Source organism: Triturus cristatus, chromosome 4_1 (genome assembly GCF_964204655.1).
Source record: "Triturus cristatus chromosome 4_1, aTriCri1.1, whole genome shotgun sequence".
Lineage (NCBI taxonomy): Eukaryota > Metazoa > Chordata > Amphibia > Caudata > Salamandridae > Triturus > Triturus cristatus.
Window position 1 is genome coordinate 434,513,426 of NC_140585.1, and position 72,089 is coordinate 434,585,514.

Below are 72,089 nucleotides of genomic sequence, written 5' to 3' on the forward strand. Positions count from 1 at the left end.
GAATACCCTATTCTGTTTTTTTAGACAAGGGTAGAGTAGCTACTCCTTGTGTAGAAGACTGATTAATTAATCTGTCCTGCGTTGTACATCCATCTGTAAAAGAAAACACAAAGAAACACATATCCAACTTATACAAATCGGTTTGCATCAAGGAGTTTCCAAAATGGCGTGTTTCAAAATCGTGTTTGGAATTCAGAGCCACACCTATATGTGCCAGGTGGTCATAGAGGCATAATAGTGTGCAGCTATATCCACATGTGTGTCACTCAGAAACTTGTATCTGTGTACAGTTAATCGGCGTGTCAGATATATTGTGCGGTGGCGATTATGCTCGCATTCTATCTGGAACCAGTCGCCAAAAAAGTGGATGCTATCAATGAAAGGAAACTCTCGTCAAATCTTCCCACACGTACATCATTCATACCGTATCTGTGATTCAACACAGCATTAAAAACATGCGTGACTGTTAACACCTATGAGTAATTGTGAAGGTGTCTCTCATTCCTGCATACTCGCTTACCCGGACTTCGAATGGTAGTTGTTTCTCAGGGGATGGAGGGCTAATGGAGTAGCTCTGTAGTCAAACCCTGACGTGAAACCCAGGGGAAATATGGAGTGGTTGAGAATGATCAGGTTCAGGGCATTCAAGACCAAACATATTAACAGGTGATTACTTCTCAGGAGGGGGACCAAATGCTACGCTGATAGTTCTAATGTGACAGACTTACATAGTGTGTGTACTTGGTCCGTGGAGTATCGAGGGTGAACTTAGTACCCAATGTAGTGGTATGGGTGACCAACTAACTTATGAGATTTTTCTATTTGTCATTATCCTCCACTTGTGGATTTTGGTCTCCACGAAAACCTTTAGTTTCGTGTATTAAAAAACTACTACACTTCGTTTAAGGTCCACCATCATCCCATGGTGCAATGCCCATATCTATATAATATACCCATGTGATGTCTCTTGCGACATTTCTGTCACTCAGTGTAAAAATATCCTTTTAAAAAACTTAGGAACACTGAATACTTGATGAATCAAGACTAAGGAATAGCGCTGTCTACGCATTTTATAGGGTGTTATCACAACGAGTGGATAGATGAACTACATCCCCCATCAGCCACTACATTGGGTACTAAGTTCACCCTCGATACTCCACGGACCAAGTACACACACTATGTAATCCTGGGTCCATTAGTAACTGTACATCAATCGAGAATATGAGCCCCCAACTATGAATACCACATTACTGTGGGCTTTTGCAATAAGGTCGCTAATATGTATTTACGGATCAAAATCTATATCCGTTTACTTCGGCGTTGCCACGGGTTACGCTCTGTCCCATTGGCCGACACCATGGGTCACAGGTTGCGGCTGTCCTATCGCGAGAGGGAGACGTCACACGTCACATGCTTGCACTGACCTATCCACACGTCCCTTTTAACAATACGGAAGTATAAACTTCCCGATCACCATAACACGGCGCGAAACGCCGGGGATCGGGTCCAAGTAGGTGGTGAAGCGGAGCAGGACTCTTGACGAAGTAAGTCTGTCACATTAGAACTATCAGCGTAGCATTTGGTCCCCCTCCTGAGAAGTAATCACCTGTTAATATGTTTGGTCTTGAATGCCCTGAACCTGATCATTCTCAACCACTCCATATTTCCCCTGGGTTTCACGTCAGGGTTTGACTACAGAGCTACTCCATTAGCCCTCCATCCCCTGAGAAACAACTACCATTCGAAGTCCGGGTAAGCGAGTATGCAGGAATGAGAGACACCTTCACAATTACTCATAGGTGTTAACAGTCACGCATGTTTTTAATGCTGTGTTGAATCACAGATACGGTATGAATGATGTACGTGTGGGAAGATTTGACGAGAGTTTCCTTTCATTGATAGCATCCACTTTTTTGGCGACTGGTTCCAGATAGAATGCGAGCATAATCGCCACCGCACAATATATCTGACACGCCGATTAACTGTACACAGATACAAGTTTCTGAGTGACACACATGTGGATATAGCTGCACACTATTATGCCTCTATGACCACCTGGCACATATAGGTGTGGCTCTGAATTCCAAACACGATTTTGAAACACGCCATTTTGGAAACTCCTTGATGCAAACCGATTTGTATAAGTTGGATATGTGTTTCTTTGTGTTTTCTTTTACAGATGGATGTACAACGCAGGACAGATTAATTAATCAGTCTTCTACACAAGGAGTAGCTACTCTACCCTTGTCTAAAAAAACAGAATAGGGTATTCCCCCATCTGAATCCCAGGGTGGCCTCATTTGCCCTGAAGAAAGTCCTGGACCTTTATGGCCGCTGTGGACTGAAACATGTTGGCACTAGGGTCATAGGACCATAATACTCCTATATATACCCCTACTCTTATTATTTTTAATCAACCCAGACAGACCCAAAAATAAAGGGAAACTGGGGATCTGCCTGAGGTTTTTTATCTTATAGCCTCCCTGGTCTGCAACTTCTTCAAAGCGCTCCCAACACTGTGGTCGAGCCCACCCCGACTTTTAGGCGTCGGGGTGACCCGATGATGAAGCATGACACCACTAGGGTGTGTGAGGGTACCTTAATTAAAAGGAATTGCTTCCTTGCTCACCAAGTGGTGAAGTTATAAGTTCCCCTGTTCATCATAACATTCCATCTAGACGTAACATTAATGACCATTGTATGGTTAGTTGGTTCAATGAAACAACACCATTTTTTAACAAGATCAATAAGTGGCTTCGCTTCATTGATGACATTTTTCTTATTTGGAGTGGAAATACAGAGGAATAAGACAGCTTTCATGACTGGCTTAATGACCGTACACCAGATTTGAATTTTACTAAAAGTGTGAGCAACAAACAAATTAGTTTTTTGGATGTATGGATCTTGGATACAGAGGGGTCTTTGGAAGTGAGTCTATATACTAAGCCAACGGACAGAAATACCTTGTTAGAATTTACATCAGGGCACCCAAGAAGTCTGAAAGAAAACCTGCCCTATGGGCAGTTTCTAAGAATAAGACGCAATTGTTCTAACAAAGATGACTATTTCGAGAATGCAAATAAACTACAAGAAAAATTATGTGCGAGAGGATACCCTAAAAAGTTAGTACGAGCTGCTTTAAAAAGAGCCTGGTTTACACCTAGGGAAAACTTACTGATCCCTAAAAGACATGAAAGAACTGAACGTATGACATGTGTATTAACTTTTAACCCCAAAGCCAACAAAGTTAAAAAGATAATCTTGCAAAATTGGAGGCTAATTGAACAGTTTAACATACCTAAACCCTTGTTTGCCTTTAAGAAAGGTAAAAACCTCCGGCAGCATTTGGTGAGAGCAATGCGGGAGCCAATGCAGAAAAAAGATACAAGATCTCTACTTGGCTTACCCGCTGTAATAGGGCATTTTCGGTGTAATAATTGTGTGGCATGTGCAGGCACAAGCGATGCCAAAGTAGTGTTGATCAACAACAAGGAACATGTGATGCAAGCCTTTTCAAACTGCAATACAAAAAATGTCGTATACGCTGTGACCTGTCCATGTGGGAAAATGTACATTGGGCAGACTACCCAGATGGTAAAACTGCGAATTCTGCAACATAAATCACGCATTAGGGGCCCGATTCACAGAACTAACTTAAGACAAAATCCTAAACTTACTATTATTTTGGTATTCACAGAAGGCACTTACTCATTTTGGTATTCACAGAAGGCACTTACTCATTTCGGTATTCACAGAAGTTAGGAGTCCTAAAGTTAGGATTTTGTCTTAAGTTATTTCTGTGAATCGGGCCCTTCATGTAGAACACAGGGAGCTCCCTTGGTGCAGCAGTATGTTGAAGCAGGCCACAATGAAAACGACATAGAGTGGACAGTTCTTGCTGTAATTAAGGCAAACAACAAGGGCGAAGTAGAAATGAAACTTAATCGCATAGAAGCCCGTCTCATTGAAAGGTATCATACCGCGAGTGAGGGCCTAAACCAGAGGGATGAACTATGGGCATAGTAAGGCGTACGTTGAGACAGTACTGATTATGAACTATACTTGGTTCAGATTGTTAGGTAGCTTGAAATAATTGTGTGCATTGATGAGTATAGATAGAACATCTGGTGATTAGTTCCATCATACCAAATAAGAATGTACAGCCGGTGTTTTGAGCATGCAGTGCTTTGGAATTACTTGAGGGTATGCGTACGGCTGTGGAGTCCATGGTAGTTCTATACAACTCGTACCCCTCCTGTTGGATTTTTGATTTGACCTTTCTTTCCAGTATTAATATGCTTCTGGTAAACTACGTTCACACGTCTCGTGTGTAGAAGAAATATTGACACGTATCAGTCGTACCTCCATTCTTTTAATAAAGACGGTACATAGCGCTGGAGAAGATATATTTTTGGACCTCATCCAGGGAACAATTCTGTTTGGTACTATATATATAGATCTTGAGCCAGGGTCTCTCGTTTAACTTAAACTACTGACATGTTGGAAGCTTTGGTTTTGCATGTAGGAGCAATTTAGAAGTTGTTATAAGTAACTGAGGACTTATGCGTATTTTAGTACATGCAGGCTATGAGTCCCCGTATATATCAGTTGAGTTGAGTAATTTTGACCAGCACTCTGAGATCCATAGACCCGATATAGATTAAATAGGCAACTAGACCGCACTTTAACTACCGGATTACATATAAGTAGTGCCCATAGGTGGGTCCCGTAATAACAGCACAGAGAATAGTCCGCTTTCTTTGTCGTTTTGGTTTATGTAAATTACCCACGCATTGACGCACACGAACGCGTATATGGCGGAAGAGTATTCGACCATTCTTGCGGTCTTCCGATGCGAGGCAGCAGCAGCGGAGCGTGAAGAGGAATACATCCGTAGAAATCACAAAAGAAATTATGTAAGTGTAGAGCGAGTATGGCGAAAAAGATCGAATGCTGTTAGTAACCAGGCACTTTAACGAGATCACGAAGTCAGGCGTTTTTCATTAACTGGCAGTTTGGAAGGCAGGTGTGTGTGTGTGGGGTGACGATTCCTCTAGCCTAGAGTAAGATTAGCGTAGCTATTTGAGTTCTTGTAGTTGGGACGATCATTCCCCCTTATGGAGAGTTGTGTTTGTCTTTTAGTGGACGAAACTGACGGAACAAACTGGATGAGAAATAATAGATGTCCGGTTGCATTCCAAGTATGGCTATCAGCGATTTCTACGCTCGGAGGTAATAGAAGAGCATCGCATTTGTGTGATTCATTATGAGTGATATATGGATGTGTAATACTCTTACATATTGGTCATTCATTTCTGTTCCTCTTATATTTTATTTATATGCACCATTACAGGTGCTGAATTGAATATCTGGCCTGGAGTTCCCTATATAACGAAAAATTAAATACAGGTATAGGGTAGGCACACTCTGCTTGGGTGAGTGGATTCACTCCATGTTTATCCCCAGCATGTTTCCACATTTGCCTAGAGGTGAGGGCTGTATTAGACCACGCTCCCCTTTTTGAAACACCATTTGTGGTTCTTGATTCGGTTGCGGGGTTTGTTGTTTCACACAGTCACAGTCTTGAGTCCTTCCGAGCACTGCATGGGCAAATTAGGGTTAGTTGTATTGAATAGGTTTGATGGTGATTTTTATTATTATTATTTTTTTGTAGATAGTTTGTAACCCCCGTCCTGAGGAAGCCAGATAATTGAAGGCTGAAACGCGAACGCATTGACACATTGATTCATGAGGAGTCCACAGATTGGGTTGATTTAGAAATTAATGATTTTGGCGCTTATACAAAAGATTAAGAGTAGTACCTCTGACGCCAAGAGGACGACCTCTGAATGTATTACTGCAAAAAGTAGTATACATTGTTTGGAGCAAGAGTTAGGGGAATGTATATGTTGTGTATATAAGATGTGTATATATGTTGGATGAAGTTGTATATAGAGGTGTTTTGTGAATTTTGTCTTTTGTATGTTAAATGTATAAAATTTGTATATATATTGTGTTTCTTACACGGATGTCTATTGAGAGATTCGATTCTGAAAAATTACTTTAAAAATTGTTGATATAAGAAAATATTATTTACCGAGAAAATTTATTGTTTCTTGTGTATAAATAAATAAGAGATTGATCCCCTAAGCCTTCCCCTTCTTTGCTATATATAGGACTGTTACCATTAGGCACAGGGTCAAGACTGATTTGCATATGGCCAGGTCTAAACTGGGGTGGCATGGTGAGTAAAAGAATGATGGATTTAACCCAGATCTCTTGACTGGGGGTGAATGTTTTGATTTGTTCTGCATTCCGTCCATCATTTGTGTTTATTTTGCTTTCTTGCCCTAAGTGCGCCAGGTATGCCCAGACGTGGGTCCTGGGCTCACGGTGCCACTGGAATCAAGCTATCCTGGCTGAAGAGGGGTGAAACCCAGAAACCGGTTTTTAGGATGCTTGTTTTCGGTCCAGGGAGAACCTGGCTTGGCAGTCTGGGCTGGACTGTTCCCATGAGGCACAGGGTCAAGACTGATTTGCATATGGCCAGGTCTAAACTGGGGTGGCATGGTGGGTAAAAGAATGATGGATTTGACCCAGATCTCTTGACTGGGGGTGAATGTATTGATTTGTTCTGCATTCCGTCCATCAAGTGTGTGTTTTGCTTTAAGGTAAAGCAACACGATATTTTGGTAAACAATATTTTGTTTACCTCGATATTGTGTCAGTGATCCCTTTTTAAGGCATTGTAACTAGAAGTAACGTTTTGTATTGCATTGCGCTGTGTGAGTGCCCACACAATTCTTTAATAAATATACCCCCTCCGTGTGCAAATAATTATTTAATTTTTTCTTGACTTTAATAACATTATCGAACACTTCAGTTTCCCTATAATGGTCAAGACTTGGGTTCTCCTTCTAGTAAATACCAGTCCGCTCTTTTTCCTCTAAACATTAGAAAGTGTTGACCTTGAATAAACTAATTAAGATGTTCATTCTTAAAATATGTATGTTTGTTTTCATTTCAAAACATAATAGTATGTCCTTGTGAAACAGACAATTAATCTATTATAAATTGTAAAAATGAGATGACATGTTTATAAGAAGGATATTGTTTGTTTTTGGATGAATTCAAGGTTAAAAAATTATGCCATTTTTTTCTTAAAAGATTGTTTTAGCTCTGTTTTCTTTTGCTACATTTTGGCTAATTTATGAACTGCCGAAAGTCACCTTTCGAAGCCATTGGCTAATCAAGATTGAGACCCCAATTTAGCCTGAAAGTTGATTATTGGTGTGGTTACTAGTGTAAATGTTAAGGTAAAACTGCAAAACCATTTACTTCTAAAACACAACCGACACAAAAAGAAGCTTCCTGTTGTATGACTATTTTCAATACAACTTGCCTTTTTTTCTCACGCTCTTGTTTGTTTGTTCCACTTCAATGCCCATGATTGTATAATTTTGTTTAATTTTTGTTTCAGCTTTATTGCTTAAATGTGCTATGGTGTTTCCATTAATTCAATTCATGTTATAATAGAAAGACGTTTTCATGGTAGAAAGCCTCAATTTATTATTTCTTCTCACTCCCTTCGTGTATTATTAACACTCTAGGACAAAAATAACTTTACAGCTACCGGGACAGGCATTCTTGGAAAGTCTGATTCCATAGAGTGTGTTAACCTAGTCATACAATATGGTTCCTTTCGCCATCTGCACCGAGATACGTGTATTTTGTCACATGGTTAGTTTTGATGTGCACTAGTAGAATTTATTATTGTGTAGCATTCCCATTAGGCTCCATCCCACATATGGCATACATTCAAGTCCTTGCTTAAGGTTTCCACAGGTATGCTAGTACTTAATGGTCTGCTTGGAGCAATATACATATATAATATACATAGATAAAAATTCGAAGCTTGTGTGTGGTGGAATGGGCTTCAGTACATATGGTACCAGTTAGGCTCGGTGTGTGTGTGGTTATGGGGATGTGAGGACGGGGCGCGTGGGAGAGTTGGGTATGCTGGATGGATTTAACAGCTTGTTTCAGTTTGTTTGACTACATTTACTTCGGTAACCAAGGTCCCCAAATTGAGCTGGAAATGATTTACCTGCCCCATGAAAGGCTGTGTAATAGAAATGCCTTTTAGCTTATAAAAAAAAATGACATATTGAAGGTGAATGGGCTAAAAGCAGCAGTATCGCTAACAAGAAAAAAACACACACAAAACTACTTTGTTCAGCCTTCCAAAGGCAACTTTAGGAGCAGACATATAGGTTAAGAAGGCGGCCAAGCAGTTTATAATGTAGAGAGACTGCACTGACTTATTGTGTCTTTTCTCTTAAAAACACGCTGCCCTAAACTTGAGACTTCTTTTGGAGACAAAATAATGACGCAACTCTCCAGAGATAAAGGTGATGTGCTGCAGACCACACTTGCACATCGATACCTGGAGGGTCAAACATGCTATCAGCTCTCCCCCGCACCCCTCCCCTCCCCCCCCCCCCCCAATTCAACACGGAGTAATACATTGTGCCTCTTGACTGGAACAATATATATTCGGGCCTGACAGTGCACTGGTGAGCCCTTTCAAAGTTGGATGACAGAAGCTGCATTGGCCCCAAGGACTACGGTATATTTCTGATTTTTTTATTAGTTTACGATTTTTATATTTTTTTGAGAGAATGAGGCCACTTCATGAATCGATATACGTTAAAATAACAGGCTCGTGAGTAATTGTTCCCCTAAATGTTGTTGCACACACACAATATCAGTGTTAAAACTGGGCCTTAACTTAAACACAGTTGTCGTTTAAAAAGAAAGGTAATATCTGGGCCCGGGGAAGATGTTCAACAAGTTATATGCATAGTGATAGCTTGCACAAAACGGTATAATGTGATAGGTGGTATGCATGAAAAACGGAACATCTTTAGAGGCCCCCGGACAAAGCAGTGCACTGGGCCCTGCCTACACAACCACTCAAAGGAATAAGAATGTTTAATGGAAAATGTGTGTTAAATTCTGGTCTGCATGGGGTCCTATGATCTTGGGATCCCCAGGCAACTGCCCAGCGTGCCCATGCGTTAAGACGGCACAGGGATGGAACGGAAGAGGGAAAGTGAAGAGTACTCAATTTCGCACTCGTTTGGATTTTAAGAGGCCCAAGTTAGTCATATTGTAGTTCCTGTTGCACTGGTAATGGGTGGGAGCTGTTCTGACAGCCATCAAAACATATTTTCCCCTTTCCCTCAGAGATTGCCAAGGACATGGTAGTAAAAGGCTTAGGCAGTAACAGGGTGCCCTAAAGGTCTATTGTTTACTTTCCCTTCATGCCATAAGTCTCTTTTGGGTCTTTAGATCCCTTTAGAACTCGGAGTTATATATGCCTCCTGCATCAGGGTTTGATGACTCTATTATAGCATAACAGCCCTTTGCTGAAGGCTATACACATTGTTAAAGGCGCTGAACCTGAGCCACAGGCTGAAGGCTCAGGCGCGTGCTTACAGGAGGGAGAGGGTCTTTAACAAATGCTATACCCAAGACAGAAGGGCTCAAAGCTATCTGAACATTCCACTCACTAAGGGTAGAACATTCTAAATTAAAACGCGAGAAAAAGAAAGAAAAACATTGACATTTTGGAGCAAGTGGACTATATCCACCATTATTGGCTATGATTTTGGCCAAACTCCCACTTTAACCAAACTCTAAATCAGGCCCTAAATTTGCATGGCAAACCTGCTTCCTGATTGATTACTGCCAACCCAAAATTACATCTGGTGAAATTTCCACCGTGAAAATTCACACAAATGATCACTTTGTAGTTTCTAGATCCGAGGTTCTAACCGTAAACTTTGAACAATTATACATGCTGTTCTCTTCAACTGATTTGAACAATTCGCATTTAACATTTTTTAAACAATTAGCAATTCTTTTTCTATATTGGTTTAAGAATTGTACTATGTTGAGAAGTGCTTGAATTTTTCGCCTCCCTGTCCTGGCCGAGCATGTCTGGGGTCATAATAGACTAATGTCAAACGTTTTGTAAGTGAGCTCAGCAGAATCTTTGTGATGTGCAAATGTGGTAGTTGACGGCTCCCTGGCCTCATCAAGTCAGAAATGGCCCATCCTGCCACCCCCATGGTCCTTTATCTTATTGTCTGGGAGCATTATTCAAAGACCAACTGGCAGCTACACCTACTTGTGTGACCCAGGAAATAGGCTTCAGACAACAAATGATTAGGACAAGAAAAGGCCAGCTTTCTAAAAGTGGTATTTTCAGAATTGTGACTTAAAATCCAACTTTACCATTGAAGACGGGTTTAAATTGCAATTCTTTAAATAACAAATTCAACATTCATGCTCGCAATTGAAAGTTACCACTTATTAAATGCAATGAGTTTAGTCCATTTTATCCCATTGGGAGAGGCAGGCCTGGTTGTGGTGAAAAGTTAATTTAAGAGTTTTTCACTACCAGGACATATAAAAGTTAAAAGTACATGTTCAACTTTTTAAATACACTGCACCCTGCCCTATGTGCTGTTTAAGACCTACCCTAGGGGTGGGGTAACTTATAATTATTAAAAATAAAGTTTTGGGGATATTTGGTGGAGTGGAGTAGAGAAAAGTCCGAAAAGCACTGGCTATTTCAAGATAGAGCTCTAGCAGGGCAGGCATTATGGAAGATACCATTTTTAAGGAGGGCGGATAGGCCGCAGAGTCTTTGGCGGTCTCCTGTGACAAATTTGATTATGGAATCATGGGATAGAGTAGCTAATAAAATAGGCCTCACAACATTCCCTTCCCTGATGACTCCAATATTAGATAATAGGGAATTTACCGCGGGATTTGATGGGTAGGCATTCACGGTATGGCACGAAACACCTTGTAAAGCAGTAGGACATTTATTCAATCAAGATGGGATCATACCTTTTGCACAGCTGAGACTTGATTATGCACTGCCCGAGACGGAGCGCTTTTGCTACACGCAGATGACGCATTGGGTACTCCAACCAGACGTTCAGCCATACGTTAGCTGGAAATGACCAGGCTATGAAAAATGGCTGATTACTGAAAGAGATGACAAGAAGTTGATCTCTGAGCTTTACAACATGATACGCCCAAAACCTCCCACATCACCCACCGCTGGACAAGCACGATGGGCAAAAGAATTGGGGCGGGTGTTGTCGGAAAAAGAAAGGATTACATCTATTATAGAGCTAAGCACAACGTAAGAAACACAGCCAGCAAGGAAACAGCTATTAAACTTGCCATGTATTGGTACCTTACCCCGGTACGCCTTAACAAAGGGAACCCGGATCGTAGCCCCACTTGTTGGCGTGGATGTGGAGAGGAGGGCACCTTATTACATATTTTATGGGATTGTCCCCATTTTGCGTCTTATTGGCCAAAGGCACAAGACGAAGTAGACCTAAGATTTGAAACACAGATCCTACGATTACCACCCTATATTATCCTGGGACTGCCTAATGCCCTAATGTTCCCACTGAAGTCAAGAAAAGGGACGCAGATGGGATTGACCTTAGGGGCTGCGCTATAGAATATTCTAACTCACTGGGGGACACAGATTATACCCACATTTCATGGCTGGCTCGATAGAATATGGTACATTATGGGGATGGAACGCATCCATGCATCCCTTGCGAACTCCGAAGACACATTCACAGAGGTGTCGAAACCACTCATCGAATTGTTATCAGGGAAATTCTACTAAATTACATGCCCAAAGTACCTCCGACTCCTTAGGATCACAACTTCCAGAGAAAACCCAGAGACAGACCCAGTCAAAGAGATTAAGTAAATTCCGTAAGAGCTCACTACATACTTGATGCAGTTAGATGAGTACCAGTGCGGGGAGGGAAGGGGAGGTGAGGGATACGATTTGATTGTTAAGTTTCGTTACACTCTCTCTCTGACTCAGCGGTTTAACTATGTAGATGATGTGTGCTACATTGCTGTTAGTTGCAGACGGAAATTGCTTGTACATATGGTTTCAGTTATGGAACAATGCCCAGGGTCAGATGCTGTAGGTTACAATAGCTGGCATTGTTAATTAACAGTAGACAGAGTTGAGCCTTAAAGAGAGGGTGGCGGTAGGGTTTTTTTGGTTTGATGTCTTCGGGTTATTGTTTTTTGGGGTTGGTCATCTATCTTTGCCAGCTCTCTTGACAGGGCGTATAGCAGTAACTACAGAATGATTTCCAATTTTGTATGTTCTATGATTCTTTGAAAAGCAATAAAAACATAAAAAGAAAGGTTTAATCCTGGTAACATGTTTATTTTGCCAGGTTGAAATGGCAGTTTAAAACTGTACACACGAGCTGCAATGGCAGGCCTGAGACATGTTTAAAGGGCTACTTAAGGGGGTGGCACAATGAGTGCTGCAGGTCCATTAGTGTTTGTCAAAACGGGGAGTGATCCTGTCATGAACCTAGAGGGCTGAAATCAATTATTTGTTATGAAAATGATGGTACCCCCACACCATTAATCTTTGGTGGTGTTTCACGTAAAGAAACGCTATCCATTCATATCTATTATTGTCACTAATGACATCTTTACATTTATACCTTTTATCCTTGAGCGTAGAGGTACCACATGTCTATTGTTCAAATCGTGCACCCAGCATATACCACAGAGTAGAGAGACATGTAATTTACAAGTTATGTTTATTGACTGATGTCATTCTTGCAAACTTCAAACATCACCACTCAGTAACACAGAAAAAATGGAACCAAATGAGTATTATTTCATGTGTGTATCTATTCATTCCTCTTTCCTCCTTTGTTTAGTTTGCTCCCTCTCATGATGGTGTGTTTTTCCTTGCATCCCTGGGTTCTGGACTTTTGCTTTCATGTGTACATTGTTGTGTATAGTTGTTGTCACTTTTTGTATGGACTCAATAAAGAACTTACAAAGACACTACTCGGCTACGTCTACTTCATCACCTCTACGCATCGAACTTCAATATAACATTTTGGCGAAGAGGATGGGATAACACAGGATCTCTTGTGGTCCTGGGTTCCACGAGAGAATGTACATGCTTAAAGTGACACAACCGTAGGTGGGACACATGGGAGCAAGATATTACTACACATATATTCACAAAATGCAAAGTTATTGACAAGACATTTAACATTTATCTATGTTTCCCACATCTAATCGTAGGGTGTTTATATTTGTGAAGGAAAATGTCCTATAGTGTGAGCCTGTGATGGTTATATATTTTAGATATTTGGGGCCATATTTTAGCCCTCAATATACACATTCCAAAAGGTAGTAAAAGGCCATTTTGTGGTCGGAGATCTTTCCACAGGTCATAGAGATCCTAACACACTCTTTACCTATTGTGAGATGTTCCTCTTTATTTCTGTAGAAGGAAGACTCCTGGCCACTCAGTTTTGTTTTCCGACAAGTTTTGACCTTCTTGTGGGGCCAATGCAAAAAGAACAATTGATGGACAGAATGCAGAACAATGTCATACATTCACCCCAGTACAGAGATCTGGGCCTAAATCCATCTTTTTTTGCTCACTAGGCCATTCCAGTTTGGACCCAGCCGTAAGCAAATCAGTCTTGACCCTGCACTCAATGGGAATAGTTCAGACCGAACTGCCAGGCCAGATCCTCCCTGGACTGGAAACAAGCATCCTAGGATTGGTTTCAGGCTGTCAGCCCTCATCAGCCAGGATAGCTTGACTCCAGTGGCATGGAGAGCACAGGACCCACGTCTGGGCAAACCCATCCCACTCGGGGTGACAAATGCAAAAAGAACAATTGATGGACTGAATGCAGAACAATGTCATAGATTCACCCCAGTATAGAGATCTGGGCCTAAATCCATCGATTTTTTGCTCACTAGGCCATTCCAGTTTGGACCCAGCCGTAAGCAAATCAGTTTTGACCCTGCACTCAATGGGAATAGTTCAGACCGAACTGCCAGGCCAGGTCCTCCCTGGACTGGAAACAAGCATCCTAGGATTGGTTTCAGGCTTTCAGCCCTCATCAGTCAGGATAGCTTGACTCCAGTGGCATGGAGAGCACAGGACCCACGTCTGGGCAAACCCATCTCACTCGGGGTGACAAATGCAGAAAGAACAATTGATGGACAGAATGCAGAACAATGTCATAGATTCACCCCAATACAGAGATCTAAGCCTAAATCCAATGTTGTTTTGCTCACCATGCTATTCCAGTTTGGACCCAGCCATATGCAAATCAGTCTTGACCCTGCACCTAATTGGAAGAGTCCATCCCGAACTGCCAGGCCAGGTCCTCCCTGGACTGGAAACAAGCATCCTAGGACCGGATTCTGGCTTTTACCCCTCATCAGCCAGGATAGCTTGACTCCAGTGGCATGGAGAGCAAAGGACCCACGTCTGGGCATACCCGTCCAACTCGGGGTGACAAATTCAAAAAGAACAATTGATGGACAGAATGCAGAACAATGTGATACATTCACCCCAGTACAGAGATCCGGGCCTAAATCCATCTTTTTTTGCTCACCATGCCATTCCAGTTTAGACCCAGCCATATGCAAATCAGTCTTGACCCTGCACCCAAAGGGAACAGTCCAGCCCGAACTGCCAGGCCAGGTCCTCCCTGGACTGGAAACAAGCATCCTAGGACCGGTTTTGGGCTTTCAGCACTCATCAGCCAGGATATCTTGACTCCAGTGGCATGGAGAGCACGGGACCCACGTCTGGGCATACCCGGCTCACTCGGGGTGACAAATGCAAAAAGAACAATTCATGGACAGAATTTAGAACATTAACATACATTAACCCCAGTACAGAGATCTGGGCCTATATCCATCGTTTTTTTGCTTACCGTGCTATTCCAGTTTGGACCCAGCTATATGCAAGTCAGTCTTGACCCTGCACCCAATGGTTACAGTCCAGGCCGAACTGCCAGGCCAGGTCCTCCCTGGACTGGAAACAAGCATCCTAGGACCGGTTTCGGGCTCGCAGCCCTCATCAGCCAGGATAGCTTAACTCCAGTGGCATGGAGAGCATGGGACCAACATCTGGGCATACCCGTCCACTCGGGGTGACAAATGCAAACAGAACAATTGATGGACAGAATGCAGAACAATGTCATACATTCAGCCCAGTACAGAGATCTGGGCCGAAATCCATTGTTTATTTGCTCACCATGCCATTCCAGTTTGGATCCAGCCATATGCACGGTCCATGGTGGCGAAGTGAGCTAAAGAATGATGATGGATTTAACCCAGATTTGTGACTGGGGTTGAGTGTCTGAAAAGTTTCAGTGCTCCGTCCATCATCTCCAAGTGTTTTCTTTGTTCGCTCAAAGTTGGCAGTGAAGGCCCAGACGTGGGTCCCTTGCTCACTTTGCCACTGGATTCAAGCTAGCCTGGCTGATGATGGGTGTTACCCAGAAACCGCTCCCAAGATGCTTGTTTCCGGTTCAGGAAAGACCTGGCATGGCAGTTCGGGCTGGACTGTTCCCATGAGACACAGGGTCAAAACTGATTTGCATATAGCTGAGTCTGAACTGAGGTGGCGAAGTGAGATAAAGAATGATGATGGATTCAACCCAGATCAGTGACTGTCGGTGAGTGTCTGAAAAGTTTCAGCGCTCCGTCCATCATCTCCTTGTGCTTGCTTTGTTCGCTCTAAGTTGGCAGGGTATACCCAGACGTGGGTCCCTTGATCACTTTGCCACTGGATTCAAGCTAGCCTGGCTGATGAAGGGTATTACCCAGAAACCGGTCCCAGGATGCTTGTTTCCGGTTCATGGGAAGACCTGGCTTGGCAGTTTGGGCTGGACTGTTCCCATGAGGCACAGGGTCAAGTCTGATTTGTATATAGCTGGATCTGAACTGAGGTGACGAAGTGAGCTAAAGAATGATGATGGATTCAACCCAGATCTGTGACTCGGGGTGAGTGTCTGAAAAGTTTCCGCGCTCTGTCCATCATCTCCTTGTGTTTGCTTTGTTCGCTTCATGTGGGGCTAAGCAAAATGTTTTGAAGGCAAAAGGAGTCCCAGTGTTGGTCAGTGGGTGCAGGTGAAGTCTTTGTGGTCCTGAAGCTTCAGAGAAGGAGGCAAGCACACACAAGCACTTAGAGATTCTTCTTCAAGCAGGTTCACAGTAGAGTTCCAGTATTTGTCTTCTCCTTGGCAGAAGCAGCAAATGCAGTCCAACCCAGCAAAGCACACACAGCAAAGGGGCAGTACTCCTCCTTACAGCTCCCCAGCTCTTCTCCTTGGCAGAGGTTCCTCTTGAGTCCAGAAGTGATCTAATTCTCTGGGGTTTAAGGTCCAATACTTATACCCCATTTTCGCTTTGTTCTCTTTGTGGCAAGGTTCTCAGAGTCCAGTCCAAACCAGCTCTGTTCTCTCTGCAGAGGGGGCACAGCCTTTTCAGGTGCTAGTGAAGCTCCTCCCACTACTTTAAATGCAGTCCAGGTCTATTCAGACAAAATATGAGTCACCCAAGAAAGGCAGGATACACCTCAACCCCCCTTTGGGACTGTCTAGAGTGAATGTCACTTCAAACCCAGACAGTGAATACACAAACAGGCAGAGGCAAACAAAATGGTTAAACAAGAAAATGCCTACTTTCTAAAAGTGGCATTTTCAAACACACAATTTAAAAACTATCTTTACTAAAAGATGTTTTATTAAATTCTGAGTTCAGGGAGGAGCCTAAACTCCATTTTTCGATCTTTTCCCAATGAAGAGTTACACTTGTAAGAAGTTACAGTGCAGCTCCCATGAGACAGACAGCCTTTCAATAGTGAAAAACTAAATACACAGTATTTCAGTGTCAGGACATGCAGCCGCGGTCCGTGCAGGTAACAGCGGTGGGGCCAGGTAAAGGGGGATTTTGAGGGACGATGCAGAGGGGAATGTAATTATTTATTTAATTTTCACTCTGCATCATCCCTCGAGATCCCCTCTTACCCAGCCCCACCACCCCACCGCTGTTACATGCATGAACCACGGCTGAGGACATGTAAAATACACCGGTGCATGTCCTACCTTTCACATACACTGCACCCTGCCCATGTTGGTAACTTGGACCTACCTGAGGGGTGCTTCACATGTAAGAAAAGGGAAGGTTAAGACTTGGCAGGTGGGTACACTTTACAGATCTGAAATGTAGAATACACACTGTTTCATATTATTCAGTGTTTATTTTGTGCTACGAGCAAGGCAAAAAGCAGTGCGTGCTATCTTGGATCACGCTCCGTCTGTGCGCGAGAAAATATCTAAGAACTTTGGAGCCTCATCAGGTACCCAAACCAAAATTCACAGCATATAAGAATTGTCCAATACAGTTCAGACATATTTATCTATATTTGAATCCAGTTTCATCCAACTGTAATCTCAAAGTAATCAATGATTCTGTGTTTTCATCGTTCCATACTTCACTTCATTTCAATGAGTGCCTTCCAGGCTTTACTCATATAACACACAGAAGTTCACATTTATTATAATCCAATGCGAAGAATTCGATCCCATCCCAATGCATTTCGGGCGCTTATTGTGCTTACATCTTAATAATGTCAATCGCTGAGATATCTTTTGCCATCTTTGGTGTCAATTTGTCACAAGCGGCAATGGCCAAAAGATGGGTACATGGAGTCCAGCCTAGGCAGGGACTCCAAATGTGAGAATCTGCTTTCAAGGATCTGTTTTTTTACAAACAGTGAGTAACTACAGGTCTATATAGTCATGCAGATGCTCCTTATGTAAGTGGGTGAGCCACACCACCTAATGGCACAGAACACATTGTCCATTGGTGATGCGCGGAGTCTCTCCACAGTGAAAAATCCCTTATGGCGGGAGCCTCTGTCAATCACTGTTGGGAGACAATCAGCAGGAACAGCCAAAATTAAATGGGGCATACGCCATGCATATCTGGTGCCATGCTCTTCACCTGCTAGCTTCAAATACACAATCAGCTTTATGTGACTGAAAAAACATAGAGGTAGCTGAAAAACTGTCCTGATGCCAACTCCAGGAGCATTCAACAATAAACAAACACCGACATAGCCAGGTAGGGGAATGGAAAGGCAGGTCACTCACTGTTAATGGGTGACTCCAATACACTAATCTTGATGCTATCCCCCCAACAAATGTGTCTATGGGTACCAACACACCCTGGAATGGGGAAAGCACAGTTGCATGAGATTCTAGCACCTGCATAAACCGGAAGGAAATGCATGGCTCCATCGAGCCCTTTGTTCTGCATAACAGAAGATAGCTTTGGAATTATAATTTCTGATGGATACATCTGCCAGTGGATTCCTCACCTTGTGAATATCCCCTGCGCCAGCATTCCACTGAACTTTTTTCCCCCAGCTCTCTACGCCGACGTGGACGACGTCCTAATTCATCGGCTCTGCTCGCGACTCCGCATGACGTCACCGGAGCCATAAGAGAGCCACGTCGGCGTGATGACGTCAGTTCCCTTTTTTCCGCGCCGTCGATGTACAATGGTTTTCCAGCACTCTCCTGCTACTTTGTAGTCGTGTAGTGTGTTACTGTTAAAAAAAATTGCCATGTCTTCGTCTAGGAAGTCGGGTTTCAAACCTTGTAGGGAATGTGGGGGCCACATGTCGATGACAGACCCCCATGAAGATTGTTTGTGGTGCCTTTCTTCTGACCACGACGTGGAGGATTGTTCCAGCTGCAGAAGGATGAATCCCAAGGCCTTGAAGGAAAGGGAGGCGAAACTCTTCATGGCCAAGGCTAAGAAGGAGATGAGAGGTAGGAAGAAGGAGAGATCGAGACCGGAGTCGTCGACTTCGCATTCTTCGAAGTCGAAGAAACATCATAAGAAAAGGAAGCATTCCTCTCGGCGCCGGTCTTCGAAGAGCAAGGCGTCGAGATCGACTTCGCCTCGACGTTGAAGTAAGGAAGTGTCTCCTTCTCCATCTAAGTCTCCAGAGAGATCTCCTTCGCCGAAGCGGACTCCGGCGCGGTCCCAAGCGCAGTCCCCGGCGCAGTCATCGGCGCAGTCACCGGCGCAGTCACCGGCGCAGTCACCGGCGCAGTCACCGGTTCCAGAGGAGTCTTCGGCTTCTGAGGCCGAGCAAGAACAAGAAAAAGAGCCTTCTCCAGAGCCGGATGATCCTGCGGCGCCTGTTGAGGACACTGCGGCTCCAGTACCAGATACTCCTCAGCCGGATCCGGGATTAATCCTTTATCCGCAGTTCCCGACTCCGGGTGCGGATTCGACGCATTTTTTAAATGCTATGTATAGGATTTTCTAACTGGCTGCCTTCCCATCCGGCGCACCTACTGGTCCCGTGGGTCCTATGGCATACACTCTGGGAGTGCCACAGCATTATGCTCAGGCCCCGTTTATGCCCTTTCTGCCGATGGCGCCTTCGTGGCAGTTTCCGGCGCCGTCTGGGGATCCATCTCGGCTTCGTTTGGATCGACCTTCTTCGGAGCCTTCCTCGACGCCTTGCAGACTCCCTCGGCTCCGCGTCCGGCGCCGTCGACTCCGACTCCGGCGCCGCAGACTCCGACACCTCCGACTCCACGTTTGGTTCCACCGAATCCGCGTACGGCGCCGCCGGCGCCGGTTCCTCGGATCCGCTCAAGGAGAGAGGCCCTGAGAGTCTTGGAAGAGGAGCGTTATAGGGAGGAGGTGGAAGAAGGTGAGATGGATACTTCTTCTGATGACTTTGAGGGGATTCAAGAGGCTAGCGGTCTTGATACAACTCCAGGGTTGGGAGCATTCTTCCACTAGATCCTCTCCACCGCAGGAACTGGCTCCTTACCATTTTGTAATAAAGAAGGCCGCAGAGTTGCTGGACTTGCAGTAGCCCTCTGCTGAGTATAAACCTAACCTTCTGACGGAGGTGTTACATTCGCCTACCTCGACCAGTGAGCCTTTGCTGCCTTTTAATGAGGCTATTTTGGAGCCAGTTATGGACGTCTGGCGTAAGCCACTCTCTTCGCCGGCAGTCTCCAGGCAGGTGGCAAGAAGATATAGGGTGGCTCCTGGGGATCCAGGTTTTCTTTCTTCCCACCCTTCTCCAGAAAATCTGGTGGTACAGGCGTCATGCTCGAAGCATGCTTCAGGAGCTTTTCCTCAGACTCCTGCGGATAGGGAGTCTAAGAAGGCGGATCAGGCCGCTAAAAAGACCTTTTCTTCAGGGAGCATGGCGCTTAAGTCCACTAATGCCACCTGCTTACTAGGGCGCTATGTTCATGCTCTTATGGACTCAATGAAATCTTTAGCCCCTAAGTTGCCAGAAGGTGATAAGGCGTCCTTTATGGAAGTGGTCACGGACACTCAGGCTGCTGCAAGGCAGGTGATTCAGTCGGGGCTTGATATGGCTGATTCGGTGGCAAGGATAATGGGGTCATCTATAGCCACTAGGAGGCAAGCGTGGCTTCGTTCGTCTGGCTTCCATACAGACGTTCAGGCCACATTGGTGGATTTGCCCTTTGACGGACAGAGACTTTTTGGTGAAAAGGCTGATTCCGACTTGCAGAGATTTAAAGAGAGCAGGGTGACGGCGAAATCTTTAGGTCTGCAGGCTCCTGCTAAAGGATTTTAGCTTAAGAAATTCAGAGGCTTTGGGAGGTCTTCATTTCGCTCCTTCCGGCAGCCTCAGCAGCAGCAGCAACAGCAGAATCAGAATCCCCTCTATAGGTCCTATAGAGGGAGACAAAGAGGTTGGACAGGTTCTGGCCGCAACTTATCTTCATCTTCTGCCTCCTCTGCTCCCAATGAAGCTTCAGGGAAGCAGTCCTAGATCCCCCATCCTAGATCATGTAAGACCTGTGGGGGGTCGGGTGTCCCATTTTCTGCGAGGTTAGAAATCTGTTACAACCGACCTTTGGGTTTTAAACCTCGTGGAGACTGAGTACGCCCTTCCCTTTCGGGAGTTTCCTCCCCCTTACCCTCCTTGCCAGGGTTACTGCTCAGAGGACCATCTACTTCTACTGCAGAAGGAGGTACTAGCTTTGCTTCAAAAGGGTGCGATAGAGGTGGTTCCAGAGCAGGGAAGGGGTCAGGGATGCTACTCTCGGTATTTCCTGATTCCCAAGAAGGACGGCAGATTGCGTCCGATACTGGACCTCAGAGTCTTGAACTTTTACCTGAAACAGGAGAAATTCAAGATGCTGACCCTTGCGCAGGTTCTTCAAGCGTTGCAGCAAGGAGACTGGATGGTGTCGATCGACTTGCAGGACGCGTACATCCATGTCCCACTCCTGAAGTCGCACAGGAAGTATCTCGGTTTTACGGTTGGGTCGCAACATTACCAGTTTGCAGTCCTCCCGTTTGGTCTTACTACCGCACCTCGAGTCTTCATGAAGGTGATGGCAGTGGTGGCAGCCCATCTCAGGAGGTCAGGGATTCCGGTTTTCCCCTACCTGGACGACTGGCTTCTGAAGGCAGAGTCCCCAGAGATGGTGTAGCATCATCTGCAGGTAACATCTCAGCTATTATTCGACCTGGGTTTTTCGATAAATGTGCCCAAATCTCACCTGGTGCCCTCTCAACGTAACCTGTTCTTAGGGGCGGTACTGGACACTACTGTGTGTCGAGCATTTCCTCCACTTCAAAGAATTCTCGACATTCAGGAGATGGTCCCTTTATTCCACAATGGAGCGGTTGTTCCAGTTCTGAAGGTCCTTCGCCTGCTCGGTCTGTTCGCCTCCTGCATTCCGTTGGTCAACCATGCACGCTGGCACATGAGGGCGCTCCAGTGGTGCCTCCGCAGGCAGCGGTATCAGCACAACGGAGATCTCAGGGAGTCAATCAGGATCTCTAGAGAAGCTCCAGCGATCTATCTTGGTGGAGCGTGGAGGGCAATCTGTCTCAAGGAAAGCCCTTCCATCTACCTCCATCGGTGGCCACAGTGATAATGGATGCCTCCACCCTGGGGTGGGGTGCGCATCTGGGGGATCTGGAGATCAAGGGTCTTTGGTCTCCAGAGGAAAGGTTGCTTCACATCAACCTTCTGGAATTGCGTGCGATTCGTTTGGCACTCAAGGCCTTCCTCCCTTCCCTTCGCGGTCAGTCTGTTCATGTCCTTACGGACAACACTACCGTGATGTGGTATGTCAACAAGCAGGGAGGAGTGGGATCGCATTGTCTCTGCAGAGAGGTCCTGCGTCTTTGGTCCTGGGCTCAGGACCATCAGATTTGTCTGATGGCAAATCATCTGGCCGGGGTGCTGAACGTACGTGCGGACAGTCTCAGTCAGCAGTTCTCCGCCGACCACGAGTGGAGGCTCCATCCAGAGGTGGTTCGTTACGTCTTTCGGATGTGGGGAACCCCTCGGGTGGACCTGTTTGCCACCCGCGAGAACACGCACTGCCCGTCATTCTGCAGTCTCCAGTTTCCAATGCAGGGGGTGTTGGGGGACGCGTTTCAGTTGAGTTGGGGCTCACAACTCCTTTACGAGTTTCCTCCCATACCCTTGATTCCTCGGGTTCTGAGGAAGATTCGCCAAGACCGGGCCCAAGTTATTTTGGTCGCCCCGGATTGGCCAAGAAGGGTGTGGTATACAGATCTTCTCCACCTCTCCTCGTGCCCTCCGCTCCGTCTCCCTCTGAGGGCAGACCTCCTCTCGCAGTCAGAGAGGCAGGTTCTACACCCCCACCTCCAGAGCTTACACCTCCATGCCTGGAGATTGAACGGGGCAACCTGAATTCCTTCTCTCTCCCGCCAGATGTGGTGGATGTTATTTTATCGGCCAGGCGACACTCCACCAAGTCCATTTACTCATGTAGGTGGTCTAAGTTTGTTAAATGGTGTGGAGAGAGATCCATTGACCCTTTAAAAGCCCATCTTTCTTATGTGCTTCAGTTTGCTCTTTCCTTGGCTCAGCAGGGCTGTGCTGTGGCCACGGTCAAGGGCTATCTATCGGCCTTATCAGCTTTTCTATGTCTTCCTGATCAACCGTCATTATTTAAATCTCCTTTTGTACTAAGGTTTATCAAAGGACTTACAAACAAGTTTCTTGCTACTCCTTTTGTAATGCCACAGTGGGACCTTAATCTTGTCTTAACTTTTCTGATGGAGTCCCCATTTGAGCCTCTTCATAGCTGTCCTCTGAGGCTATTGTCCTTTAAGACGGTCTTTCTTGCAGCCATAACCTCGGCAAGGAGGAGTGAGCTTCAAGCTCTTAGTTCTAAACCCCCTTTTCTAACATTACATGCTGAAAGGATGGTACTCAGGACCAGCTCTGCTTTCCTACCTAAAGTAGTTACTCCGTTTCATTTGGGGCAGTCTATTACTCTCCATTTTTTATCCAACTCCTCATCCCTCCAAAGAGGAGGAAAGACTTCATCACCTGGACCCAAAGAGAGCTGTGAGCTTTTACTTGGACAGAACGAAGGACTTTCGTCTGGACGATCAGCTCTTCGTGGGTTATGTTGGTCATTCTAAAGGAAGAGCGGTGCACAAGCGTACTTTATCGAGATGGATCATCCTTGCCATCAAGATCTGCTATGCCCTGGCCGGTAAGGTTCCTCCCGAGGGTATTAGGGCTCATTCACCTAGAGCTAAATCATATACATCTGCTTTGGCCAGGGGTGTTCCTGAGGCAGACATTTGTAAAGCCGTGACTTGGGCATCCCTCCATACTTTCGCAAAGCATTTTTGCTTGGACTCTGAGAGGAGGGCCACTTTGCGCGCTCTGTCTTGCAAGACTTTCTGGTATAGGAAGGTGGACACCCTCCTCCGGGAGTGGGGACTGCTGTGGGAATCTATTCACAAGGTGAGGAATCCACTGGCAGATGTATCCATCAGAAGAACAAGTTACTTACCTTCGGTAACGCTTTTTCTGGTGGATACAGTATCTGCCTGTGGATTCCTCACTGGCCCACCCGCCTCCCTGTTGTCCACCTTTGTATACCTTAAAAGTTGTCTTGTTTGAGATGTTGTTATGCTTTCTGGTACATTGGTAGGAAATGCTTGTTTTATTTAGCTTTCCTTTTGTTTATATACTATGAATATTTGATTGTATATTGTATACTGTGTATACTTTGAATCTGTCGTTGGTCCACCTGTGCGCCTCGGGGGCATGGAAAAAATGGGTGGAACTGACGTCAGCACGCCGACGTGGCTCTCTTATGGCTCTGGTGACGTCATGCGGAGTCGCGAGCGGAGCCGATGCATTATGAAGTCGTCCACGTCGGCCTAGAGAGCTGGGGGAAAAAAGTTCTGTGGAATGCTGGCGCAGGGGATATTCACAAGGTGAGGAATCCACAGGCAGATACTGTATCCACCAGAAAAAGCGTTACCGAAGGTAAGTAACTTGTTCGGTTCGAAGTCACATGGGATCCTGTACATAGATACTTTAAACTCCTAATCAGTGCCTCCACGTGAATAATCTGTTCTTCGAATACAAGCAAGATTCCTTGGTCATTAACTTTAGGATGAATCAGTCCATGCCCTTGGAACTATCAGGGGTGGTGAAGATAACTGTGCTGCTTTTGATGGAGGAAGTTAGGCACTGTCCTGTCAACGGAAACACTGGTAGTTTTAGGCGAAATTAAAGAATAGGTCTGAGACTAAAATGATGATGTCATTGAATTTGTGTCTTCCATATAAATTTCATTAGCAGGGCTAATTTTTGTACGCTTGTATGTGTGTGTCTGTATTTGGTAGAAGTACAGCCCGAATATAGCACAGGGTTCCATTCACAAAGATGCATTTCTGTTACGTTTAGCTTTTACTTGTCCATTCGAAAACCGAGCATTTTAAAAAAATGATTGCTATAAACTCATTTCTTGTTTCTAAATAATCTTTGCTGTTATCACCAGCCACGCGCAGGCCTCCAAGCCATTTAACCAAACGAAAGCTGTTTTTTTTAAATCACATCTGTGCTCTAATCTCCTATGTGAAAGTGGTTGTTGGAGAAGAAGGCACCCTGTGACCGGTGATGCGCCAGTCACTAACTAACGGGTGCCTGTCTATGAGCTCTCACTATTAAAGATGACCGACTCTCTAGATATCACTTTCGCCTTCCTTTAAGAAGTGCTACCTGTACTGAGTTCCATATACTGGTTAGGCCTGGGCAAAAATTTCGTTCCGTTCGCGGAAATTGCGATAATTTGACATTTTTGCGTTCCGCGGAGAGCGCGAAAATGTCAAAATTTCCGGTTTCCGCAGCTTGGCGATAATTTGTTTCTTGCTCGCGCTGTAAAATGATACATTCTCGCGCGCGCGCGATCGCCTTACCTGAATCCCTGCGTTCGCCGACAAGTTTTCTTGATCCGGTCGCGTTCTCCATGAGATGTTGTATTGTTTTTAGCCATTTGCGCTGTCTCGCGACAGTTCGCGCCCGCAGTGACGTCATGCGTCGCGCGATCACGTCTTTCTTCTCGCGATCATGCACCGCGAGAACAACTCAAAACAAGATGGCCGCGCCCGCAAGCAACCACATGGGTAAGTTGGCGACCCGCAACCATGCAGAAAATCTCGCGAACATGCCGGAAAAAAACTTCCGCATCTTCGCGATATTTCTGCTTGTTTGCGATAATTTTAAACATTCTCGCGATAATTTGCGAAGGTTAATTCCGCAAATTCCGCCCACCCCTAATACTGGTTCGCAATGAGATGTGGAATAAAAATATATTCAGCAAAAGCGAACAAATAAAACATGTTGATTTAACCACATTAATAATAGTGTACATCTAACTAGAACATCGGTGCTGCGTTTTAACAGACTGTGAGCTGAGGTTCCCTATGAAGCCAGGGGTTCAGTGGCACTGATGGCGTACATGAATCACGTTTAATGCGCTCTAACTTCACATTCTTCTCTCTGTACCATCTGCTCATCAAGGGCTAGGGAGGTTTCAGTTTCAATCTGCCAGACCGAGACCATTTCATCTGTCAGCCACATACTCCAGGGAAAGGAATGAACAGACTCCTAAGTGCTTTGAACTATCATTGCTCGGCCTGACACGCCAGTAGTCTAAAAATATTATCTCAGGAATCATTCAGTACATTGCCATTCAAATATTAGAGGTTGAATGAAAATAAGATTAAGAACAGAAATAAAATAAACCATCACACTAGGCATCATTGACTGGCATACTTCAAACTGAATATAAAAAATATTCCGTAATAAAACATTAGCATTTTTAGTCAGTACGTGAGACATTCTCTACCAGTACAGGTGAGAGGGGTGGATATATCAGTCTCCTGAACGTACTTTTGATGATGTTTGAACATCTTGAGACTGAGAGATGACACTGACAGATTACTTGGCTGGCAAATACCATAGCCAGAAATTCCGAAATAATGTGTAAGATCCTCCAAAAAATGCTCACCTGCCTGTATGTCATATGTGGATCTGCAAATTAAGATATAGGCACATGGGTCAAACATAGAAAGCTAAATTGGCATTAAATGGACTTGAACCTGCAGATGTTCAACAATAAGGTTTTCCTTACTCGTTGGTTGAATGTAGATGCAAAAACACCTGGGCCCCAGGTCCCCAATTCAGGACAATTTTTCTTCACATGAATGTGACCAATACAAGTTTTTATCCCAGAATGGATAATAATCACACAGACTCAGACATAAGGGGTTGTTTTCTACAGGTTTTCTCAACTTTGGATATAAATGTGTTGCCATTTACCACTTGATCCCAATGGGTGGTAAATGTCAGGGGGAATAGTACAAGTTGGACTGCAGAAATGGCATTTAGGGTGAGGGGAGGCTGTAGACTGGTTGAGGGGGGCAAAGCTGTATGTATCGGCAGTGTTACAAGGCTGATAGAAAGTGTGCCTGCTTCTGGAGGTAGTCATTCTAAATGGCAACACATGATCAGTTCAGTGAAGGCACTATTAACAAAGTTTTTCTCACAGACATGACATACTCAATAAAGAGTTAGATGTTGGAACTTCTAACTGAATACCCTTTGTGATTCAGACGCTAAGATTTTTAAATTTCTTTAAGGAAAACGGGCTGCATTGAAAAAATATATAATTTACTTTAAAGCAATCACAGACATGGTGGTCTGCTGCCTCTAATAGGCCGCCAACCCTTTAATGTCAGCGAATCGTGGTGGGTCACAGTTTGCAACCTACCTCATGAATATACACGAGGCAGTTTAATTTGCAACCCACTATGTTTAAGTATTTTGCAACCCGACCTATTAGTACTTAGGCCGGTTCGCAAAATTCAATTGATTTCGCTAAAAGTCGGAGAGCAAATTGTGGCCACGTTTAGTGAATACAACGTTCATACATCAGGCCTCTAATGAATTAAATCAGATCTGTGGATCAGTTTTTATAGTAAAAACAATACTGCTCTATAAGAATTCATGGAAAATGGAAGATCCAATGTAAGTCTTTTTGGACCGCTAGATTGGGACCAAAATGCCCTTTGAGTATTCTTTGTGCAACCACAAGATTCATGTAGAACAGAGCGGTCAGAGTTCTGAGATGAAATTGTTTAGGTTTGTTAGAAATGGGGTCTCTAGTTGGCAGAGGTAGATACCTTTGTCTAAATAGGGACCCTTGCTTCTAGTCAGGGTAAGGAGGATATACTCCTAAAATAACCCCTGCACGAGCAGACAAGCTTATCTCAGAGACAGTGTGTTAAGCATTTGTGAACACAAACAGTAATACAGTGAAAACACTACAAATTGACACCACACAAGTTTAGAAAAATAGTAAATCTTTATCTAAACCAACAAGACCAAATACGATAAAAATCCAAAATACAATACTTCTGAACAGTAGTACTTGTGCAAAACCTTTAAATTGCAGGAATATCAATAAAACACAGTTCCTCCGACTCCGTAGCTTCTCCTGGGCCTACCGCGATACTGATTACAACAGTCTAACAATTCCAGGCCAACCACATCAATACGGGCAAGCTAAAGCGTCGACAGACTCGGACACAGTACCTTTCTTGTTGCGACCAACACATCAGTGCGAGTCGGTTCTAAAAGTGGTATTTTCAAACACAGAATGTAAAAATCATCCTCACTAAAAGATGCATTTTAACATTCTGAGTTCAGGCATACTAAACTTTAATTTCCTACCTCGTTCCCCGGGCCAGTTATGTTTATAAGATCTTATAAACAAACTCCCCATTCTGTCCTATGGCAACAGGTAGCCTTGGAAAAGTGAAAAACAAAATTGGTAGTTATTCACTATCAGGGCATGCCACACACACCTGGGCATGCCCTACCTTTCACATACACTGCACCCTGCCCACAGGGGTACCTTGGGCCTACCATAGGGGTGCCTGACATGTAAAACAAGCATTGGCATAGCCAATAGGTCTCGGCTTTGGGACCTTATAAGTGTTTAGCCATGCAACAGTTGCATAACTAAATACTTATAAGGTCCCAAAAGCGAGACCTATTGGCTATGCAAAGCGGATGTGTGGCCGCGAAAGTGAAAAAGATCGCGATCAAACATCAAAGCGGCGAAAGTGAAAGTAATCGCGGTAAAGCGCGCGCGCACATGCACTGTAGCTCTAGGCTGGCCTGGTAGCACTTTTTGGAGCCCTCTCAATAAGTCTCACCAGACCAGCGCATGCGCTGGGTCAGGCGAGACCTAAAAAGGGAAGGGTAGGGCCTGGCAAGTGGGTGCACTTGCCAAGTCAACATGGCATTGCCAGACTGCACACAGGCTCAGCAATGGCAGGCCAGAGTAAAATTTACAGGCTCCTTATGTGGGTGGCATAATCAGTGCTGCGAGCCCATCCGCAGCATTTGATTTACAGGCCCTGGGCACACACAGTGCACTGTACTATGGACTGACTAGTAAATCAAATAGCCAATCATAGAAACACCAACTCATAACAGTAATTTACAAAGGGAGCATTTGCACTGTGGCACTGAACAGCAGTGGCAAAGTGCCCAAAGCATCTAGAACAGCAAAACTTAGTCCGACAGCAAAAACACAGGAGGCAAAGGCAAAAAATGGAAGGGAGACCCACGCCAATGGTGCCAGGTCTAACACGTTTCCCCTCCAGCTGAAATGTGGGGAGAACTACCCACCCTCTTGGGAGTTCTCTTCACTAAGGCGGAAAAATCTGGACAGACCATCGGCAATGGCGTGTTCTGTACCAGGGCGGTGTTCCACCTTGAAGTCCATCCCATTAGGGAAATGGACCACCTCAACAGCTTTGGATTCTCACCCCTCATCTGCATCAACCATCTGAGGGTCCTGTGGTCTGTCTGAACCCGGAAATGAGCCCCAAACAAGTATGGCCTAAGCTTCTTCAGTGCCCAGACCACAGCAAATGCCTCACGCTTGATCGCACTCCATCTCTGTTCCCGTGGAAGTAACCTCCTACTAATGAAGGCTACAGGCTGGTCTAGACCCTCTTCAGTCAGCTGTGAGAGCACAACCCCCACACCATGCTCTGAAGCATCTGTCTGCACAATGAAATCTTCTGAGAAGTTGGGTGCCTTAAGCTCGGGCGCCGTGCTCATGGCAGATATCAGGGCATCAAAAGCTTTCTGGCAGCAGTCAGTCCAGTTCTCTTTCTTGGGCTGCTTCCTGGAAGTCAGCTCTGTCAAGGGGGCAACAATGGTGCCATACCCCTTGACAAACCTCCTGTAATACCCGGTGAGTCCTAAAAAGGCTCTCACCTGTGACTGGGTCTTGGTGGGTTAACAAGCCAGAATGGTATCAATCCTGGACTGTAGGGGCGCCACCTGGATGCTCCCTACCTGGTGTCCCAAGTACACCACAGAACCCTGCCTGATCTAGCACTTACTCACCTTGCTCATGATGCCTGCCCTCGGCAGAGCCTTCAACAACTTCCCTGGGGTGTTGCAGATGTTCCTCTCAAGTGGCACTGAACACTGCGATGTCATCCAGGTAGGCGGCACTGAAATCCTCCAGTCCAGCCAACACCTGGTTGACCAACCTCTGAAAGGTGGCAGGGGCATTCTTCAACCCAAAGTGCATCACCCGGAATTGGTAGTGCCCCTCTGGCATTGAGAATGCTGACCTCTCCTTTGCCCCATCAGTTAAGGCAATCTGCCAGTACCCAGACGTTAAGTCAAACGTACTGAGGTACCGGGCAGCTCCCAGCCGATCGATGAGCTCATCAGCTCTGGGGATAGGGTGCGCATCAGTCCTGGTGACTGAATTGAGCCCTCGATAGTCCACACAGAACTAAGGGTGGGCGTAATGTGCGTAAGGGACCTATACGGAGAGGCACGGAGATGGAACTAATCTCCGCACTCTCTGCATAGTTCTGTTACACACCTCCCGCCTCCCGCCTGCCTCTCACCTGCCTCCCGCCCGCAGTATTAAATACATTAAAAAAGCAATTTTCAAATAACCTTACCTTATCGGCGGCGTCCCCGAGCTTCCAGCCGGCTAAATCGCATCTTCTTCTGGGAACTGCGCATGGGCGGGAATCCGGGCATGCGCATTCCTGCTGAGGAATGCGCATGCGCGGGCTCCCGCGCATGCGCAGTTCCCAGAAGAAGACACGATGGAGACGGATGGAAGCCCGGGGACGCCGCCGATAAGGTAAGGTTATTTGAAAATTGCTTTTTTAATGTATTTAATACTGCGGGCGGGAGGCGGGCGGCGGGCAGGAGGCCAACTTCCGTTATGCCCGAGTGTACAGAGATTTGCCTTGTTTCTCTGCCTATATCGCGGAAGCCGGAAGGGCAAATCTCCGCACATTCCGTGGGCGGAATGGAGTTGTCTGCCCACCCCTACACAGAACCGGAGTTCTTGCGTGGCACCGGGTGCGACAGCCTTTGGGACTAAGACCACTGGGCTGGCCCAAGGGCTGTTTGAGGGCTCAATCACCCCTGGCGCTAACATCTTGGAGACCTCCTCTTTGATGAAAGTCTTGACCCTGCCAGTCACTCTGTAAATTTTGTGCTTTATAGGAGGAATGTCCCCAGTGTCATCATCACGGACACACCACTGAGTGACACCGGGGGTCAGGGAGAACAGATCAACAAACTGCTCCAACAGTTGGCGGCAGTCACTCTGCTGTTCAGGAGTCAGGGCGGGAGAGAGGTTCACACCGTCCACTGACCCACCGTGCTCCTTCACAGACAAGAGGTCAGGAAGAGGCTCAGTCTCCTTTTCCATCCCAGAATCTGTTGCTAGGAGCATGCCCAATTCGTACCTCTCCAAGTGGGGCTTTAGGTGGTTCACAGGCAGGACCCGCAAAGGGTTTCTTGGAGACTTCAAGTCCACCAAGTAGGTGACATTACTCTTGCGCTCCACCACCTCAAATGGTCCAGTCCACTTATCCTGGAGTGCACAAGGCTCCACTGGAGCCATGATCCACACTTTCTGCCCAGGCTGAAACTCGATAAGAGTGGCATTCTATTCGTACCAACGTTTCATCTCCTGCTGGTTGGCTTCCAGATTCACCTGAGCGAGTTGTCTGAAGCGCTTAGTCTGGTTTTCTGAAGGCCAGCATGTAGCTATATACATCCTGGGGAGGTTTACTGGGAGCTTTCTCCCAGCCTTCTTTCACTAGACTCAGAGGTACTCTCACAGGGTGCACATACAAGAGTTCAAAGGGACTAAACCCTAAGGACTTTTGCGGTACCTCCCTGTAAGCAAACAACAGGCATGGCAAGAGGACGTCCCACTTATGACTTATGAGCTCACCAAGGCCCATAAGCATGCCCTTCAGGGTCTGGTTGAATATCTCAACCAGCCCATTACCTTGAGGGGGTGGGTAAGGAGTGGTGTACTTGTAGGTTACACCGCAATCCTGCCACAGGGAATTCATATACTTAGATATGAAGTTGGTATCACTGGGGAACCCCACACGGGAGAAAATCCGCATCAACACACAACCCACCACGGGGACCTTCACAGTCAGGAGATGGATGGCTTCTGGTACCGGGTGGCATGGTCCACCAAGACGAGGATGAATCTGTTGCCCATAGCTGTCTTGGGATCCAGAGGCCCCACAATGTCAATACCTACCCTCTCAAAAGGGGTGCTGACCACAGGGAAAGGTTGGAGAGGAGCCTTACACTTCCTCCCACTCTTGCCACTTGCCTGGCAAGTCTAACCAAGACTTACAATGAGTATCAGAGAGCTTGCGCATTTGGGGCAAGTAAAAGTGCCTTTCAAAGGTCTTGTCTTGCCCCAAATGCCCTGCCAAAGGCTCATCATGAGCCAGACCCAGTAGGAAGGCTCTGAAGCGCTAGGGTACCATCCAGCACACAGGCTGACCCAGGCTCAGAAACCTTAGGCCCGCTATATAGGAGACCATTTTCCCAGTATATCCAATGGGATCCTGATTGATCACCTGCTGCCTGGTTTGCAGCCTGCTGCCGCAAACCAATAGGAGAAGGGCATGTCTGCTGCTCCTGGCAGAATTCCTACCTGAAGGGGACTCCTTCCTGCTGCCAATGGGTCAGCTCAGGCAGGTCCCCCCGTTCAGCCACTTGTTCCCCTAAAGGCTCCAGGGCATCCCCTCAGTGTCCGCCTCCTCTTGGACCGTGGGAACTTAAGGGGCCGGTTTCCCCTGCCTCTTCTCTTCCTGGCAGGCACCTGGGCCCCCCGTTCAGGCCCCAGGTCCTTTTGAATGCCCTTACCGGCTGCCATAGACCGAGTGGTCACACACGTCCACTCAGGCTGACCCAACATCTATAGATGATACCACTGCTCCACCTTCGCCCAAGGGGAACTCTCCATATCATTGCCTAGCAAACAGTCAACAGGCATGGCTGGCCTCACAACTACTTTCAAGGGACATGAGACCCCCCCAATCAAAGGGACCCTGTGCCACTTTGCAAAGGCATTCTGAATTTTCAGCGGCCACTACTGGGTAGAATACGTTGGGGACCTCCTGCTATTCAGACACGAGCCGACAACTGACAGCTGTCACACTGGCTCTGGGGTCTCTCAGAGCCTCCACACTATGGCCATTGATGGTCACCCACTGCCTGTTCTTTTTAGTGTCATCAGGCAGCTGAGCTCTTGGGTCCATCTCAATGTCTCCTAAAGAGTACAGGGACAATTCTGTGGGACCCCACCCATCTTGGGCAGCCGACTCCTCCCACAAGGCTACACTCGCCATTTGTCAGGCGGTGCACCAGTGGGTGCGGTTCTTACCTTATTGAGACACCTAGGATCCCATTGGAAGTGGCCCACCTAACCAGAACTAAAATATGCCTTGGAACCCCTATGAACAGGTTTACCTGTCGGGATCCAAGGCTTCTTCTCAGTGGAGGCTGGGAACCCTTACCTTGGTTCCCTTGGAGATCAATTTGAGGCCCTTTTTGGAACACCTTCTGTTTACCCTTGCCCCCCCACTTTTCTGCAGGGGACCCTGCCCATTTTTGACAGAGTCTCCCACACAACCCTTTTGGACCCTGGTGCTGACTCAGCGGCCCGCCTCCACAGCAAGCTTTCTGGGATCAGTCAGCTTACTATCAATCAGGTGCTGACGTAGCTCTGGAAAACAATTATCTGACAAGTGCTCCCATGCAACCAAATCAAACAGCCTCTGCAAATCACCTTGCAACCCTTCACCCAACCATCCAGTGTTCTGCAAAAATAGGACACATACTCCACCCAAGTACTTGACTTCAGCTTCTTGCAGTTTTTACAGTTCTGCCTATAAAGCTGTGGGTAAAACAAAGGCAGTGGTTCTGTCGGGAGTAACAAAATCTTAGTTTCTGAATGAACTTAATAGAAATCATTAATGGTTTCACTTATCAGCCCATAAAGGGAACTAAACACACACAAAACAGTGAAAGAAGTACAGAAATTGAATTACTTATTTTCTTTTTTTATATATACTTTAAGGAGAAATATATATATATACAGGGCTGTCCAATGAAAAAAATATATATACACGGACTGTGTATAGGAATTTTAGTGACTGATGGTGTTTAGTGACATGGTGCTGAACAAAAATAACATATATAACACATATTCTCACAGATGAACAAAAACATAAAGCTGTGGGATCAACCCATACCTGGCTATCAAGGCTTCCTTCATGGGGGCATAGGACATTTGATCCTCAGTGGGCAAGTCCAACTAGGTTTCCCTCCCTTCACTGACAAAGCGGCCTGACAACCCTGCTACCCAATCTTTCTCAGGGACCCGGTGGGATCTCATTGCTACTTCATAGGGCTTGAACCACTGACGAATGTCCTCATGCTTCATAAAATCCTTAATAACATCTTTGGGAATGTATACCTTTCCTTCCTCAGGCACTGATGGTGTGCTGCCACCAGAGGGATTGATCTCTAAACTCTTCGCTTTCAGATCCAACTCCGTCAACCCTGTCTCATGCTCTAAAAGCATCCTCTTTTCCTCCATGGCCAATTTCTGCTTTTCCAACTCCAACTTCTTATTTTCCATGTCACCCTCCTTCCCCATCTCTCTCTCTCTGTCTCTCAACTCTTCTGGAGACAGACCTCTTTGAGAAACACTGCTGCAATCCACAGAAGGTACCCTCCCTCCTGGCAGATTCAATTGCCCCTCCCGTTGCTCATCCACGTTTTCTGCCTCCACCAAAGGCTCCTCATACTGCCCACTGGCATTTCTGGATACCAACCAGGCCCTCAGTGCCTTTTGGTATTCATTCTTCTTGGTGAGGCATTTCACAGATACTTTAAATTTCTTGCAGATAGCTTTCAGTTGAGACACAGTGTAGGTTTCCACCCTATCTTCCTCAAATTCGATATCAATGAATGCAATGGATGCTGGCTTGGTCATGATGACAAATTTGGCAGTTCCTTACTTTACAGAAAAAACAATCCAAGGGAAAAAGTTCAATAAAAGTATGTGGTCACGTAATGGTCTGCACTATGCTAGTAGTGTACACCAATCACTGTAAATCACAAATGCAAGTCCAGGATCCTCACCGCTGACCTCCAATGATAGAAATGGGGGTGTCTAGTTGGCAGAGGTCGGTACCTTTGTCCAAATAGGGACCCTTACTTCTAGTCAGGGTAAGGGGGATACACTCCTAAAATAACCCCTGCTCACCCCCTTGGTAGCTTGGCACGAGCAGGCAGGCTCATCTCAGAGGCAGTGTGTTAAGCATTTGTGAACACAGACAGTAATACAGTGAAAACACTACAAATGGACACCACACCAGTTTAGAAAAATAGTACCTCTTTATCTAAACCAACAAGTCCAAATACAATAAAAATCCAACATACAATACTCTTGAAAAATAGAACTTGTGCAAACCTTTAAATTGTAGGAAAATCAATAAAACACAGTTCCTCCGACTCAGTAGCTCCTCCTGGGGCTACCGCGATACTGAACATGACGGAGTCTAACAATTCCAGCCGACCGTGCCGATACGGACCAGCTGATGCGTCAACACACTCGGACACAGTATCTTTCTTGTTGCGAACAACAAGTTGGTGCGAGTCGGTCGGGGCAAACATCACGGTCGCGTTGTGAAGCAGGGCGTTGCAGCAGGTGGTGCCCTCACAATGCGGTGCAGGCAGCGACAGAGTCGGTGATGTCCTTGTAGCGCGGAGCGTTGAGGAGTGAGGTGCCCTCAGGACGCAGTGCAAGCAGTGGTTTGTTGACGGAGTTGGTGAGACCAGGGATGCGTTGAGAAGCGAGGCATTGCTCTCGGCAGTGCTTTCAGAACACAGAATCCTACCCTGGACTTGATGACAGAGTCGTTTATCCTTTCCTTCTGCGGAGACGATCAGAGATGGTGCCCACAGACACGGTGAGGTCTTTGCTGTTCCAGAGACCTCTAGAAGAGGGGGCAAGCTCAGTTCAAACCCTTGGAGATGTTTTCTTCAAGCCGGGGCAAAAATCAAGCAGCAAAGTCCTTTTTTAGCCGCTGCAGGCCAACCCCAGACAGCAAACAACACAGGGGCAGTAGTCCTCCTCAGCTTCTCTGGCTCTTCTCCTTGGCAAAGGTTACTCAGAAGTGATCTAAAAGTCTGGGGTCTGGGCCCCTCTTTATACACCAAAATCCTTTGTTCTCTGAAGGCAGAGAGTGTCTGTACCCAAGCAAAAACAGTTCTGTCCTCACTGGTGCAGCTTCCTGGCAGGAGGTGGAGACAGCATTGTTGAAGGCAGACCAGGCCCAGGCAGATGAAAGGAAATCTCCACCCCCTACTCTAAATGCAGTCCAGTTCTATTCAGCCCAGCCCTGACTCATCAGACTTCTGGAGCCACTGCCCCTCTCCAGCCCCTTTCATCCAAAAGCCAGACATGCAATACACAAACCTAGCAGAGGCACACTGGTTGGTTAGGCAAGAAAATACCTACTTTCCAAAAGTGATATTTTCAGACACAGAATGTAAAAATCATCTTCACTAAAAGATGCATTTTAACATTCTGAGTTCAGGCATAGAACACTTTATTTTCCTACCTCGTTCCCCAGGCCAATTATGTTTATAAGATGTTATAAACAAACTCTCAATTCTGCCCTATGGCAACAGGTAGCCTTGCAATAGCGAAAAAGGAAATTGGTAGTAATTTACAATCAGGGCATGCCACACACATAAGGGTGCTCCAGCACGACGGGCAAATTTACATATTCTCCCTATGTCACAGACTCGTCACCACACTAATCATTCATTCATTCATTCATTGGTGGGGCCCATAACACCAACACTCATACGTCTTGCTCGAATCTGTGCACAGGAGAAAAAGTGCTGGACATGTTACCTATCGGGAGTAAATATTTTACATTATATACATTATATACATCTGCACCTATAGAATCCTGACTTTGACATCAAGGCACTCCACCCCTTGGTTGATGGACCAATTAGTTGGACTGGTTGATGGTGATTTAGAACCAGCTAAAACACAATTAAAGTCTTCGGAAACATTTAATTAATCATTAGTACCTAATTAAAGAACCACAAACTCAATTCTTATCAATCCAAATTTTGTTTCTCTAATTTAGTTCGCTCTGCATTTGCATTTAAGATCTACAGTTTATTACATAATTTGTTTTTTTTCAAGAAGACATAAATCTTTAGAACATCCACATAAGTTTGCATGACATTATATTTACCAAATCTCGTAAATTGGAGACCCTCCGATCACACAGAGGATTATTCAAGTCTCTGCGACAATCTCCCCGATAAACTGTTCAGTCCACGGCAATATTCAAAACCCTTCAGATAGAATTGCTCTCGTATCCAAAGAAACCCAGGTAAACCATGGAAATCTCCTTTAGTTCAACGCAGACCCAACGCCAAAACGATCATCCCAACGAACCAACCCCCCTCTGACAAATCACTGTTTTTTATACCCTTTTCCTTCTTACCTTTAGGTCAATGTGCAACAATTTAGGGGTCGATAGTGTTCTGATTGGCTAATCCAATTCAATTTGTAAGTTCTTCGAATGTTCTCAGGTTCGCCTGTTTTCCCATGAGACCTGGCATGGCAGCGCTCAATTGTATATCTTTTTCGTAATTGACAGGCAAAAATTCCGAAGTAACAACAAGCAAGTCTCCTCGTACAGGTCCATCATTGTCCCCTCGATCGTTCACACCATTCATTGTTTGGCAGTCCTCCATGTTCCTATCCTTGACAAGGAACACTCTGGTTCGTGGTTGAGGTCACTTGGTAATCTCCAGAGCCATCCGATTCTGCGCAGTAGACATCGCGCTCACATGATGGAGGCACCCTCGGAACTCCATTTTAAGTACTGCGGCCTAGTAGGCACGAATGCCAACTTAAGTAAAACAAATATAACAGCAATTAGAATATAGAAATGAAGATTTTAATGTTTAAACCCACACTAATCCCAATGTATATTAGTATTTTCTAGCTTATAGCAACATTTAAAGCAATATTACTCACCATTCCGCATTGCTGAAAGCACAAACCATCACAAAAGCGACATGAATCATGTAATTCTCTATTTTGCCACGTTCTAAAGTTAGTTTGTGTACCACAGTTAATTATTTTAATTGTTTTGCCATGCTATTAGCATTTTAGTCCCACGTGTATCTCATGTTTATCAAGGTGCAAAAGGTGATTAGTCGTTCAATTCCACACTAGTTAGTACAAGTTAATACTTAATATGGTTAAGTAATTAATTTCATGCAAAATAGAGGAGGTATACAACATTTTTGTTTTACCTGCTCTATCAATCCCCCTTTTGGTGATTTTTAACATCACCACAAATCACAATAAAATGTCAATTTTGTTTTATGGAAATGGTTAGTCAGTTCCCTTGCATTTGTTATGTTACATCATAGCGTTTCCCATAGCATTCTCTCTCGTTTTCTTGTACATGTTGTCTTTTAATTCTTCTAGTTCTATATCTTCTACCTCTCTTTCTCTTATGTCCTTCTCTTTTCTTTTCTTAATTTCTCTTTTTATCTTATTTTGCAATTTTCTTCTTTTTATACACACACATCCTAGTCTTAATATCAATACCACTATTATCACACAAGTCACTGGTATCAGTATTTTAACCACAAAAGAGCTACCTAATTTTGTTAATAAACTCTTTATAGTAGAAAACCTTTTACCAAGTTTCTCCCAAACACTTTCAATTTCCAGTGGAACAATTTCTTCATGGCAATCAGTTCTATTTTTAATGTATTTCTTTAAATTTTGACTTTCGTCAGGAATGTAAGTACAGCAATATTGTACCTTCAGCATTCCACAGACTCCTCATTCTTTGGCCAATATAATATCAAGGGCAAGTCGATTTTGCATAATCATAGCTCTCATGGCAACCATTTCAGTATTCACCATTAAGAACCCTCCAGCTGTGCTTGTCGATAAGCGATCTACAACTGTGGACAATTTTTTTTGTGTGCATTGAGAGATATTCCAACGGCTGGTATCAGTGCTCCAAAAATATCCCCAATAATTTCTGATCAACTCTCCCTTCTTCTACGTGTTAGTTGTCTACCTATTGTGTGCAAACCGTCCTCTCCCCTTCCTACATGAAATATTTTCAGGAAGAGCAGGCCTAAGTAGCATGTGCCATACCAATGGTCCGGTAACCTATAATAAGTCCTGTTCCCACAGATGTAACATATTTCAGGGAATACCGGATCATTTTCTCCTTTAAATGCCCATCCTCCCATGATTTTATATAAGTCATGGCATTCACTTGCACCTACAAAACAATTATCATAACCAGTGTTATCTCTACTGATGCACAATTTCCCTCTCCGAGGCCAATCTAAAGCCATTGCGAGATTTGTTTCTCCCTTTAAATGGTTTTCCTTTCCAGCATCCCAGAATGTTGTTTCCATCTTTTCCCCAGACACTTTTCTTTGCATCTTAGCTCTCCTCTGCTCTACCATGTTCAGCAATATTTTCTCTTCTTTTCTCAGACTACAAGTAAGATTATTCTTAAACACTTCTTCTAAAGTTAATTCCCTTGTTTCCAAGAAAAATTCACCTAAGATTCTACCAGGAATCACCTTGTTTAGTTCGGGAACTACAGGTATCTGTGAGAAAACATTATCTACATCTGTATAATAGTATTCCAATGTCCCTGTTTTGTAGAAAAAACTGGCTAATACACTACAAGTTATCCCATATGTCAAAGGAAGATGATGATAGGTAACACCTTCTGACACGGATGCAGGTAACTGCATGCAAACATAACAGTCTCTAACTTCCATAGTCTTTACATATTCGTACAGTAACTTTGAAAAAACATTATTAGAAAAATCATTTATGGCCTTATCTTTGTGAAATTCGGTTCTATCTACCAGTTTAGTAACATGGATATCATCAACCTTTCCTTTATTAGTCCTGTTCTCGGTGTGTTTTTCTACGTCTTCAAATGTTACTCTAAATGAGCGGTTATTGCTAATATGATCCAAACAAGCATTAGTAATCCTGTACAACAAAAACACATTTTACACCACCGTCGGAGAAACCCACATGTAGGTTTTCTACCTTCGTTTCATTTTCGGAAATGATCAGTGTCTTTTGACTTAGCCTCTTTTCATTCACAATTTACTTTTGTCTAAAACTAAGGCTTCGATGGCCTACTCGGTTCTTTCGGGTCACGTGTCTTGTCCAGAGTTTTAATTCCTTACGTCTTGCTTTGTCATTTCAATCCATGCATGGATCATCTTTGTCTCTGTTTTCACAATCTTGGTTCAGAACTTCCTGATCATCCGTCTCTTCACTGATATCAGATAAGATAACTCTCAGGATTTCCGAATCTTCTTCTTCTTTAACCAATTCATGCACAGTCACTCCTAGACTTTCTTGGCTATCTGCTTCCTCTTGTATATCAGGAAGTTGCACATAGGTCCATTCCGGTGACTTGTACTTCTGGTTCGGTTTCTTTATCCTCTTTGCTCCTTGCAAGCGTTTTTGATCAGTGTCTTCTGAGTTTTCCTGACAAATACCTCATTCACTTGTTCAGCATTAGAAGATTTTACTCTCGTTAATCGGTATCTCAATCTTTTGAGTTTGTTGGGCCAAATTTATTCTTTTGACGGCCTCTTTAATTTTGTTCCTTTCCCTTTCGCTCCGTTTTCCAAGCTCTCTTCCTTAAAGTTCTTCTTCCTTTACTTTCTTCTTCACTCTCTTCAGAGTCAGTATCGGTCTTGCTTTTACTTTCTTTGGATTCTGTTCTCAGGACCTCAGGTTCACTATCTGCATTTATCCCTCCTCGTGTTCCTTCCACGCAATCTTCCTGCTGACTAACTGGCCCTTTTTCTACCTGGATGTGTGTTGTCCCTACACCTCCTCGGGGGTCTTCCGCAATGTCAGCCTCCGTGTCTTTAATGAAATCCAGATTCTCTGGTCATGGTAATAGGAGAATCGCAATTCCTCACCTTCTATTTCTATGATTTCAGGCGGAATTTCTCTTGTGCTTGTACTTGGTGCTTCTCTATCAAAGAATTCTTGTTCAATTTCTCCAGTATTTTCTCTCATCCTTTCTTGTATTCCCACTTGTTCTGTCTCTGATTCAGAGCTAGTATCAGAAATTTCCAGTCGTCTCCTTAGTGGTATATTCTCCTGCCCCACAACTTGGCTCAAATCTGCTTCTTCTGCTCTTGCAGTTTGTCTTGTTCTTGTTTCTTCTGATTCTGACTCAGAACTGGTGTCAGACTCTTCCAACTGCTCTTCAGATCGATTTACAGGACCAGGGACTGGAAGAGTGTGACTAGCATGAATCCAATTCTTTACCTTGGCACACTTCACAGCAGTCGTCGTGGTCAAAATCACTTGACGTTGTTTCCCCCAGCGTGGAACCAGACAATTTCTCCTTCTGTGTACTTTGATGCGTACCCAGTCTCCAGGACTCAAGTCATGAGCTGGCTTCTTTTCAAGGGTGGTTGCATCTGGTCCAACCTGATGAATTATAGAATGAACTGTATTAGCCAACCCCTTGCAATAATCCAAAACGAAATCATCAGATATAGGCAGCAGTTTGTTGACAGGAATGAAAACTTGTCTCATTGCTCTACCCATAATATCTTTATGGGGGCTCTGGTCGGTGCTCCTATCAGGAATTGCCTTAATAGTCATGAGCATAGGAGGCAAGACATCCGGCCATTTTAGACCTGTGGCCAAACACATTTTCCCCAATCTGTTCTTTATGGTGCCATTCATTTGTTCCACTACTCCAGAAGCCTCTGGGCGATAGGCACAATGTGGTTTTTGTTGTACATTCAATGCTTCACAAATCAATTTTATAATCTAATTTTGGAAATGCTTTCCCCTATCTGATTCAATTGTTACTGGGAAACCAAACCTAGGAATTAACTCTCTCAATAGAAGTTTTGCTACTGTAACTCCATCACTCCTGGTCGGGTAAGCCTCCACCCAACGTGAAAACAAGCAGACAATCAGTAGTACATATCTTAGCCGGTTACATGGGGGCATTTCAATTAAATCAATCTGCATTCTAGTGAAAGGACCTCCCTCCCGTCCTAAGGTTCCCAAACTTACCACCGTTTTTATTCCTGGGTTATATTGCTGGCATATAAGGCATCTTTGACAAAGGCTCTCAGCTATAAGCCGAAACTTTGCATTATACCAGGTCTGTTTGAAAAGTCTAATCATGGCATCCCTGTCTACGTGAGCCTGCCCATGGTACATCCGTGTCATGGTAGAGATCATGCTATCAAGCATTACTGGTCTTCCATCACGATAAGCCCAAACTCTGTCTACCTCTCGTGGTGCACATCCTAATGTTATCCACTGTTTCTTTTCTTCTTCTCCTGCTTCTTCCTGTAACTGCCTCACCTCATCCCTGGTACTCACAGTGTTAGTAAAAAGCAAGGGACATGACTCAATTTCCCTTTCCCAATTTCGGTTTAAGGAATTTTGATTTTGTCATTTGCAAACTCATTGCCAGCTGACACATTGACCGTTCCCTTTGAATGTGCCGCACATTTTATAACTGTGATTTGCTTAGGCAGCTGTATCGCCTCAAGTAATTTTCCAACCATTTCATTATTTCTGATTGGAGTTCCACTCGACATCAAGAAACCTCTTTGGGACCAAATCTGCCCAAAGTCATGCACCACTCTGACTCGCAGATTCTTTCCCAACTTGCATGCTCTAATCAGTGCAAACAACTCCGCAACTTGAGCGGACCTTACTCCTTTCAGACAAGATGCTTCTGACACAGCCGCTACATTACATACAGCATATGCAGCACTCAAAATCCCTTCTCCAGTTCTCAGACATGACCCATCCACAAACATCACATAGTCACTTTCTTTCAGAGGGACATCTTTTATATCCGGACGTGGTTTGGTGCAGAATTCAAGCACTTCCAAACAGTCATGATCCACATCGTCCCTCACTTCCACATTCACAGCATCAGGTAGTAATGCTGATGGGTTTACATTAAGGCACCTTACAAGGCTTACATTTGTGGCACCTAAAATGACCTTTTCATATTTAGTTAGACGGCTATGCGTCATAAACTGTGTTCGGCTCCTGGTCAAAAGGATGGCAACATCATGGGGCACAAACACTCTCACAGGATATCCCATCACGATTCCTTCACTCTGTTCCAAACTCTTACATGTGGCAGCCACAGCTTTCAAACAACTAGGCAAAGCTATGGCTACGGGACCTAGTAAAGCTGAAAAATATGCCAACACAGAAAGTGCACATCCATCTCTCTCACTGCAATAGAGCTCAAATTCTTTTTCGTAATCAGACATTCCAAGAGCTGGTGCTTCACACAAGCTGTCTCCCACTTGTCTAAAAGCCTTCATCTCTTCTTTATTCAACTCAAGAGGATATTTCACATCACTTTTTGTCAAGCGTACCAATGGTTTCACAATCAGCTAAAAGTTGCTGATCCACTGGCGACAATATCCCACCATTCCAAGAAAGATTCTAACTTCTCTCTGTGTCATTGGTGCTCTCATTCCTTTTATTATTCTGATCCTGTCCTCAGTCAATTTTCTCAGACCCTTTTCGATCTTATGACCTAAGTATTGTACATCTTTTTGACAAAACGGTAACTTCGATGGGCAGCTGTGTCCACCACACATGCCTCTCGTGTCTTCGATGCCACCAATAGGTCATCGATGTATTGCATGAGCACTGAAATTTTGGGCATTTTTAAATCTTCCAAGGACTTCTTTAGAATCTGATTAAATATCGATGGGCTTTCTGTATACCCCTGCAGGATACGGCGCCACGCCAAAATACGCTCGCCGAACCGGAACGCAAAAATTTGTTGGCTATCGGGGTGCAATGTGATAGAAAAGAAAGCATGACACAAGTCGATGACTGTGTACCATTCCGCATCATGAGGAATCTGATATAGGATTACCGAAGGGTTCGGTACAATGGGACAGCATGGAACAACGATTTTGATCTTGATTCCGAGATGGTGTCAGGCAGAGGCTTTCCGCCCAACATCGTAATCGGCCCCTAAGTTGCAAATTTTACAAAAATGTGCTAATTTGCAAGAAAAGTGTCCAGAACTTTAGGATCTGTTCTTTAGACTCCAGTCTACAGATTCCATTTGCAGAGGTCTTACAACTACTTCATTCAGTCCACAGTAATATGTCCTGTTTCAACAAGTTAAGTGGAATCTCTGAAATTGTAACAACCACAGGACCATCAGCAGCAGCAGCTGCATGAGGTCCCGTGAGGTGTAAGCAGGCAAATGTCCATCGTAAACAATTGACTAATTTTCATCTAGACAGGCAGGCGTTTGCTCTCCTAAATGATCTTCTGCACCCTCCAGCTGAGGGTGTATGTTTCACAGAGGTAGGTAGACTTCACTGGCAGGATAAGGATAAGGGCCCTTGGAGGGTAGGCAGGAACCTAGCGCCATTATTCCTGGAGAATGTTGCAAGGGAGCAGAAATTCAAAACAGAACTTGACACTATTTTCTTAACAGGCCTCGCCAAGTCCAACAGAAGTTCTTCTGATTTGGTTTGATTAATTTGACAGCTTAAAAGGCGGTCTGCAACCCAATATAGTGTCCTGGCACTAGCGACTTATGGAAAAGGGCAAACTGGATGTACAGGAAAAGAGCCACAGTTTCAGCTTGTTATAAAATGGCCAAGTTATATCAAGTAAGTAGGCATATAGGAAGTCCATTCCAAAGCTTGGGGATTTGATGCGAGAACAATCCGGCACCAATACAATCACAGTGAAATTTCACAATGGTGAGCGGAGTCTGGAAGGAAATTTTAATAATCACCCAGAAATGTTTGGAAGGAGGAGAGATGGCAAGAATATGCGGTGGCTTTTGCAGGGTTCTATGGCAAAGATACAGAGATGTAATAAATATCACTTTATGTAGCGGGAACTCGTGCAGTATCTCAAGATATCAAAAAACTCAAACTTCCATGATCAGGCAGGATTAGCCTCACACCTGTATTTGTAACATGTTTTGGTGTGCTCAAATATATTTTAATGCTATAGTCCAAGCAGCAGAATTAACCAACTGAACCATTTCTTATTGATGGTAAGAGGGCAGTATAGAAACAATATTGGACAAACCTTTAACTAGTGAGAAACAAGTGGAAGCTACCCTATTCAAATTGGAAGCCAGTGAGACTGTGGACATCAACAATGCATCTGAGACTGTAAACTCTTTCAAGTTGTGATAAACATTAACTTTGAGTCAAAGAACACAATGCTTCGGGCCAGATGGATGGAGCTCTCTGTAAACAAAAATGTCGGGTTTGTTTAGCTCAATTTAAATATATTGTTTGCTGCCCAATTATGGAAGCCCACACTCGTATTAGCTAGATTGTCAGCCATACTGATGGCAATCTGTGTGTCATCAGCATGTGATTAGACTGCAAAAGTAACGGAACTAATAAGTTTAACAATGGGAGCCAGATAGATATTAAAACAAGTGGGATACATAAATTAAGCCCATGGAACGTTTCAGTTTATGAAACTTTCCAGGTGAGAAGCTGGATTTACAATCCCTAGAAAGCTTTACTCAAGAAAAGGACTGTAGCTAGGAGAAAGCTGTATTTCTTATCCACATGACAAAGAGACAAGACAGAAGGATGGTTGTGGTTCAAGGTATTGGAAATGGCCAACAAATTGATGAGAATAAAGGCTGTGATCACACTATAATCTAGTATACTCCTGAGATCAACTGAGGATGCTAGTAATATTGGTTCAGTGCCATTCAAAAATAGTGTCTCATTTGTTCCATTATGGCGATTCTTCTTTGCCTGTAAGTCCACTACCAGAACATCCCTGTCCAGCAGACTAATTAACAAAAAACAACAAGCATTTGCAATGCAATAGGTCTCGCATTTGCGAGAGTTTAAGCTATTGGCATTGTTAAATGCCTTTTATTTAAGTTTTAAAAATCAACACATAAATAAAAGGCATTGTCATTTACAATGCCAATAGCTCAAACTCTCGTAAATGCGAGACCTGTTGCATTGCAAATGCTTGTTCAATGAGGTTGCCAATGAATGATAGGCAAATGATGGGTCAGTAGTTAGCGAGGTCGACAGTTTTTTGTTGTTGTTTGAAGGGGGGGTAACTGGCCTGTCAAGAGCTTCTGTGAAGATACCTCGCGTAAAGGGGCATTGAACACTGTAAGTAAGAGGGGCGTTTTGATGACAGTTGGCAACAATGATAGCAGAAAAACTTTAGGCCCTTGAACTTTTTTTATGTACAGAAATTAAGCACAGACGAATGTCATTCGCTAGTTAATAACGGATTATTTGGGAATTGATTACTAAGAGTGTGAGACAAAGAGGGACAGATCAACATTGGCATTTAGTTCTGATTAAAGACAAAGACATATAAACGACTGATGGGCAACAACAATACACATTCCAAGAAGACATTTTAAACTATCCTGTGGAATCAATATTTCCTTCACCGATATTTGAATAAACCAACGTGGGAGAGCACTTCACCAAACTAAAGGCACCCAGTTCCGAAAGCAAAAGCATCAATGTACTCTTGCGTCCAATAAATAAATTGTTATGGGCTGCTTCAGGACCCTCACAATTAACAATTAGGAGTGGGGATCATGGCGGAATCCCTCGACTCAAGAGGCAGGTGAGGAGCTGGGGGCAGCTCTCCATTTCACACTCACCATCCTAGTATCAGCTCCGTTCGGGTTTAAAATAGGTTGAAATACAGGATCGGCATAGGCTGAGCCTTCGGGTACAGAATCACTCTCTCACCTCTCTACAGGGTGGTGCTACAACACGGAAGCGGAGCAGCGGCGATCTGTAGGCAGAGAAGTGAAGAGTCTGCTGATGACAAATGACGACAGCACAGACGGGTGGCTCTCGGCGTCCAACTGCGCTACAGAGCCTGTTTTCGGATTCAAGTTCTCCCTAGTTCGTGAATTTCTAGTGACATGGGAAATCAAAAACCAAGCGTAGACCGCGCGCGAGCGGCTGGAGACGCAATATGTGGTGGGGGAGGGGGAGGGGGAGAAGCGGGAGTTGTGTGTGCACGTGCGTCATCGTGATCGCGATCGCTCGGAAAGCGAAAGTGATCGCGATGATGCACGAGTTTTCAAACTGCTGCTGGCGGCCGGCTGCTCGCGTGCACGATAGCGTGAACGCAAGCGTTAGGCCAGCCAGCAGCACTTTGAAATTCCCACATACAAAATGTCTCTTCGAGCCAGCGCATGCGCTGGGCTCAGCGAGACCTAAAAAGGGGCAGATTTAACACATTTTTACAAATTTTCTAGTGTTAAAGACATTGGGCCCGATTCACAAAAGTAATCTGAGACAAAATCCTAACTTTACAACTTTCCGTATTCGCAAAAAGTATTTAGGAGTAGTAAAATTCGGATTCCTAACTTTAATACTCCTAAATGCCTTTTGTGAATACCAAAAAGTCATAAAGTTAGGATTTTGGCTCAGTTTAGGAGCAGTAAAGTTAGGTTTCTTAACTTTACTACTCCTAAATGCCTTTTGTGAATACCGAAAGTCGTAAAGTTAGGATTTGTCTCAGTTAAGGAGAAGTAGAGTTAGTAATCCTAACTTTACTACTTCTAAATGCCTTTTGGGAATACCAAAAGTCATAAAGTTAGGATTTTGTCTCAGTTTAGGAGCAGTGAAGTTAAGATTCTTAACTTTACTACTCCTAAATGCCTTTTGTGTATACTGAAAGTCATAAAGTTAGGATTTTGTCTCAGATTACTTTTGTGTATCAGGCCCACTGTATTCCAAACATAAAAAATAGAAGAGGGAACAAGCATACTCATCCCCTCCCACTAGTTACCAAGTCCGTTGTGTATTATTCAATACACCTGCACAAGACACAGTGAAGCCCAGAACAGATTTCCATATCATGCACCAACAAAGCAGGCCTCTGGTAGGAGATACAAGTGAATGAAAACACATTCAGAAGTGGCAATCGTGATTTTAAAAGCTACACTGCTAAGATTTGTCATAGTTTTGTTAGGTTGGGCTGATTTGAAAGCAAATACAGGCACACTTTGAGAATGAGAATTTACTATCTAACCATTTCTTTCAGAATAACCACTACAAAATTGCCTGTGTGGCAAGGTATCTTTGACCTTTGGCTATCATAATTTGCTACACTCAGATCGAATTCCAGTATCTGACTGTGCAACTTGGTGATTGTGCAACTTGGTAACATGTGATCACTGTGAGAATTATTACTTGGACATTCCCAACAAAATAGCTCATGTTTGCTACAGTTTAAATTATTCAGACTTATTTCACGATGTTGCCCAAAAAGGGTTCGAAGCCCCAGAAGATCTATTATTTAAGTATCATATGAATATAATTAATAATGTAATCAATTGCTCTTGATTACTTCTTGGGGTGTATATGACTCTATAGATCGATTATTTTAGACTACCCATGTCCAATTATTCACCGGCAGCTTAATTTGAATACATAAACAACTGTATAGTAGTAAGGTCAGAAGGAAAATGAGTGTATATATATATATATTCACTGAAAAAACCATGGGTTTCACACACGTTATAGTTAGGAATTAGCATTTAAAAAACCTTAGAAATTCAGTGAAAAAACCATAGGTTTCACACATGTTATAGTTAGCTGGACATTTTACTCGTAAAAAACCAATGAAATTGCCCCGTTATAGTTAGTTCAGCTAACTATAACTCGCGCGCCCGCAATGCACTGCTGATGACGTCACATATTACATCACTCATGACATGGTCAGTGACATCACTCATGACATCACTGATGACATCTCAAATGACATCACTGATGACATCACTGATGACATCATCCTTGTGATAGAGTGGTAGACCTCCTCTCACCCTAATATAACCTTTGACACACACATTCAAAAATAGAGACTAAAATATTCAAAACAATGGACATACCAATACCAGTTACAACAACCTCTTCAGTAATTCTAAGATCCACATACACATCCACTCATTCACCAACAGTCCAATACAGTCACTCATACATGTACTCACTCATCATATGTACTCATACACCTATACATCCTGTTACACAATGCCACTTGACTTCAGCCTAGTTTTTATTCTAGAATGGTATGAAACAGCCAATCAGTTCTTTTTGTTTTGAAAAAAATATGTATGCCTCCATTTCCAAACTGTCTTTCTTTTCATATTGCCATTCTATTGACCTATAGTGCCGTCACGAAGGTGCTACAAGGACTCTGGAGCTCCGAATGTTTCAGGATTCGTACATGCCAGTAAAGTGAGTGTTTGAATTTATGGTGAACCCATTGGGGAGAACATTTTAGGCCACCAAGAACTGTCAGCGCACCACTGTGGTAAATGAAGGGACTACTAGGACCAGAAGGCAATGCGTCAATCACATGTCCATTGGGGCGGGTCCTTGAATATTTAAATGGTTCCTCTTATGGCTGCCGGGACTTGTGTGACTGAGCCAGTGAGCAAGGGCGTTGCTGCCCGAAACATGTTTGGCGATTTTACCTGATTCGAGCACGCTTTCATGGCAGCCTGCAATAAAGAAGGTAACAGCTCCAGAGTGTGTTGGCGTCTCAATAAGGGCAACCTTGTACTTTTGGATTAAACAGCGGCGATGCCTCGTCGCGAGATGCCCTGCCGCGTACTAAGCGGACCTATAGTGCCGTCACGAAGGTGCTACAAGGACTCTGGAGCTCCGAATGTTTCAGGATTCGTACATGCCAGTAAAGTGAGTGTTTGAATTGATGGTGAACCCATTGGGGAGAACATTTTAGGCCACCAAGAACTGTCAGCGCACCACTGTGGTAAATGAAGGGACTACTAGGACCAGAAGGCAATGCGTCAATCACATGCCCATTGGGGCGGGTCCTTGAATATTTAAATGGTTCCTCTTATGGCTGCCGGGACTTGTGTGACTGAGCCAGTGAGCAAGGGCGTTGCTGCCCGAAACATGTTTGGCGATTTTACCTGATTCGAGCACGCTTTCATGGCAGCCTGCAATAAAGAAGGTAACAGCTCCAGAGTGTGTTGGCGTCTCAATAAGGGCAACCTTGTACTTTTGGATATATATATATATATATATATATATATATATATATATATATATATATATATATATATATATATATATATATATATATATATATATATATATCAACCACCAAGTCCTATCTTCCACAAAAGAAAGGACACCGACACCAACGACTTTTGCTGGATTCACAGGTTTAATGATATCACTCCATTGCTACGCGTTGCGGCATCACCTGCCTTAATCATGCAATCTGCGGTCGCCAGTAGATAGTTATAGTTAGGACCGTGTTTCCATAGGAAATCTCAAAATTCTCTTTTGAATAACTTTGGCGCCGGTTGACGAATCCTCGCAAAATTTTCAAAACAAATGGGGCGCTCCGCTCAGCTCCTACCCTGAAAGTCTGGGGGTGATTCATCAAGCGGGGGCCGAGAAAAAAGGGGGGTCCCAAAACGCATTTTCCCCATGCATTTTCCCATAGGACCTTTAGTCGAAGGTACAGCCTGAACGGCTGAACAGAATTACTTGAAATTTGGCAGAGAAGTAGTCCTCAGGTCAGGGAAGTGCCTTTTGCAGGTCTGGTGTCAATCTGTTCAGTAGTTCCTGAGAAAATAGCATTTAAAAGCATATAAATATCTATAAGCGCGTACCGTGCGCGCACCGTAAGCGTACGGTGCGCGCACCCTAACGTGCACGAGGGAAATTCTGATTGGTTGTTATATGTCTGTAAACATTCGAATCGGTCGAAATCAGGAAGTGTCAGCCGCCATTTTGTCTGTCACACTGAAAAGGAAAGGTGGAGAACGTGAAAAGGGGGCAGGGTAGGGAGTTCCTGACCATCTAGCGTTTGTCAGGGGGTCACAGTGGGACCCCGAAGGGCAAAAAAAAAAGATTTACATTTTTTTTTTAATTCTCGAGGTGCATGCACCGAGCGCGCACGGCAAAAAAAAATGTAAAAAAAAGAATATTAAGTGTTTAGATATTAGGTGGCTCTAAAAAGAGCCGTTGTGTTTATTGAGTGTTTTTTGGTACCTACAAGTAAGTACCGATGCAGAGTCTAAAGTTCAAGAGGAAGACTCTGTTCCCTTCATCATTGAAATGTACACCGTCACCTCTACAAATGCCTTGCATGTTGTAACGCAAGTTGTTCTGGTATATAGAACCCATACCATAGTCTCTGAGGAAAGCAGAAACAGACTTATTGACGTGCTTTCTTGCTTTGTCAATCTGCGGACAATGTTGGTTGGACCAGTTCCACCTTTCCCTTTGGCATATATTAGAAAATACAAAGGCAGTTTGTGGAAAAAGTGACATCAATTGCACAAAGGTGTCCTTAATAAGCATTTCCAGACCTACCCCAGTTAAAGTGCCTAGGTCATTTCCACCACAGTGCACAATAATAAGGTTAGGCTGTGGGAGATGTAGAAAGGTTTTCACCAAAGGCATTAATTGGTGCCACTTTAACGCTCTCTGACCAATCCATTTAATATCTACATTTGGCAAAGCAAGATCTTTCACAACACCTCTTTTTCTGCAAACTTTTCACTCCAGAAGACATAGCTGTGACCTATAATCCACACTGTGAACATCTTCCAAGGAGATCTGGATGCACTCAGAAGGTGTCTTTCAGTAGAATGGCAATATGAAAAGAAAGATAGATGTAAAACGGAGGCTTACATACTTTTTTCAAAATAAAAAGAAATCATTGGCTGTTTCAGACCATTCAACACTAAAAACTAGGCTGCATGTTTAAGTTTTAAAAAACATGTTTGGTATTGGTTCAGAAAAACGTGTTCCCACAGAACATTAGTTTGGATTTGCACTTAGGTTTGAAAAGTCAAGCACTCTTGCTCTTTGTATTTGAAACATTGTGTGCTGAACTTTTGACCTCTCTGCTCACAGCAGTGTTTCATGACCTGTTGCTATGGTAGCAGGCAGAAGTCATGTTGGGGGAAGGGATCATTTGGAAAAGAGTTGAAATTTGCAACCAATAGAAATGTGTGATTCCATTTGAAAAAATGTGGGAAACACTGTGATTTGAAGTTAACATGTATATGTGTGAAAAAAGAGAGGGAAACATTGCCATTTACTGGTTCTGGTGAGAGGTGTACAGTTCAGAGATTCTGGCTCTGATAATCTGCTGTGTGAGTGGCACATTTCTTTCTCAACTAACTACTTTTAAAGGTGAGTTATGAATTTGAGAGGGGATGTATGTGGTGTATTTTGATATAAATATTGGAAATTTGTTTCTTCTTTTAAAGTTGTGTTTTACATGTTATGTAAAGGAAGATATTTAACTGCCTTGAACATGTCAGATATTATGGAGTATGTCTTCACCATAAGTTAAGGTGTACTGGTATCACCCAGGAATACTGTTTTGTGCCTAGAATCACACCATGAGTCTGTGTGCACACAGGAAATCTTCTCAGATTTAATTTGTGTTGCTCTTGCTCTGTTAGACTTGCACTCGCAGGAAAGGGGCAGCTTGTTCTCAAGAATTGTGATGGTTAGCATTCAGCAGAAATCACTTTCTCACAAATGACAGGCAAATGCAAACACATTTGAAAATAGCATGGTGCATTTTCCTACCACTTTAAAAGCTGTGTTTTACATTTTATGTTAAGGAAGATATTTAACTGCCTTGAACATGTCAGATATTATGGAGTATGTCTTCACCATAAGTTAAGATGTACTGGTATCACCCAGGAATACTGTTTTGTGCCTAGAATCACACCATGAGTCTGTGTGCACACAGGAATTCTTCTCAGAGATTTAATTCATGTTGCTCTTGCTCTGTTAGACTTGCACTCGCAGGAAAGGGGCAGCTTGTTTTCAAGAACTGTGATGGTTAGCATTCAGCAGAAATCACTTTCTCAGAAATGAGAGGCAAATGCAAACACATTTGAAAATAGCATGGTACATTTTCCTAACACTTTAAAAGTTTTGTTTTACATTTTATGTTAAGGAAGATATTTAAGTGCCTTGAACATGTCAGATATTATGGAGTATGTCTTCACCATAAGTTAAGGTGTACTGGTATCACCCAGGAATACTGTTTTGTGCCTAGAATCACACCATGAGTCTGTGTGCACACAGGAATTCTTCTCAGAGATTTAATTTGTGTTGCTCTTGCTCTGTTAGACTTGCACTCGCAGGAAAGGGGCAGCTTGTTTTCAAGAACTGTGATGGTTAGCATTCAGCAGAAATCACTTTCTCAGAAAGGAGAGGCAAATGCAAACACATTTCAAATTAGCATGGTACATTTTCCATCCACTCCCGCAATGGGTGAGGTAGATCCTACATGTTCAAAACTCCAATTAACCTTTACCACACATGTACTCTTACATACATCTCTGCAGTCTTCATGCAGTTGTGCAAGCGTCCATGCAGATCTGTGTTGCACCTGACAATACACGGTCTCCAGAAGCACGCTCTTAGCACACAGACAGGTGCTTCTCCTGCACTCTCATGCTTACTATTCAGCTCTGTGTGGTATTTCAGATAGCAGTGTGTAATGCTAACACATTCAACGTCACCAAGGCTCATTTCCTTTGCTCTACTCTAATCACTCACCCTGTAACACATGCTGATGGTCTCAAGTAGCTGTTAGGACATGTACTCTTTTCTGCCTCTCTAAAATATAAGAAAAATGTGTCAGGCTGCCATAGTAATTATCACTTACACTTCCACAGTAGTAAATGTGCTTTGAAATTGCCAAACCAAAATCGTTTTTTGCCTAGAATCACACCATGAGTCTGTGTGCACACAGGAATTGATGTTAGAGATTTAATATGTGTTGCTCTTGTTCTGTCAGACTTGCAGTTGTAGGAAAGGGACAGGTCAAATGATAGGATTTGAAAAGCTCTGAAAAAAAATCGTAATGTATTAAAATTATATAAAGGTATTTTTTTTTATGTTTCTTTCAGGTATTGCTGAACAACAGTGAAATTAATTAAAGATGCCTATAAAGTCAAGAAAGAGAAAAGAACAGCAACAACATCTATATTTGAAGAAAACTGGACCCAAAAAAATAGTTGAAGAACCTCATGTTGGAAAAAAGAAAAAGTCTTCTGGTAAGCAGACTAAGGATTTTTTTTTAAATATCTTCAAACAAAGAAAAAATGTTAAGAATATATCCACTGCAAATAGTGTTTCAAGTACAAAACAACAACAGAGTCAACAGAAAATACGAAAAGCCAATGTTGAATCAGAAGTAAGAAAGAGTGACTTAACACGAAAAATAGATTTTAAAAACATTCGTAGAAAAATGTTTCAGAGAAGAGTGATGTTAAATTTGCTAAAGGATGTGAAAAAATATAAGAAGAAAACCAAATTTTATAAAAAAAAGAAATATATTGAAACAATTGTTGCTAAGGCTTTGGAAATAAAACGAAAACTATTCATTTTAATTTTGAACAGGATGCGTAGATTAGAAAAATTTGTCAAAGCAATGAAGTCACAAAGCAAAAGGAAAAGAGTAGTGAAAAAAAAGAACTTTTGTAAAGTGTTCTTAGGAGAATGGAAGCATAGTTCAAGTACTGAGCCATTTTTTAATGAAGAGAGTTATCTTCAAAGTAATAGTTTGTTGCATGCAGTTGACACCAATGGTCGAGCTTATGAAGTTAAAGATGGTTGTGTAATGGAAAAGGAGAAAATGGTTCCAAGAAATGAGGAAGAAGTGTTAGCTGATGAGGTTATGGGGAGACGTCCTAAAGCCCCAGTGTAAACCTGGAATTGTAGTAGTATTTGCACTGTGCGACAGGAATCTATTGATAAATTACGTGACTTCCTAAGAGAATATAGTAAAAAGAGTGTTAAACAGAAGATTAAGGTGCTTCAAAGACTAGACCCATGCAGAATGAGAGAGAATACTGGTTTGCAAAGACATTCTCTTGCTTGTCTATCTAGGAAAGTTTGCCAATGTGTTTTTCACCATTTTAGGATGCTGGCCGTTCATCATACTGAAATGAGAAAGTTTGTGAGAACATTGAATTTTGCTAAAAGTCCAGCACTAAAGTTAAATGAGTTGAATAGTGCTCTGTTCCATGGATCTGTATCAGATGTAGTGAAGGTTACTGATGATATTCAGTTTTGTTACTTTGGTCCAGAGCAAGAAAGTGCAGGAAATGACACAGGTATTGAGGAAAATGTGGAAGAGAATGTAGAACTCACTGTTAGTAAAAATTTGGAAGATGAAACGACAAAATTTGCTATCATCTCTAATGAAAGACCAAATATTACATGTATTTGTTGCCGGAGAAGCCATTATAAAATTCAAACAAGAAATGTTGATCTGTATAAAAAAAGTGAAAATGAAGATAATTATAAGTGGAAGGATTTTGCAACATATATATTTCTGGAAAATAGTTTTGATTTGGGTGAAGATCAGCGTAGTTGTAAATACTGTTATATGCATTTATATACCTTTATAGACACTCACACACTACCAATCATCCATAGAGGTACTCTCACACCTACTCAGTCATGCAAATAATCACACTCCCATTTACTCACCTATGCGGTTATACACACTCAAGTTCACTTACTCATAAAAATAGTATCACATTCTTACGCTCTTATAGAATCAATGATACAAGCACACACTCATCCATACAGTCACTCTCACAATCACACACTCTCACATCTACCCACTTATATACTCTTACACGCATATATACTGCCGTTCACATATGTAGTTAGTCACAAATGTACCACTGAGATATACATTCAATCCCTAACACACCCATACATACACTCACTCAACCATACAGTCCATCACAGATGCACTCTTAAAACCATGCACCCATAGAATCACCCACTCACACATCTGTGCATAGAGTCACACACACCCTACCCGCACAAACACTCAGGAACCCATACAATCAATAACTCATATAGACACTTATATAGGTATTCACAAAACCATGCCGCCACTTATACACTAACATACAGACACATACAAACATTTACACAGTTTAGTCACTAGTTTGCAGTAAAATACATTTAATGACTCACTTATAGAGTCAGTTACGCACCACAGAAAATCATCCATTTACACACTTGTACACCCACTCATTCTTCAACAGACCTTTCCCTATATATATTAAACATATTAAAATTGATCAGAAATACATAGTCAATGGATGACGTCATCAGTGATGTCATCAGTGATGTCATTTGAGATGTCATCAGTGATGTCATGAGTGATGTCATGAGTGATGTAATATGTGACGTCATCAGCAGTGGATTGCGGGCGCGCGAGTTATAGTTAGCTGAACTAACTATAACGGGGGAATTTCATTGGTTTTTTACGAGTGAAATGTCCAGCTAACTATAACATGTGTGAAACCTATGGTTTTTTCAGTGAATATATATAAACTTGCTATGGCAATAGCAACAGAATGATCTTCAATTCAATACAGACGATGTTCAAAACGAAACTGATGGGGTGGCGTGATACTGGCCAATTAACAACAGATGAATACAAGTATTTATGGAATGCGAATCCCACTATTCCCATTCTATATTTCATCCCGAAAGTGCACAAAAATGAGAAAAATCCCCCAGGAAGACCAATAATATCTCCAAGGAACAGTATATTTGAAAACACCTCAATCTATATTGACTTCTTCCTACAGGAACATGTCCAGAAACTAGCATCGTATATCAAAGACACAGGAGACTTTTTGGCTAAAGTGGCTAACTTTCCCTGGCACAATGACTACTTACTGATCACCCTTGACGTGACATCCCTGTACACCTCGAGCAAGCACAAGGATGGCTTACGAGCACTACAATTTTTTTTGTGGAAAAGAGGAACTCAATACTCTGATCATACTAAAATGTTAGTAAACATGGTAGAAATGTGTTTGTTGAACAACATATTTATGTTTCAAAATGCTATGTATCAACAGTTACAGGGAGTAGCCATGGGAGCCAGCTTCTCCCCCAGCTATGCCTGCCTACACATGGGCTGGTGGGAGGAGCTGGTTCTCAAAATTAACTATATGGAAACTCTAGAAACCCACGTGAAATGTTGGTGGAGATTCATAGATGACCTCTTTCTGGTATGGCAGGGCACTGAAGAGTCAGCACTAAAATTCATTGAATCTATCAACACCAATGATCTAAATCGTAGCTTTACCGCCAACATTAGCAAAACTAATGTGGTGTTTCTAGATGTTGAACTTGTTGTTAACCAAGATAAATTAGACACCAGACTCCATAGAAAACCCACGGCAGGGAATGCTATTCTCCATGCCAAAAGCGCACATCCAAAACACTTAGTGCAAAGCATTCCATATGGGGAGTTACTGCGAATTAAACGCATCTGCAGTAACGTTAAGGATTTAGAAACAGCACAAATGGAATGTTTAACCAGATTTAAAGAACGAGGTTACAGCAAAACATGTCTGACTAAAGCTCTAAATAAAAGCAATTTGAAAACAAGGGATAATCTGCTTAAGCAAAAAGACAAAGAGGGCAAAACAGATGCATCAGACAGCAAATTTAGATTTATCTTGGAATACAACCAACAAGAGTCAAAAGTACGCAAAATTATTAATAAGAATTGGTATCTAATCAAACAGGATCCGGTCATAAGAGATACAATCCCTAAAAAACCATCCATAACATACAAAAGAAATCTCAATGAAAGACACTCTGGTGGACAACGATCCCTGTGGCCTTACAGCCAAGGGATCATGGCTAGCTCAAAGGACTGGATTTTACGAATGCAAAACATGCAGGGCTTGTCAGTTTGGGGTAACAACCACCGAATATGCAACCCCCTTCGGTGGACCAAACAAACAAATCACAAAGGCCCTAAATTGTAAAACCGAATTTGTTATTTATGTGTTGGAATGTCCTTGAAAGTTAAAATATATTGGCAGTACCATCTTACAAGGACACAAACGTATACTCCAACACATAAGGGCCATCAAAAATCATGATCAGGCATATCCGGTGGCCCGTCATTTTCATGAGCAGCATGACGGAGATCCAAAGGATCTTAAATATTTCCTATTGGACTCAGTCCCCAAAAACAAACGAGGAGGTAACAGGGAAAGAACCCTGCGTATCCTGGAAATGAACTATATTCTAAATCTAGATACTAAACAACCAAATGGACTCAATAGCTCTGATGAACTTCATGCTAGTCTGTAAGATTAATTAATATGGTCCACCAGCATTGACACCAAATGAGTAACTAAAAATGCTCCTCAGAACATTTTGAGTGAAATGACAAACTAACATTGTAAAAAAAAGATATATTAATATTCGTAACAAGAGACCATAGTAACCAAAATATTGGATATTTGAAACAATATGAAAGTTACCGTCATTTTTCCAACCATTTTACCTGCTGAAATCTCCCTCCCCCAGTGAACTGTTTTTAACCACTTTTTTTAGATCAATTTTAGGCACTTAGCACTTTCTGTATCAGCACTTAGTTTTCAGACACTTATGGGTGTTTTTTATTCAATAAACACAATAACATCATCAAAGTTGATTTGATTAGCAAGTAAAGACACTAGACATTGCTTAGAATAAAGCCTCAGACCAAGGTGTATGAATTATCAACGCCCAGGCTCAACAATATTCTTGTAGAACACCAGCAAAGGTAAACCATTACATGGAATTGATTAAAAGCAAATCATCTATCTAGTTCAGCCAATACTCAGTATAAATTCTAATATAGTGAATAAAATGAGCATTTAAGGCGGATCGAACAAGCAAGGATTTATCCTGTAATGTTAACTTTTATGCATGTATTTATTTATTTATAATAATAATTTTATCATGCAATGTGACGCATTTAATCACCACATATAAACATGGCTTTTATGGATTTTTTAAGGATGTATTTTAAACATAAAATCGTGCTTTATTTGCATTTTATTAAATATTTAATTATTTATTTATTTATTTATTTATACAATTGCAAATTTGCACACATTGCCTTGCACCTTATGTTTATCATCAAAACGAAATCTGAAAACCTCAATTTAAATGATTTTAAATTGTGATGACAACAAATAAGCAATGTATATTGATGTCTTTTACTAGCCTTGAATTATTGTTATCGATGATGTTAAGATACAAGCACAAGTGTAACACATAAAGTTAATGTGGGGAAAAAAACGAAGCAAAAAAGAAAAAAACCAAACTGAAAAAAAGTGTGTAGCCTATAAAAAGCATTCCTATTGGCAAAGGCGCGTCATGTGATCAAGTCCCCAGGGAGGAACGAAACGCGTAATGGCTGCCGCTCCTGTTGTGTAAACTTTGCAAATAAACTGAGCGGTATTACAAAGGATTCTGTGGTCCGTGCTCTTTGTCTCCAGTATCCAGTATCCAGATGGAAGGAAATGCGGTAGAAGAGTATTAAGGTGATATATATATATATATAGTATATAGTTATAATTAGGTCCTATTTTCCATAGGAAATCCGCAACATTCTATTCCCAATAACTTTGGCGCCGATTGATGAATCTTCGCGAAATTTTCAAAACTTTTGGGCAGCTCTGGTTCGCTCCTATCCTAAAAGTCTTGGGATAATTCATATAGCGGGGGCCGAGAAAAAAGGGGGCCCCAAAACGTGTTTTTCCCATGCAATTTCCCATGGGACGTTTAGCCGCAGCTAAAGCCCGAACTGCTGAACGGAATTACACCAAATTTGGCAAAGAGGTACTCCTCAGTTCAGACTCGTGCCTTTTGCTTAAATGGTGTCAAGTAGTTCCTGAGAAAATTACAGTTAAAGGTACATATATATCTATGGGCGCGGTGGATCCGCTCACCCTGAGCGCACCCTGCCGATCACGCGCTGAATGCTAATTGGCTGTCAAGTGGTTGTCAACATTCAAAACCAGGAACTGTTGGCAGCCATTTTGTGCCTCAGTAGAAGCGAGGCTAAAGAAGTCTGTGGAATAAGTGTGCAAAACGTATAAAGGGGGCAGGGTAGAAATACCCTGACTCTCTAGACCTGCTTAGGGGGTCCCAGAAGGACTCCCAGGGTCCCCCCAATTTTTTTTTTAAACCGCAAAGTGCGCTCAGCGTGCACACATCCTGCCGTTAAATAAATAAATAAATAAAACAGAGCTTTTTTTTTAATTAGCCCCCGGGGCTCCCTGGTGTGCACGCGTTGGATGCACGACTACTAACCTGTAGGGTGCGCGACTCCAGCACATTTGGTGCACGACTTTTATGCGTCAGATGCACGGTATAAAATAATAAAAAAAATAGATATATTTATTTAAAAAATAGTTTTTTTTAAAATATGTGTAGTGTAATTTAAAATATTAAAAATAAGTAGATTAAAAAAATTTAGTTAAAGAATATAAAAAAATAGAACAAGAAATAAGTTTTAAAAAAATCATTTAAAAAACCTTTGAAATTCACTGAAAAAACCATAAGTTTCAGACATGTTATACTTAAGAATTAGCATTTTAAAAACCTTTGAAATTCACTGAAAAAAACCATAGGTTTCAGACATGTTATAGTTAGGAATTAGCATTTTAAAAACCTTTGAAATTCACTGAAAGGGTGTTATAGTTAGATGAACATTTCACTTGTACAGAACCATTGAAATTCCTCCGTTATAGTTAGTTCAGCTAACTATAACTTGCGCGCCCGCAATCCACTGCTGATGATGTCACATATTGCATCAACTATATTTATATTTATATTACCTACTGGCGGTTGACAGCAGGTAGTTATAGTTAGGACCAAGTTTCCATAGGAAGAGCATTTTTTGTATTGCTTATAACTTTAGCGTCGTTTGATGAATCCTCGGAAAATATTCCAAACTAAATCTTTGTTCATATCAGCTCCTATGTTGAAAGTTAGGGGGTGAGTCGGCAAGGGGGGTGAGAAAAAAGGGGGGTCCCAAAACGTGTTTTCTCCATGCAATTTCCATAGGAAACTTTAGACAAGGCTACAGGTCGAACGGGTGAACGGAATTACCCCAAATTTGGTAGGGAGAAGGGTCTTGGTCAAGAAAGCACACTTTTGTTTATTTGGTGTAAATCTGTTCAGTAGTTTTGGAGAAATATTGAAATTTACAGATATCGATATTTGGGAATTCTGCCATCTGATTGGCTGAGTCGTTACGAGCACAAGCTTGATGCTTATTGGCTGCGAGTGGTGCGAGCGGTTGCAACTAGGAAGTTGTGGAAATATGGATTTTTATGATCAGTTATGTCCCCTATCTTGGACCCCAACGGTTTCATGTATAAATCACAAGTACATGTATGTTCCCTCCAGTTCCAGTTATGAAGACGCAAACACATGTGCGTCCACCGTCAACATGTCCTCTTTCAGATCCGCCATGAATGGGCCGGATATTCCATTCCTAAGTATGAAAGGCCACCGGCTTTATATGGTTCACTTATGCCATTTTACAGTTCAGGCAAGTAGGCCCTGATTCTGCCATCAAGCTTTTCCTGCCTTCTGCCTCTGAAAGCTCCAGTCTGAGCTCGCATCTGTATCCATGAACTTTGTCCTACTCCCTGCGCAGCTAACGGTGCCTGACATCAGCCTGTTGCCTGCCAAAAACTGTATTTCACCTTCGAAATTATCTGCTCCGCTCCCTATCCAATGCATTCCTGTCTAGTAGTTTAAGTAAACATTCTTCCAGCTACCGAGCAAAGGGCCCGGCTTCTCTGTCTTTATGCAAGTAATTCATAGCCCTGTTACTATGGAAGATTTCTGCCCCCGCATCTAGTGTAGACACTTAGACGCTTGTACACGCACTCACAGTCAGTATAGTCAGTATAGAATAAGATTCTACTCTAAGAGACCTCTCTTTTGGATAACATAGTTCTCTAAACATAGGATGTTAGATATGATTTGGGATTAGGTTGACTTGACCCTCCAGACTTCTGTCGCCACATGTAGAGCTAAATGTCAAGTCCCCTTCACCCCCTAGTTGCACGTCAATCACACGTCATGCTGCTGCGCGCGCATTTCTGCCAAGTATTTCTGCTGACATTGCGAAATTCTTTCATGGAACCACCCTATTATGACATCATACCTGATGACGTTCTTTTAGTTACGCCCAGTTACACCCACTTTTGCTACGCATGTATGTTTTATCTTTACTATCAATTGTTACGCCTCCTGCATTTGCTTCACTGTAATGCCTATTGTATAAAAATGATTACTTGTCAATAAAGTAGCGTCTTCACTTCCTGAACCTTTGTGGTGATGGAATATGGAGCTCCTCAATTTAAATTGATTCTGGAATAAAGCCCGTTCCGAACCTCTAATACCACGGATTCTGCCTCTTATTTTACTGAGCTATTATTATAGATTTTCCGCATCAAATTAAGTTCCGGTAATTAAATTATTTACCACAAAGTGTTGGCAGACATTTTGTGATTCTGTTGAAGCGAGTAAGGGGACAAAAGGGCACAAAAGAAGGAAAGAGGAGGGTAGGAGCACTGTAACCTCTGTGGGGTGTTTAGGGTGTGCTATACAGGGGTGCGAAGCGAACTACTCATCCCTACCGGTCTGAAAGTGCTGGGCTACGGAAATTAAGTGAGGTATTGCCTAGAGTCTGATGCTGCTAAGGTGAGCTGCTGCAGGACTCGGGGATTAAAGCGTGAGCCCAAACTGTGTGTCTTATGCTATGAAGTCATGTGCCCTCTCCGTTGCACCACACCTGTGGAAGTAGTGTCAGCATGTGTTTATACCTACTAGGAAGAACTACTGACCCCTACTGGTCTGAAAGTGCTGGGGTACGGAAAATATGTGAGATATTGTCTACAGCCTCATGCTGCTAAGCTGAGCTGCTGCTGGACTCGGAGATGAAAGCGTGACTCCAAACTGTGTGTCATATGCTGTGAAGACATGTGCTCTGGCCGCAGTGCCACATCTGTGCAAGTAGTGTCAGCATGTAGTTATTCCTACTTGGAGGAACTTTTGTTTCGAACATTGTAACTTGTGTATGGTGCTTAGGGGGTGTTATACAGGGTGTGCGAAGGTAAATTTGCGCGTATCAAATCATTTCGGTATTTGTAAAGTGCAAACTACTCACTCGTACGGGTCTGATGGTGCTGGGGGCGTAAGCTGAGCTGCTGCCAGACTCGGGGATAAAGCCGCTGAACTACTGACCCCTACCGGTCTGAAAGTGCGGGGTACGGAAATTAAGTGAGGTATTGGCTAGAGTGTCATGCTGCTAAATTGAGCTGCTGCTGGCCTTGGGGATGAAACCGTGAACCCAAACTGTGTGTCCTATGCTGTGAAGTCATATGCTCTGGGCGCTGTGCCACACCTGTCCAAGTAGTGTCAGCAATATTTTATACGTAGTAGGAGGAAGTTTTGTTTGGAACACAGTAACTTGTATATGGTGCTGGTAAGTGATCCACAGCACTGCCAAAGCCAGTGCACCCAGGACATGCAGCAGATGTGCAAGGAATAGGTGGACGTGAATGGAGTCGACCATGTGTTCGGGCTGCCCTGCTATGCGTCAGTGGCTCTGCTTGTAGCTGCACTGGCTTGCCATGTGCCAGTCTTGTGGATGAAATGGCACAGCTTGGTGCAATGAGCCAGGTCTGTGTGCAATGGGTGCAGGGCAGAGTTGTGGTCGGAGTATGTGTGAAGGCCATTTCATGCACACTAACTACGATGAAGGACTTTTGAGTGTGGGATGGCCACTCGTTGTTCTCAAATCGGGCAGTGCCTAGTGTGGGAGATGGATGCAAATATGATCGTATCTGTCAGGGGGGGCTGGCCACTTGCAAGTTCCTTCTCGGAGCAGCAGATGTGTTAGCGAAAGATAGGTCAGACAAAGAACGTTTCATCCTTACAGTAACTTCTCCAGCTGCATTCATACAGGATGTGTACAAAGGCCGGTCGTGGGTGTTGTGGGATGTCTGCGACCCTGGTCATCATGGATGAGATGCCCAGCACGTGGCACATGGACGGGTTCACTGTGTGTTACATTGCCAAACAGCTGCTCCTCCCTCCCATGAGCCCCCACACTTTTGTGCGCTGCGCTGTTGTATCCCGTGCACTCCTACGGCACACCTTTGTAATGGCTATTTGCGCATGTCCTGCGAGATTCCAATCACACCGTGACACTGCCGTTTGGAGGTGATGCATGCCACTTTACAATATCGACTGCTGCTGTCCTTGTGGCAGCCACACCAGAACACAGAGACACACTTACCACACTTCTTGCACACGGACATGTGTGAGACACCCCGTTCCCTTCGCCGCTTGTGCATGCAGGAGGATGCGTGCGTAGCTACATCTCCAGGCTCACTGCCAACGCTGAGGTGACATGGTAACGTCCGCTGAAGACAGCACACAGATGTTGCAGGGCCTGTGCCTATCATGCTAACGCAATGACCACACGGACATACTTGCTCAGATGCGGGTTCGGGGGGCGTTGGCGGTCCTGGGGTTGTTGCGATGAGTGTTATGGCCCTCATGGGTATCTGTGTATCATACTCATTGACTCTATGGCACCTGTGGGTGTTCAGGTGTGGCTCTTGGCTGTATTCCCTTTCATACTGCAGGTAGTGGTCCTGCTTGACACCAACAGAAAGCAGGTGTAAAATATCTGGTGCTAACACGGCTTATCGCCAGAATTTGTTTCACATCGCAGTTTTTTCCTTTTGTTGTGAAAGTTGTGATGTGTTTTTTTCGTGTACAGAAAAATAAATGAGCTGGGCTGTGTAGCCCGTCAAGATCCAGCACCTGATCCACTATTCCCAATCAGTATAAATACAATGAGATTTCTTCATTGATTTTGTGTGTACACTGTAAATGCACCCACTACCAAATGCAATTCAATACAGGATTTTAGTATTTAGAATAAATCGCAAAGTTGCACCTCGTGTGTTTTTGCACGGGAACACCTATTCTGCATCTCATTATCAGCACTATAATGCAACTACAGTTGAGATAAATCTAACACACTATTCAGAAGCTGGTGCAAACTGCAGACATGACCAGTATTCCCGCGATAACTGCCCCAAAATCTAACACCATGGTAGACACCACCAAATAACAGTAATAAGAACGAGAAAGAGTCACACAGCACTTAAGTAACAACCAAAAACTTTATTGAATTTTTATTTATTTTTTCAAACTTTCTTTTTTTGTAAACGTATACATAAAGGATAAAGTAAATTTCACAAAATGAACACAAAACAACAAGGCGAAAGACTCCTATCAGGAGCATGAATGTCGACGACACAGCCTGGAAAATAAAGCACAAAATAAGGACGTGTGTAATGTGCATATCAAAGGAGCGAGACACAGAGAAGGAAAAAAAAGCCAGAGAGAAAAAGAGAGGGAAGGAAAGAAAGGGAGTGAGAAAGGGAGAAGGGAGATAGAGAAAGAGAAGGAAAGGTGGTAGGCCCCTGACGACCACATCAGTTTTGGGTGGCACTAACCCTGTGCAAGTCAAGTCTGCGCCAAGTGGTATTAGGCCCCTGACGGCCATACAGCTCAGGGTGTGACTAACCCTCTGCGCAACCTTTCATGGACTCTTTATGATTGAGACCCGTGGAGCGTCCGGCATCCAGTCTCCACCGGCAATAAAGGATGTGACGTTGTAGATGCATTATATTTGCGTGATCACATGGCCTGTGACGCATGTGCCGGATGGGTGTGGTGTGTGTGCAAACCTGCCCTCAGGGAGTGGCCGTGACATGTTGACAACTAGAGCACTGACCTGCACACCAACAGTGAGTACGCCTGCGTCAGGTAGCTATGTGGGGTTGTGAAAACGTGTTTTCTCAATGGATTTTCCATAGGAAGCTTTAGACAAGGCTACAGGTCAAACTGCTGAACGGAATTACGCTAAGTTTGGTAGGGAGAAAGGTCATGGTCCAGAAAGCTTGTTTTCTTGCATCGAGTGAAAATATAAAAGAAAGGTCCCGGGGGGAAATTTAATATACCGGAGCTCTGTCTGCGCGAGATAACCCTTTCACGCTCCCTCTTCCGAACATCACCACTTCGCAGCTATAGCATTAGAAGCCAGTCCGTCTGGTCGCAGCTCTCTACCTTTTCGAGCTAGTACGCTGCTGTGCCTGTACCTCTGCAAGCTACTACGCTGCTGTTCCTTTGGGAGTGGACGGCTTGCAGTACTGCATCTGTGAGTCGACCGGACGGGCCCCAGTTGTCCCTCTGCGAGCCTGGGTGCGAACTGTTCATAAGTCACACTACATTAGCATTGAAAAGCCATTTTGTGATTCAGTCCATCAGCTGGCATCTATCCGAGGCATTTCTGAAAACATACCAGAGTTCTTTCTGTGAGAGATACCCCTTTCATGCTGCCTCTCCCCACATCAGCAGGTAACGCACCTTCTTCCCACATTACCAACATACCCCCAACATCCTTCTTGGGCCCAGAATTATCCGTGTGCGCTTGGACAAACAAGAATCTTAGTCATGTATAGATCTACATATAAAATATTTTATTTAAACAAAACACCAACAAATAAAACTGAAAGTAGTCTGGTGCTGTGGTCACTGCCATTAAGTTGGGGTTACTGTCATTCAGGACTCAGGACACAGTTCCACATGTGGGATCAGCTTGTATTGAACAGGGTTAGTGGCACCACGTGTCGCGCCTTGTGTTGTACAGGGTTAGTGGCACCACGTGTCGCCGGCCTTGCATATGGAAATATGCCTGACTGATCAAAGGGAGTCTGGTGCTGTGGTTGCTGCCACGAAGTTGGGGTCACTGCCATGCTGGACTCAGGACACAGTTCCACATGTGGAATCGGCTTGTGTTGAACAGGATTAGTGGCACCTCGTGTCAAAAATTCGAATTGCGAGCTCTGTTGCCCGCAGTGTAGAGTGTTATTGAGTGTTTGTTGGCACTTGAAGATGAATTTGTTGATTGTACTAAAGCTATAACTGATATAAAAAAAGTTCTTGAAGCAAGGATACTAAAAGGATATTATGTAGGTTTTAGGCCTGTGATAGTTACTTGCCTAGTGGACTCTGTAATTAATGAATCAAGATTTAATTTTAATTGTGAGCCCTACTGAAAGCAGTGTAGGCGTATCATGAAAAGATCAAATATGTATAGAATACACTGTCGAAGTGTATGAGCCTGTGATGCTGCTTGGTGCGGATGGGCCGCAGTGGGAGCTATGTCTGTTGCCTACTGCGTCATCTGCAATTGCGACTGTATCTGAATTTTGAGCCCTGATGACCGCATTGTAGGCCAGAGGTAGCGGTGAGCAAGGGCCCACAGCCACATGCATAGGTTGGAGGCCCCACCGGCCTGCGTAGTTTAGGTTCAGTGGCACCACGTGTCGCCGGCCTTCCATATGAAAATACGCGTCACTAATCGAAGGGAATCTGGTGTTGTGGTCGCTGCCACAAAGTTGGGGTCCCTGCCATTCAGGACTCAGGACGGATGTATGACGTTACAATGCATACTTTTACAACGCATGCACTTACAACGCAATTTTTACAACGCAACATCCAGTACAACGCATTCCATTACATCGCATGACACTACAACGCATTTTTAAAAACTACCTTTACAACGCATTCCATTACAACGCATACTACCTTTACAACGCATACAATTACAACGCATAATATTACATTGCATTTAAGGTAAGTTTTGGATAGTATAGGGGTAAAAATTATTATTCTAACTCCAGGGGGTGCAACAGTAGGGTAAGTGTTGGATAGTATAGGGGTAAAAATTACTATTCTAACTCCAGGGGGTGCAACAGTAGGGTAAGTGTTGGATAGTATAGGGGTAAAAATTACTATTCTTACTCCAGGGGGTGCAACAGTAGGGTAAGTGTTGGATAGTATAGGGGTAAAAATTACTATTCTAACTCCAGGGGGTGCAACAGTAGGGTAAGTGTTGGATAGTATAGGGGTAAAAATTACTATTCTAACTCCAGGGGGTGCAACAGTAGGGTAAGTGTTGGATAGTATAGGGGTAAACATTACTATTCTAACTCCAGGGGGTGCAACAGTAGGGTAAGTGTTGGATAGTATAGGGGTAAAAATTACTATTCTAACTCCAGGGGGTGCAACAGTAGGGTAAGTGTTGGATAGTGTAGTGTAATATTATGCGTTGTAATGGTATGCGTTCTAAAGGTAGTATGCGATGTAATGGAATGCGTTGTAAAGGTAGTTTTTAAAAATGCGTTGTAGTGTCATGCGATGTAATGGAATGCGTTGTAGTGGATGTTGCGTTGTAAAAATTGCGTTGTAAGTGTAGTGCGTTGTAAAAGTTGCGTTGTAAAGGTTGTTCCCCACTCAGGACACAGTTCCACATGTGGGATCGGCTTGTGTTGAACAGGGTTAGTAGCACCACGTATCGCCGGCCTTGCATATGGAAATATGCCTAACTGATCAAAGGGAAGATGCTGCTGTTGTCGCTGCCACAGACTTGAGGTCACTGCCATTCAGGACTCAGGACACAGTTCCACATGTGGGATCGGCTTGTGTTGAACAGGGTTAGTGGCACCACGTGTCACGCTTTGTGTTGTACAGGGTTAGTGGCACCACGTGTCGCCAGCCTTTCATATGGAAATATGCCTAACTGATCAAAGGGAGCCTGGTGCTGTGGTCGCTGCCACGGACTTGGGGTCACTGCCATTCAGGACTCAGGACACAGTTCCACATGTGGGATCGGCTTGTGTTGAACAGGGTTAGTGGCACCATGTGTCGCACCTTGTGTTGTACAGGGTTAGTGGCACCACGTGTCGCCGGCCTTGCATATGGAAATATGCCTAACTGATCAAAGGGAGTATGCTGCTGTGGTTGCTGCCAGGGACTTGGGGTCACTGCCATTCAGGACTCAGGACACAGTTCCACATGTGGGATCGGCTTATGTTGAACAGGGTTAGTGGCACCACGTGTCGCTCCTTGTGTTGTACAGGGTTAGTGGCACCATGTGTCGCCGGCTTTGCATATGGAAATATGCCTAACTGATCAAAGGGAGTCTGGTGCTGTGGTCGCTGCCACGGACTTGGGGTCACTGTCATTCAGGACTCAGGACACAGTTCCAAATGTGAGATTGTTTGGCTTGTGTTGAACAGGGTTAGTGGCACCACGTGTCGCCGGCCTTGCATATGGAAATATGCCTAACTGATGAAAGGGAGTCTGGTGCTGTGGTCGCTGCCACAGACTTTGGGTCACTGCCATTTAGGACTCAGAACATAGTTCCACATGTGGGATCGTTCGGCTTGTGTTGAACAGGGTTAGTGGCACCATGTGTTGCCGGCTTGTGTTGAACAGGGTTAGTGGCACCATGTGTTGCGGCTTGCGTTTTATTCATCCTCAATAAGTCCACGTGGCGATGACTTGTAGTGCAGTGAGTTAGTGGCACCTGAAGCACTCAGCGTGTGTGCATCCTGTGATGATGCGTGGTCCGGGTGGGCCTCACTGGTAGCAATGTCTTTACATGCTTTGAAAGAATCTTCATAGCAGTCAAAATCTCCAAGTAATTCCATTTCAGTCCTCCAAGGTTTGAAGAGTTGCAGAAGAGCTTAATAGAAAAACCCTCTCTTATCTGGAGTATCACAACTTAATCTCCTGTGATTAATCACATTTCCTTTGGCATTCTTTACGAAACATCTATCAGATCCAATTACAGCATATTTCCCTTCATTTATTTTTTCTGTAACATTTTTTTCTAAAACTTCAATGTTGCAGTATTTCATATAGACATATGTTTTCCAGGTATGGACTTCTATTCGGATAGTATGCGAGGAACAGTAATTGAGTTATCTGCAACATATTGTATGTCCATATTTGCATTCCACATCTTCAAAATTACTGGATTGTAATCATTAATGTACTTCGATTCTTGTGTTCTTTTTATATTAAAAGTATTTTTGGGTGATTTTCGAGTGATAGCATGCTTCACTGCTGACATAAAACTGTTCACTCTTCCTTGCGATGGCTTATGGTGCACTGACTTAGTAGTACCTTTGGCGCTCAGCGTGTACGTACCCTGCGATGATGCGTGGTCCGGGAGGGCCGCACTCAGATCAATCTCTCTTGTCTATTGAATTCAGCCTCAATAAGGCCACGTGGTGATGATTTATGGTGCACTGAGTTAGTAGTAACTTTGGAGCTCAGCATGTACGTAGCCTGCGATGATGCATGGTCCGGGGGGGCGCACTTTGATCAATGTCTTTTGTCTACTGGATTCTGTCTCAATAAGGCCATGTGGCGATGACTTATGGTGCACTGAGTTAGTAGTACCTTTGGCGCTCAGTGTGTACGTATCCTGCGATGATGTGTGGTCCGGGAGGGCCGTACTCGGATCAATGTCTTTTGTCTATTGAATTCTGCCTCAATAAGGCCACGTGGCGATGACTTATGGTGCACTGAGTTAGTAGTACCTTTGGCGCTCAGCGGGTACGTATTCTGCGATGATGCATGGACCGGCGGGCCGCATTCATACCAATGTCTTTTGTCTATTGAATTCTGCCTTAATAAGGGCACGTGGGGATGACTTATGGTGCACTGAGTTAGTAGTACCTTTGGTGCTCAGCGTGTACGTACCCTGCGATGATGCGTTGCCCGGGGGGGGGCCGCACTCAGAGCAATGTCTTTTATCTATTGAATTCTGCCTCAGTAAGGCCACGTGTCGATGACTTGGGGTGCACTTAGTTAGTGGTACCTTTGGCGCTCAGCGTGTGCGCACCCTGGCATGCTGCGTGGTCCGAGAGGGCCGTACTGGGAGGAATGTATTCATAAGTGTTGTAATATGTGATGTCATGACCAGTGCATTGCGGGCGCGCAAGTTATAGTTAGCTCAACTAACTATAACGGGCAAATTTCTGGTTTTTTAAGTGAATTTCTATGGTTTTTTAAATGCTAATTTCTAGCTATAACGTCCCTGAACCTATGGTTTTTTCAGTGAATATATATATATATATCCAACACAAGCGTTACCCTCATGATGGAACCCACATGGGTGAATCTTTCTGTATTATTTAATGAAGACTGCAACAAAACACGTCACCAGCCAGCAGCACATGTCTTTCACCTTCACCGAGGCGTTTTGGGCTCCTGCCCTTTGTCATAGGCTCGCTTCACCAGCTGTGCTCACACCAAAAGTGCGCTTTTATTTCCAATCTTACCTGCCCCAGTGGGCGTGGCCGCTCCCGCGGCTCTCTGGTACTTGTAGTGCTAACTCAGTGTTACTCATGTGAGTTGGTGTGCATGCTGTCACATGGATGATGTCATCAGTGATGTCATTTGAGATGTCATCAGTGATGTCACTGACCATGTCATGAATGATGTAATATGTGACATCATCAGCAGTGTATTGCGGGCGCGCGAGATGTATTTAGTACAATTAACTATATCAGAGGAATTTCAATGGTTTTGTTCGAGTGAAATGTACCGCTAACTATAATACCCCTAAAACCTATTGTTTTTTCAGTGAATTTCTAAGGTTTTTTAAATGCTAATTCCTAACTATATCAGGCCTGAAACCTATTGTTTTGTCAGTGAATTTCAAAGGTTTTTTAAATGCTAATTCCTAACTATATCAGGCCTGAAACCTATGGTTTTTTCAGTGAATTTCAAAGGTTTTTTAAATGCTAATTCCTAACTATATCAGGCCTGAAACCTATGGTTTTTTCAGTGAATTTCGAAGGTTTTGTAAATGACAATTTTTAATGTATTAATTGTTATACTGATTTTTTTTATACTGATTTACTACATTTTTTTAACTGTTTATTTTTAGATACTTTATTTTTTTGATTACATTATACATTACAATACAAAATATACTTTCTCAGAATGAATTACTTTAGTTTAAATACTTTGCAAATAGGCAATAGACTTTTAAGTACAGTAGTTACAGTTGTTGCAATGGGCAACACAATTTCAAACACAAAGCAACATTGAGCTCAATGTGAATTTCTAGTCAAATGCAATTAGTTACTTTATGGATTACTTTTCTAACCACAGGACTGGATCCTAGATTCAGTCCTTGGACATCTCCTGTAAACAGTTGAGTAAAAGCGTTTTGGTTACAGTAGTGATTTTTAAGGATTATTATTGTATTTTAAAAGTTGACACTTTGAAAATGTTTCACATAGAATAACCAATGTTATCCTATGGCAGAAAATTCACTTAGCCAGTAAGTAGTGTTATCGTTACTTTTTCTTACTCAGTGGTGGATCCTGGATCCAGCACAGGTGAATCTCCTGTAAACAGCTGAAAGAATGTGTTTAAGTCATACAGACTATTTTTTAGGAATATTTTTAGTTTGTGAAAATAGACACTTAGAAACTTTTCTGCTTAAAAGCACACAATGGATTCCTATGGAAGGAAATAC